At 36.9% G+C, this 72,089-nt stretch overlaps 1 long non-coding RNA gene across 1 annotated transcript; it reads right to left on the reverse strand.

The window, feature by feature from the left end:
* Positions 1 to 1,800: 1,800 nt before the first annotated feature.
* On the reverse strand, positions 1,801 to 51,466 carry LOC306661622. The gene is made up of 3 exons (XR_013763913.1): positions 51,000 to 51,466; positions 3,113 to 3,257; positions 1,801 to 2,687 (listed from the first exon to the last, which is right to left on the reverse strand). It is a non-coding gene; the product is annotated as an uncharacterized lncRNA (long non-coding RNA).
* Between the last annotated feature and the right edge of the window lie 20,623 nt (positions 51,467 to 72,089).

Here is a 72,089-nt window from a genome sequence, read left to right on the forward strand (position 1 = left end):
TAGTCTGTAAGCTCCTTGAGGAGATGAATGCAGCCTTACCCATTCCTGGATAACCTTGATGCCGAAGTGGAGCATATTATAGAGTTAATAATAATGTTGACTTGGGTTGAATTAAATTTAACTGAATTGAAACGAATCAAACCTATGCTAACTAAATGTATGCATCAAAGAGAGAAAAACGCACTATTTAAGATTCACTTCCATTCCCCTCTGTTCTAGTCCTTGACTTCCTGCTCTTTGTTTATGTTACCACAAGAAGCATCTCACAGCCTCCCTTTCCTTTTCTTCCATTAACTTCCATCTGTTGTTTCTGCTGTGTTACATGCTTATTGTGACTTCCCTAATTATTTCACTTTGGTACAACCCCCCAGCTTTGTAATGGACATGTTATTTGTATAATCTGCAGAGTGTTTCATTAGCAACGCTGTGTACCCTGGGAAAGGGGTGTGTTTATTATTCATATTTGTCATTATGCTGGAACTGCAATCACTTTTCTCATTTTGGCTCTTCTGTGACTCCTCAATTTGTCTTCCTTTTGCTCATCTCTCTTCAAAACAGCCTGACTGTACTTATAATTGTTTGAATTTGTAGCAGATTAGTTGGGCTTTCTCATGTTTGTATAACTTTGCAAGAAAGGAAAAAATATGCACCAAGACCTCACAGCCTGTGAACATTCAATTGTTCTCCTCCGCTCCCAAAACCAGATAACAACAGGCACTTCCCCAAACAAGTCCACAGCATGTTTGCTGACCTATTATCCATCTTCTGAAAGCAATCATTGATCTCATCCATCTGCTCTGTCAGTATCACTCCTTTCCTTCCCTCTGTGAAGTTAAGAAGATTGAAACCAAGGATAATTGTAATCCTGTTATCAATAACAGTTCTTTCATACCACATTTTAGGCAAAATATTATTTCTACATCTTGAAAGTTGGTTGTAATAACAGGATATTTTTTATCATTTCTTTTAAACTAGCATCTAAGAACTATGCAAAAAGGCTAATAAGCATGAAATTTTCTGATCCCCAACCCCCCAAAATTTCGATTCAGTGGGTCTGGAATGGGGCCAAGAATTGTTATTTCTAACCAATTCTCCAGATGATTCTAAAGCAGGTAGACTGCAGAAAATATATTCAGCAACATTGTTAAGAAAAGTGATAAATATCTACCAGGTGTCAAAACAACTGCAAAATGTAGAGGAAACATGTATTCAAATGATCATTAGGGGATAAAATGATGGGTAACATGATTGGATTTTTAACCAATTGTTAAATCATGAAGTTTAGAGTTGGAGTCTAAGTTTCAAAATGGTGTAAGTGAATGTGTGAGACAATACTTGACTTTTGCATTTTGATGTTTCAATCATAGCCAGCAAATAAGCCTTAGCTTCAGGGTATCTATTACTGTGTAAAAAAAATTTACCCAGAATTTAGCAGTTTAATGTAACAGTTATTATTTCATAGTTTCTGAAAGTCAGGAACTTAGGAAAAATTAAGATGACAAACCATTCTGGTTTGCCTAGAACTAAGAGGATTCTTGGAACAAGATTTTCATGGATAAAACCAGAAAAGTTCCAGATAAACCAGAATGAGCAGAATGAGTTGATAACCCTGAACTTTACTGGGTGGTTTTGACACAGAATGTCTTCGGTTGAAAAGAGAAATTCAGTAGAAATTCACTGTCATCTATGGCTTCACTAAGGCTAGGGGATCTGCTTCCAAGATGGCACACCTACATGGGCATTGGCCAGATGCTTTAGTTCCTTGCTGGCTATTGACAGGAGAATTTTTACTCCCACAATTCCCAATGTTTTCCTCAAATTTGAAACTTTCCCAGGAGATGATTTAAAAGCCATTCCTACCTACTAAACTTAAATAATTTCAAGTTAGAAAAAAAAAATTCTCTTCCTGACTTTTCTTTTGGTAACTGCAATATAGCTGACCTTTCTGACTTTAGGAATTATGTTCTTGTCGCTTTAATAAAAAAGAATAAACCTTACTGCTATTTTACTGAAAGAAAGCTCATATTTCAAAGGTAAATGCCAATAGGTTTCCTCCATAGTTGAGGATAAGTTAGAAATTTGGCAAGTTCACAATCAACTAGATCAAAGTGGTCAGTGAAACCAGAAAATGGCAGTCTCAAATTCATTTTATCTCATTTTCATTTTTATTTCATTTTTCTGTTGAATCACAGCAGAGCCCAGAAGCCAAGCTAACAAATTTGCTATGTGACCTTCAGCAACTACATTTTCTGGTTACTTCACACACACATAAAATGAAGAAATTTGTCTAAAAGTTTTTTCTTCTAAGTTCTTTCTATTTGTGATATTAGATGATCATTTCAATTGAAAGGATATTTTTTGAACCTTAAGGATGGACCCTTTGCTTGCTGACTCTTGTCTACTCCACTGACAAGTTAATATAATACCCCAGTTTCTCCATTGGGTAATACGATGTCAGAGACATAATCCAGTGTCTGATGATTTGCAAGAATAATCAAAGCATGTGACTGTAGTGACCTGTCTCTCAAGAAAGCAGACCATCTTTAAAAACAAAAGTTCACAAGAAGTGTGACAAAACAGAAGTACTAGAAATCTTAACTCTCCAAATCATGGAGGCTACACAAAGATACTCAGTGTGGAGACCCTTTGTCCATCAGTCACTTTTCCATGACTTCGAAGACTACTTCCTGAGGAAGAGAACAAGTGGTAGGAAAAGTGGTAGGCAAATGTCACAAAGGACAGTGTTCTTCCTCCTCGGAACTAAGGTTGATTCTAAGAAAAATCTAATATGTTTTCATAAATGACAGAGGGAACCAGGAACCTCGATGTCAATGGTGGCCATCACCCCAGCTCAAGACACTCTCATGAAGAAGACCTGGCCTTAAGTCATGAATGATGTTTCACAGACACACAAGGCTGTGTCTTCTGACATTGAAATAAATGCAGAATTATGATCAGCTAGCTTCCTTTTTATTGGATAGAATACAAAAAAGGAACATCTTGAGTTACAGAAGAAGAACAAAAAAAAAAAGAAGAAAGAAAGAAAGGAAGGAAGGAAGAAAGAAAGAAAAGATCAGGGAGTCATGTTTTCAAAGAGTTTCCCTTAAGATACCTTGCATGCTTGTCTCCTCTGCACCCCACTTCCATACCACTCCTTTTGCTTGTTTGAAAAGACAATCATTAAGTGTTTAAGTGCTTCTTTTCTTCTGACTCGTAGTTGATAAGACCGCAGCATGAATTTCAATCAGCTCTTCTCACTATGTGAAGGGAGGAAGAAAATAGAAAGAAAAATGAGAAAAATCAGGCCTTGGAGAATAGGATTTCTGGAAAGCATTTTTATTGCCTGCATAGTTTTTATCACTGGGGCAAAATTGTGTTGAGAAGATGGGTGAAACTCCCTCTATTAGCAGTTTCAATACAAATCCCCAGTTTGAAGAAATGTGCTACATGGAAAAATTGTTGGTAGATAGAAACCTTAATTCCAAGTTCCAGATGAATGATTAGGAGCTGTGAAATGAATGTATCATGAAAACTTTCTGAAATTCTGTTTCCTCATTTATAAAATGGAAAAAATATTAACACCTACATTGCAAACTGGCCAAGAGAGTTAAGTGAAATTGTATTGTATAAACTGCAATAAAACACTGTATAAAAGACAATAATGTATGGTGATAAAGACTGGGGACACTGGAGATGGGCTTCCCAGGTTTAAAATGTGGTTCTACTACATGCTAGCCATGTGATTTGAAAGCATTTACCCTCTTGGGGCCTCAATTTCCCTTCTGTAAAATTCAGATGTTATGATGGTGTGATGATTATCTAAGAACTCCAAATAATGTCTGGCACAATGTGAGCTCTACTTAAATGCTGGCTACTATTATTATGTAACTGTTATTGATGTTTGTTTTGAGTCATAATAATTACAGCAATGTGAGGAAAGGAAGAGAGGTAAGCAATAGAAAGAAATGAAAATGATGGGTGTTGCCCAGAGTAAAGTCTCTCTTAAGATAGGAAGTAATAGGGAGTGTAAATAATCCTTCAGACTCTGAAATCAAAAAGACTCAATTATTTATAAACATTTCAAGAGGGAAGGAAAGGAGAGTTCTCCAATCAGAACACAGCCCAGTTCCTTAGCACACCAGTTTTCAAGTGCATTTTTCACATGAGTACATCTCAATACCCACTTCCAAGAATTGCCTATGGTCAGCAAGAGGTGAAGGACCATATGAGGGGGAGATGAGGGAGGAGTGATCCTTTATTCATGAGTTAGCAAACACTCTCCAAAAAATAAACTATTTAGGACTGGGGTTGTGGCTCAGTGGCAGAGTGCTTGCCTGGCATGTGTGAAGCACTGGGTTTGATTCTCAGCACCACATATAAATAAATAAAATAAAGATCCATCAACAACTAAAAATAATTTTAAAAAATAAACTATGTAAGAGAATGATGAGAATGAAAATATAAACATGCCGATAGTATTCATCCAGCAAACTCTTTAGGCCTCTAAACATTAACAGTTTGAATTAGAGGATGAAGAGCTTATCAGACTCCTCATTTCTTCATCACTAGGGGGAGATTTCCCTATCAATTCTACTGCATTTTTGGATAGGGGTAAATGGGTTAATCAAAACTGCAAAATCGGGACAACAGCAATAACTATATTAGGATTATTTTCACGATTGGACTCCTTCAATGTGTCAGTGTTGTAAACAGTGTTTTATATGTATTATCTTGTTTAATTCTCCTAAATACCCCATGGAACCAAGACAATGAAAAGAAACTAAGTTTGGCAGAAATAAGCAATTTGTCCTAAGTCAGATAGCTGGAAAATATCAAATCTAGAATCCAAGTCCAGTTTTACCTGACTCCAGTAAAAGTCCCTTTTACCTGTATTTTTTATCCACACAAAAGAGGTCAATGTAGGTGCTGGTAAACAGAGTAAGTCTGCAACACCTATTCCATATCCACAGTTAACCAAAATTGTTGAATTCGAGTAAGTATATATGCGAATCTGCTCTTGTGGTTGCTGTTGTTTTTAATGGCTAATGTGGAAAAAAACCATAACTAGTGAAAAACAGTCTCTTTTCAGAGAACGCTTTTCGAAAAATACAAAGAAAAAAATCCAAAGGTACTGTAGGCAGGTGTGACCCATGATGGGTTGGCTGCTCCCCAGCAGCACAAGAGGTAAGACAGGGATCCCTTTAGCACTGACCACAGAACAAGTTGTGCGGAGGAGCTGCTGCTGTGCCTTCCCCTGCAATCTACCAGAATGCGGGAAGAGCATGTCATTAATAATCATTAGCTAAGGCTTACAGGTGTTATAGCAGATGTTGCCTGGCAGGAAAGTTGGCAGCATCTAAGAACACAAACCAGGAGGTAATTTTCATCATGGGATAATTCTCAAAAGATGTCCAGCATAATTCAAAATGTGTTCACTTTCCTAGCCTTCACAAGTGATAGGATCTTCACCTCATCTGTCCCTCTCAGGATTTAGATGTCCCTCCTACATACTCCCAATACCCTGCTCCTTACCCCTGTCTAAGCCTCTGCCCACTCAATTATGTTTGTGTGTTTTCATGCATTCCTGCTTCACTAGACAGTAAGTTCTTTGAGGAGAACAGGCATGTTTCCTTCAACTTTGGATCCTTAGAGTGCAAAGATGATAGGTGTTCAATGGTTGTTGAATCAATAACTGAATAAATGAAGGAATGAGTCAACAGAAGGATGCATGGATGCATGGATGTTGAGATGGAGGGATAGAAGATGGGAAGAGTAGCCTTCGAGCAAAATTTTTCAATCAACCTTCATTCTCAGAAACAATACCTTCAAAAGTGACATTATTGGTACTCTATTTTCACAAGAATATCACCTTATCTTTGGAAAAACATTATTATTTTGCACTATGTTTGCATAGACACAATCAATATAGTCTTTTATGACACTGAGGAAAAATGTGATCACAAATATGATGAAAACAGCTCACAAAGAGTGAGCAACATTCCCATTGTCAGGCAGTGAGCGTGTGGCAGACTTGGATTTTAACACAGGTTTCCTGATGACCCCCTTGTGGGCTTTTTCTGCGCTGCACCAAACCCCTCCCCAGGCTACTAGGGCAGCAGTTCTCATTCAGAATGAGATTCTACTCTGTGAACACCAAGCAGGAAGAAAGTTGAGCAGGCTTCTGTATACTTGTTGCACAAAACACAGAATCCTTAATCTTTCCTGCCTATTTCTTCTCTACTCACATTAGAGGAAACTGGCTTTTCACACTCCCTAGAATTGGTGGCTAGAAACCTGAGTGGAAGACAAAGAAGTAAAGAGAGTTGCACAGTATACTGAGATTCTTTAGTGACTGGGGCCAGAAAGCTCCCTGTTGGGGAAGGAAAGAGTGTACTCTCCAATCTCCAGATTCAAGTGCCCTAGTAAAGATTAGAGGTGAGAGTAAACAGCAGAAAATGACATTCTTTTCCAATTTGCATATTTAAACAGAGAAAGTATTTTTTTTCCTGCTGCTCTATACCCAACTAAGCATGAGAAGCAACATAGAGATGTTACCCCTTAGAGAAGGTGCAGATGTATAACAGCTCTATGTCTAAATCCTGTATTTGATATATAGCAAGACAAAGCTTTCCTGGAAGTCAAATAGAAAACTAAAATGATAGCCTGGTTCTCATTGTGTAGTTGGTACTTTATTCATGGGGATTGGGGTCAAATAATTGCAAAATGCTATGGATTAAAAGCTGCGATTGAATAATGGAAGAGACTGGAAGAGAGTGTGTCAGGCTGGGTTCAACCAGAGAAGCAAAACTAGTAGAGAAGAACAGAACAGAGAGAGAATGGGAATTGGATTGCATGATTATGAGAGTCAGTAAACAAGACCAAATTTCACAGGGTAGGTGGTGAAGAAGGGAAGTTTATGACCTAGCAAGAATCCCCTGGGCACTGGGTAAAGTTTGTGTACAGGCCAGAGTCTATTGTCTCTGTGTTTCTCTCTTTTAGTCTCTCTCTCTCTCTCCCATGCCCCCCACTTTCAAGCATAAGTCTTTTTTTAAAGCATTTCCACATGATGAAGTAAAACCCACTTATAATAGACTCCCCCTAACTTAAAGTCGACTGATTAGGGATTTTAATTACATTGAAGAGTATATGATAGAATACCTGAAAAAAAGTGTGCATATGCTAAACAATGGCTGCTGCTTCCCTCTTCCAACAGCCAGCTCTCAAGGGAAATTATCTCTTGTCACCCACTTCATTTGGAAACATACTATAAAGGAAATTTAAAGGAGAACAGCTTAGCTTGACTAAGCTGACAAACTGCAAAGCCGACACAAGGGTCTAACACTGGAACCAGACCTCACACCTCACACGATGGGGAGCTGTGTGGTAAGAAGGTCACAACAGGACCCTATAAAGACTCCACACTCTGCAAGAGAAAGCAATTAAGTGCTTGCTGCAAAAGCATCAACAGTCAACAGAGAAGTCTACAAAAGTTAAGTTAGAGACACATGCACCCTTGTCCCTTGCACCTCCCTGACCTAATGTCCCCATGGCAGTCCCTGAGATGCGCTACGCAGATCTCTCTTCAAAAAGGATTTATTACCTGCTTCCAGGGACATGGTCAGCTAATAGGCTCCAGATGTTAATTCCTTTGGGTTCACCTCGCCTTCCCGGGTTAGCTACAGCAATGATTGAGCAAAATTAGCACATGAACTCAACTATTTCCAGGTAATGCAGATTCTTAATGGCAGTCTTTGTTCTTCTTATTGAGTCAGCAGAGATTTTGTCAGATTTTCCTAGATGACATCTATCTACCCCTAATAAATCCTACATCCTCCTTTTTCCTCTCACAGGAATTACTCTATTAAAAACAACTTGTATACCTAACTCTATCCCAACATCAACTTCCTGGAGAACCCAAATAACACAGTGGTAACTACATTTATGTTGATGCTTGTGTAAGCAAACCTACAGGGCTGCCAGTCATATAAAAGTATAGCACGAACTACTATGCATATCATAGACCACATAATATTGACAAAATAAATGATTAACTTACTTGTTTGTGTATTTGCTACATTTTATCATTATTTTAAATATACCCCTTCTACTTAAAAAAGTTTCCTGAAACACAGTATGCAACTTAGTGAGAAATAAGTAAATAAAGGGGGAAGTAATACATCCCATGGGGTACTACCTGACCCATACAATCAAAAGGAAGAGAGAATGAATGAGCAGGAGGATAGTTCAATAAAACAATCATTCTCTTTTCCAGTTCCCATTCCTATGCTAGACTTCAGAATTAGTAACTATTGCCCATATACTAGCACCATTATGGCAAACATATACTGTAATAAATCTTCTAGTCCTTCCTCAAAGTGACCTATGGCCACTGAGTTGTAGAATTAACCTTGCATTGCAACCTTGGTCTTCAAAGTAAGATCTATTGAGTGTGGAGGGCAAATATAAGTTTCTACAATTTACCCCTCCCTTCTGCCTAGATAGCAAATTCAAAACAATCCTGCATCCTGGGGAAAATGACAAAGACTTGTTATATTCTAACAAATGTACAAATGGCAATCCTTATACTTTTATTAAATTTACTGACTGGCCCTTGCAGAAATTTGTGTGGTTGCTGGAGAATGATTGCACAATACAAAGAACTCAGTCATTGCCCCTATGGTAGACAGAGCAAAGTTATATTCTTGCTGGAACACACTAATAAAAAAACAAATAAATGGTATGCACCCATGAATTTGTTTAAGGCTGTTTTTCTATCCCAAACACAAAAGAGGAATCAAAATAGTTTACATGGTGTGGAGAACATCTGTATCTGCATGATATGGATAACAATATGCATCCACAGCTTTAACTCAGGATTATGTTAATTCTTCTTACCTCACAATCTTTTCCAAGTAGATATAGACTATGTGAGTATCCCATATAATTTCACAGTGATATGTTAATAACATGATGCTGACCTACTTTACTGAACATGAGGCAGTCGTATTAGGCTTATTAACACAAATATAATCCAGAGATTATATGGATAGGTCATGTGAGTGAAGTTTTTGCGGTTCCAGTGGTCAGGAACATGCTTGGACAATACTTCAAAAGGAATAGATGGGGAGCATGCAGAAGAATGAAATTGGACCTTTACACTACACCACACAACAAAATCAACTAAAATGAATTAAAGACTTTTAAACCTGAAACCTAAAACCATAAAACTAAAAGAAAGCATAGAGGAAAACTCCTTGACATTGGTCTTGGCAACAAAAGCAAAAATAGATAATTAGGGCCACATGAAACTAACAGGTATTTTTAAAGCAAAGAAAACAATCATCAAAATCAACAAGCAACCTATGGAATGGGAGGAAAATTTGCAAGTCAAATATATGATAAAGCATTATATTCAAAATATATAAGAAACACCTACAACTCAGTAGCAAAAATCCAAATAAACTAATTTTCAAAATAAATGGGAAAAGAAACTGAGTAGAGATTTCTATAAATAAAAATGTGAAAAGGCCCTTGCTATGATTTGGATGTCATTGTCCCCCAAGATTTATTGTGTCGTGATATTAGGGCATGGTGGGACCTCTAAGCTGTAGTGTCTAATGGGAGTTCCTTGGAGGCACTTTCCTCAGAAGAGAAGGTTGCTCTTGTGGTACCCCCAGATGTTTCTTATGGGAAAGTTATTTTTAAAGAAGCAAGCCCTCACTCCATTTGGTTTCCTATTTGGTAATATGATTTCTTTTTCTTGCATATGTTCCTGTCATCATGATACCTGCCTTTTGCCATGAGGTGATATAGACAGAGGGGCAAGGATTGGTACCATGCTGTTTGGATTGTCAGCCACTAAACATGTAAACCAAATAAGTCTCCTCTGAGTAACCAGCCTTAGATATTTCATTATAGTAACAAAAATGTGAATAATATGGTGTTTAAGATCACTAATCATTAGGGACATACAAATGAAATCACAATGAGAAATTGCCTCACACAGATTAGGATGACTATTGTCAAAGAAAGAAAAAACATCAAAGGATAACAAATATTGGTGAGAGTGTGTATAAAAGGAAACACTTGTCTCTTTTGGATTAAAGGCTGCCCTTAAAGGAGACTGTAAGGAAGCTCTTGTCCATCTTTTAGTTGATCTCTCTACCAAGTGTTGGACTTTTTCTTCTTCTCAGGCTCATCTTTTAGGACATTCCAATCTTTGTGAACTGAGAGAGGTGAGCAGGTGTTCCTGAGATGGGAGTATGGAAGTTGGTGCTAGTTGCTCATGCAGATTTTGAATACAGCCACTATGAAAAACACTATGGAAGTGTCAAAAAAAGAAATAAAATCACCATATAATTCAGAAATCCCAATTCTGAGTTTATACCCAAAGGAATTAAAATCAGGATCTCAAAGGAATATGAACATGCTAAAGTTCATTGCAGCATTATTCACAAAAGCCAAGACAGGAGAGTAACCTAAGTGTTCATCAGTAGATAAACTGATAGAAGAAACATGGTATATACATACAATGAAATATTATCCACTCTTAAAAAAAAAAATACTGCCATTTGTGACAATACAGAACAACCTGAAGATATAACATAAGCAAAATAAGCCAGACATAAAAGGACAAATGCTATATGATACCATTTATATCATGAATCTAAAATAGTCAAAGTTATAGAAGCAGATAATAGATTGGTGGTTACCAGGCACTGGGGGGGAGAGATAAACAGGAGACATTAGTCAGAATACAAAGTTTCAGTTACACAAGATGAATAAGACAGAGATCTACTGTACAGCACAGTGCCCATAGCTACAGTTGTATTATACAAGCATAAAAATTGCTAAAAGGATAGATCTTATGTTAAGTATACTTATCATAAAATATTATTATTAATAATAACAAGAAATAAGAAAGCAGGGGAAACTTTTGGAGGTGACAGATATATTTATGGAATAGATTGTAGTGATGGTTTTATGGGTCTATGATTACATCCCAAGTTACCAAGGTGTACATCAAATAAGTACAGCTTTTATTATGTCAATCATATTTGCATAAAGAATTTTAAAAAAGGACAAACAAAAATTGCTGCTACTTGCATCCTCTGCCACATAGAACAAAGCACAGCACTTGGCAGGCTTCATCTGAGGTTTAGAGACAACACACTTCACACCTACAAATTCAGGTCCAGCCCATGTATGGAAGACTACCATGAGGGGGGCCTGGAGCAGGAAACGGTTCAGCAGCTTGTCCAGGCTATAGTGTAAGTAGCCCAGCAAGAGGGGAAGTAGGCTCTGGCAAACCCTGGGGTGTTTGAGGGGATGTGTAAAAAAAAAATAAAAAGGATATGATTTTGTGTCAAACCAGTGAGAGAATGTTATTGCAATATCCAGAGTTCTAGAACAAAGACTAAAATTTTTTAACTTTTTTTGTTCTAATTAGTTATACATGGCAGTACAATGCATTTTGACACATCATACTAAATGGATGACGGTTTGTACATACTGTAGAGTTACACAGGTGCTTTACTAATATACGCACACAGGGTAATAATATCTGTTTCATTCTTGCCCCCATGCTCCCTCCCTCCCTTCACTCCCCTCTGGCTACTCCAAAGTACCTCTATTCTCTGCCCGACCTTATTGTAGAATTAGCATCCCCATATCATATTGACCTTTTCTCTTATTTCACTTGGCATATTGTCTTATTTCACTTAGCATAATATTCTCCAGTTCCATTCATTTCCTGGCAAATGCCATATTTCATTCTTCTGAAAACCTAAGTAATATTCCATTGTGTATAGATACCACAATTTCTTTATCCATTTATCTATTGAAGTGTACTCAGGTTTGTTCCATAGTTTAGCTATTGTGAATTGAGCTGCTATAAACATTGATGTAGCTGCATCACTGTAGTATGCGGATTTTAAGTTCTCTGGGTATAAACTGAGGAGTGGAAATGGTGGTTTCATTCCAAGTTTCTGAGGAATCTCCACACTACTTTGCATAGTGATTGCACTAATTTGCAGTCCCACCAGAATGTATGAGTGTACATTTTTTCCCCACATTTTTCACCAATATTTATTATTGCTTGTATTTTTGGTAATTGCCATTCTGCCTGGAGTGAGATGGAATCTCAGTGTAGTTTTGATTTGCATTTCTCTAATTGCTAGAGGAGTTGAACATTTTTTCATATATTTGTTGATCAACTGCATTTCTTCTTCAGTTCCTTAGCCCATTTATTGATTGGGTTATTTGTTTTTCCAGTGTTAAGTTTTTGAAGTTCTTTATGTATCTGGATATTAATTCTCTACCTGAAGTGCATGTGGTAAAGATTTTCTCCCAATCTGTAGGCTTTCTCTTCACGTCCTTGATTGTTTCCTTTGCTGTGAAGAAGCTTTATATTTTGAATCAATTCCATTTATTGATTCTTGATTTTACATATTGCACTTTAGGAGTCTTGTTAAGAAAGTCAGTTCCTAAGTCAACATGGTAGAGATTTGGGTCTACTTTTTCTTCTATTTGGTGCAGGGTCTCTGGTCTAGTGTTAAGTCCTTCATTCACTTTGAGTTGAGTTTTGTGCAGAGTAAGAGATAGGGGGTTAATTTCATTTTTCTGCATATGGATTTCCATTTTTCTCAGCACCATTTGTTGAAGAGGCTATCTTTTCTCCAATGTATGTTTTTGATGCCTTTGCCTAGTATGAGATAACTATTTGTGTGGGTTTGTCTCTGTGTCTTCTATTGTGTACCATTGGTCTACATATCTGTTTTAGTGCCAATGCCATGCAGTTTTTGTTACTATGGCTCTACAGTGTAATTTAAGATCTAATATTGTTATGCCTCCTGCTTCACTTTTTTTCTAAGGATTGCTTTGTCTATTTTTGGTCTCTTATTTTTCTAAATGAATTTCATGATTGCTTTTTCTATTTCTATGAAGAAAGTCATTGGGCTATTAATAGGAATTGCATTAAATCTGTATAACACTTTTAGTAGTATGGCCATTTTCACAATTTTAATTCTGCCTATACAAGAACATGGAACAGCATTCCATCTTCTAAGGTCTTCAATTTCTTTCTTTAGTGTTCTGTGGTTTTCACTGCAGAGGTCTTTCACCTCTTTTGTTAAATTGATTCCCATATATATTTTTATTTGAGGCTATCATGAACGGGTTGTTTTCCTAATTTCTCTTTCAATGAATGGATTCATCACTGATGTATAGGAATGCATTTGACTTATGGGTCTTAATTTTATATCCTGCTACTTTGTTGAATTCATTTATTAGTTCTGGAATATTGCTGGTAGAATTTTTTGGATCTTCAAAATATAGAATCATGTAATCAGCAAGTAGTGATAGTTTTATATCTTCTTTTTCTATTCCTATCCCTTTAATTTCTTTCTTCTAATTGCTCTGGCTAGAGTTCAAGGAAAATGTTGAATAAAAGGGGTGAAAGAGGGCATCATTTTCTTGTTCCACTTCTTAGAGGGAATCCTTTTAGTTTTTCTCCATTTAGAATGATGTTGGGGATCCAAGATGGCGGACTAGAGGGTGACTGCATCTCCAGTCACTCCAGAACCCAGGATTCAAGGAGGGGAGGCATTGAGAGACTCAGACTAAAATAGAGCCACGGGGTGAGTCACCACAACAGGTGAAGCTTGGCCTGGGCGGCAGGCCCAGATAGGGGCAGCTTATCAGAGCAGTAAGAGCCTTTCTGCACAGAACCAGCTCCAAGTCCCGCCAGCAGCAAGCTCTGACGCACAGGCAGCTTCAGGGACCAAGACAGGGCAGCCAGGGACTTCCCCAGGGAGCCCTGCTCCCTCTGGCAGCAGGCTCCTTTCACGGCCAGCTTCCCGGAGCAGACCGCCCAGTGAGAGCAGAGCCTTTCCGCACAGAGCCAACTCCAAGCCCTGGAACCAGTAGCAGGCTAGGAGGGGCTTTCTACAGAAGCACTGCATTATCAAGTTCCTCCAAGACTTCAGGCTACTGAAGGTTGGGAGGTGATACACTGGAAATCTACAGGGACACTATAAGCCAATAGAGGAAATCTGCAATATCTCAGAGACCCACTGACATCTGACCAATATGAGAAAACAAGGGAAGAAAATGTCCAAACAAACCTAGATACTATATCACTAAAACCCAATGACAGCACCGCAGAAGGGAGTTCAGAATGTACATAATTCAAAAAGGGAGTTCAGAATGTACATAATTAAAACAATCACGGAAGCAAACAAGGAGATGAAAGAGCAAATGCAGGTATTGAAGGAGGAGATGAAAGAGCAAATGCAGGCATTAAATGATCACACTAATCAACAGTTAAAAGACCAAATACAGGAAGCAAGAGATCATTTCAATAAAGAATTAGAGATACTGAAAAAAAAAAAAAAAAACAGAAATCCTTGAAATGAAGGAAACAATAAACCAAGTTAAAAACTCCATAGAAAGCATAACCAATAGGATAGAACACCTGGAAGACAGAACCTCAGACATTGAAGACAAAATATTTAATCCTCAAAACAAAGTTGACCAAACAGAGAAGATGATAAGAAACCATGAACAGAATCTCCAGGAATTATGGGATATCATGAAAAGGCCAAATTTAAGAATTATTGGGAATCTCAGAGAAACAAACTAAAGAATGAACAATCAATAGAATGAATAATAACAGAAAACTTCCCAAATCTGAAGAATGAAATGGAAAATTAAATATAAGAGGCTTATAGGACTCCAAATATACAAAATTACAACAGATCCTCACCAAGGCACGTTATTATGAAAATACCTAACATACAAAATAAAGACAAAATTTTAAAGGCCGTGAGAGAAAAGAATCAAATTACATTCAGGGGGAAACCAATAAGAATATCAGCAGATTTTTCAATCCAGACCCTAAAAGCTAGAAGGGCCTGGAACAACATTTACCAAGCCCTGAAAGAAAATGGATGCCAACCAAGAATCTTATACCCAGCAAAACTTACTTTCAGATTTGACGACAAAATAAGATCCTTCCATGATGAACAAAAGCTAAAGGAATTTACAAAAAGAAAGCTGGCAATACAGAACATTCTCAGCAAAATATTCCATGACGAAGAGATGAAAAACAATGATGCAAATCAACAACTGGAGGAACTAGCCTAAAGGAATAGCCAAATAAAGGAGAAACCAAATCATATCAAAACACAAAAATGAGTCAAATGACTGGGAATACAAAATCATATCACAATAATAACCCTGCATGTTAATGGCCTGAACTCATCAATCAAAAGACAGAGACTGGCAGATTGGATTAAAAAGAAAAATCCAACAATATGCTGCCTACAAGAGACTCATCTCATAGAAAGAGATACCCATAGACTAAAGGTGAAAGGATGTGAAAAAACATACCATGCACATGGACACAGCAAAAAAGCTGGAGTATCCATCCTCATTTCAGATAATGTGGACTTCAAGCTGAAACTAGTCAGAAGGGATAAAGAAGGACATTGCATACTCCTTAAGGGAAGCATAAATCAGCAAGACATAACAATCATAAATATCTATGCCCCGAACATTGGCTCATTCATGTACGTCAAACAAATCCTTGTCAATTCCAGAAATCAAATAGACCACAACACAATAATACTAGGCGATTTTAACACACCTCTCACCACCGGATAGATCTTCCAAACAAAAATTAATAAAGAAACCATATATCTCAGTAACACAATCAACAATTTAGACTTAACCGACATATATAGAATATACCATCCAACAAAGAACGAATACACTTTCTTCTCAGCAGCACATGGATCCTTCTCTAAAATAGACCATATTATATGCCACAAAACTACTGTTACCAAATACAAGAAGATAGAGATACTATTTTGAACTCTATCAGATCATAATGGATTGAAATTAGAAATCAATGACAGAATAAAAAACAGAAACTTCTCCAATACCTGGAGATTAAATAATACACTATTATATGATGAATGGATAACAGAAATATCAGGAGGGAAATAAAAAATTCTTAAAGTAAACAAGAACAAAGACACATCATATTAAAATCTCTGGGACAATATAAAAGCAGTACTTAGAGGAAGATTTATTTCATGGGGCGCATTCAACAAAAGAAGTAGAAATCAGCAAATAAACGACTTAACACTACAACTCAAAGCCCTAGAAAAAGAAGAGCAGACCAACACCAAAAGTAGTAGAAGACAGGAAATAGTTAAAATCAGAGCTGAAATCCACGAAATTGAAACACAAGAAACAATCGGAAAATTTAACAAAAAAAATAGTTGGTTCTTTGAAAAATAAACAAAATTGATAAACCCTTAGCCACACTAACAAAGAGAAAGAGGGAGAAAACTCAAACTACTAAAATTCGGAATGAACAAGGAAATATCACTATAGACACGAGTGAAATACAAAACATAATTAGAAGCTATTTTCAAAATCTATACTCCAACAAAACGGAAAACCTCGAAGACATCAACAGGTTTCTAGAGACATATGAATTGCCTAAACTGAACCAGGAGGACATACACAACTTAAATAAATCAATTTCAAGCAATGAAATAGAAGAGGTCATCAAAAGCCTACCAACAAAGAAAAGTCCAGGACCAGATGGGTTCTCAGCCGAGTTCTACAAAACCTTTAAAGAAGAGCTCATTCCAATACTCCTCAAAGTATTCCATGAAATAGAAGAGGAGGGAACCCTCCCAAACTCATTCTATGAAGCCAATATCACCCTGATACCTAACCCAGACAGAGACACATCGAGGAAAGAAAATTTCAGACCAATATCCTTAATGAATATCGACGCAAAAAATTCTCAACAAAATTTTAGCAAATCACATCCAAAAATATATTAAAAAGATAGTGCACCACGATCAAGTGGGTTTTATCCCAGGGACACAAGGTTGCTTCAACATCCGGAAATCAATAAATGTCATTCACCATATCAACAGACTTAAAGTTAAGAATCACATGATTATTTCAATAGATAAAGAAAAAGCATTCGATAACATACAGCATCCCTTCATGCTCAAAACACTAGAAAAAATTGGGGTAGTGGGAACATTCCTTAACATTGTAAAGGTCATCTACGCTAAGCCCATGGCCAATATCATTCTAAATGGTGAAAAACTGAAAGCATTCCCCCTAAAAACTGGAACAAGGCAGGCATGCCCTCTTTCACCACTTCTATTCAACATCGTTCTTGAAACTCTAGCCATAGCAATTACACAAACCAAAGAAATTAAAGGGATACAAATTGGAAAAGAAGAACTCAAACTATCCCTGTTCACTGATGACATGATTATATATTTAGAGGAACCTGGAAATTCCACCAGAAAACTTTTAGAACCCATAAGTGAATTCAGTAAAGTATCATGTTACAAGATCAATGCTCATAAATCCAATGCATTTTTATACATAAGTGATGAATCTTCAGAAAGAGAAATTAGGAAAACTACCCCATTCACAATAGCATCGAAAAAAATAAAATACTTGGGAATCAATCTCACAAAAGAGGTGAAAGACCTCTACAATGAGAACTACAGAACACTAGAGAAAGAAATTAAAGAAAACCTTAGAAGATGGAAAGATCTCCCATGTTCTTGGATAGGCAGAATTAATATTGTCAAAATGGCCATACTACCAAAAGTGCTATACAGATTCAATGCAATTCCAATTAAAATCCCAATGATGTACCTTACAGAAATAGAGCAAGTAATTATGAAATTCACCCAGAAGAATAAAAAACCCAGAATAGTTAAAGCAATCCTCAGTAGAAAGAGCGAAGCAGGGGGTATCTCAATACCAGATCTTCAACTCTATTACAAAGCAATAATAACAAAAACAGCATGGTATTGGTACCAAAATAGACAGGTAGATCAATGGTACAGAATAGAGGACATGGACACAAACCCCAAATAAATACAATTTTCTCATAGTAGACAAAGTTGCCAAAAATATGCAATGGAGAAAAGATTGCCTCTTCAACAAATGGTGCTGGGAAAACTAGAAAACCATATGCAACAGAATGAAATTAAATTCCTATCTCTCACCCTGCACAAAACTCAACTCAAAATGGATCAAGGACCTTGGAGTCAGACCAGAGACCCCTGCATCTTATAGAAGAAAAAGTAGGTCCAAATCTTCAACTTGTTGGCTTAGGATCAGACTTCCTTAACAGGACTCCCATAGCACAAGAAATAAAAGCAAGAATCAATAACTGGGATAGATTCAAACTAAAAAGCTTTCTCTCACCAAAGGAAATTATCAGTAATGTGAAGAGAGAGCCTACAGAGTGGGAGATTATCTTTGCCACTCATACTTCAGATAAAGTGCTAATTTCCAGAATCTATAAAGAACTCAAAAAACTCTACACCAAGAATACAAATAATCCAATCAACAAATGGGCTAAGGAAATGAACAGACACTTCACAGAAGAAGATGTACAAGCAATCAACAGATATATGAAAAAATGTTCACCATCTCTAGTAATAAAAGAAATGCAAATCAAAACTACCCTAAGATTCCATCTCACTCCAATTAGAATGGCGATTATCAAGAACACAAACAACAATAGGTGTTGGCGAGGATGTGGGGAAAAAGGTATACTCATACATTGCTGGTGGGGCTGCAAATTAGTGCAGCCACTCTGGAAAGCAGTATGGAGATTCCTCAGAAAGCTTGGAATGGAACCACCATTTGACCCAGCTATCCCACTCCTTGGCCTATACCCAAAGGACTTAAAATCAGCACAACTCAGAGATACGCCACATCAGTGTTCATAGCTGCTCAATTCACCATAGCCAGATTGTGGAACCTCCTAGATGTCCTTCAATTGATGAGTGAATAAAGAAACTGTGGCATATATATACAATGGAATATTATTCCACCATGAAGAATGATAAAATTATGGCATTTGCAGGCAAATGGATGAAATTGGAGAATATCATGCTAAGTGAGGTAAGCCAATCTCAAAAAACTAAAGGACAAATGATCTCGCTGATATGTGGATGAGGACATATAATGGGGAGTGGGAGGGGTTAGAGTTAGGGTTAGGGTTAGGTTTAGGGTTAGGGATAAGGAGGGTGGTAAGAATGGAGGAAGGAAGGACTGTATAGAGGGAAAAGAGGGGTGGGAGGGGTGGGGGGGAAGGGAAAAAATAACAATGAATCAAACAACATTGCCCTATGTAAATTTATGATTACACAAATGATATGCCTTGACTCCATGTACAAACAGAGAAACAACATGTATCCCATTTGTTTACAATAAAAAAATTGTAAAAAAAAAAAAAAAAAAAAAGAATGATGTTGGCCTTGGGTTCAGCATATATGAATTTTATGATGTTAAGGATTGTTCCCCCTATTCCTAGTTTTTCTAATATTCAGAACATGAAGCAGTGCTATATTTTGTCAAATGCTTTTTCTGTTTCTATTAAGATGATCTTATGATTCTTGTCTTTAAGTCGACTGATGTGATGAATTACATTTATCGATTTCTGTATGCTGAACCAAACTTGCATCCCTGGAATGGAACTCATTGATCATGGTGCACTATCTTTTAAATATGTTTTAATGCAATTTGCCAGAATTGTTTATTAAGAATTTTTGCATCTACTGTCATCAGGGATATTGTTCTAAAGTTTTCTTTCCTTGATGTGTCTTCATTTGGTTTTGGTATCAGGTGATATTAGCTTCATAGAATGAGTTTGGAAGGATTCCCTCCTTTTCTGTTTCATGGAATAATTTGAGAAGCATTGGTGTTAATTCTTCTTTGAAGGGCTTATAGAACTCAACTAAGAACCTGTCTGGTCTTGGGTTTTTCTTAGTTGTAGGCTTTCGATGTTGTCTTCTATATCATTGCTTGAATAGAATCGGTATAAATTGTATATGTCCTCCTGATTCAGTTTGGGTAATTTGTCGGTCTTCTTTGAAGTATAAATTTTAGTGGACTATAAATTTTCAAAATAGTTTCTGATTATCTTATGTGTTTCAGTAGTGTTTGTAATGATATCTCCTTTTTAATCATGACTTTTAGTAATGTGCGTTTTCTCTCTTTGTTAATGTGGCTAAGGGTTTATCAATTTTGTTTATTTGTTTAAAGAACCAACTTTTTGTCTTGTCAATTTGTTGAATTCTTTTGTTTCAATTTCATTGATTTCAGTTCTGATTTTAATTATTTCCTGTCTGCTACTGCTTTTGGTGTTGATTTATTCTTCTTTTCTAGGGCTTTGAGATGAAATGTTATGTAATTTTTTCATTGACTTTCTATTCTTTTAATGAATGAGCTCAATGCAATGAACTTTCCTTTTACTACTGCCTTCATGGTGTCCCAGATATTTTGATATGTTGTATCACTATTCCCATTTACCTCTTAAGTATCTTTTTCTTGCATCCCTGAAATCTTCTGCTATCAGTTCATCCTTCAATAATATACCTTTTAATTTCCAGGTGTTAAGAGTAGCTCCAACTTTTTATTATATCATTGATTTCTAACTTTATTCAATTATGATCAGATAGAATGCAGGGTATCATTTCTCTTTTTTTGTATTTGCTAAGAGTTGCTATTTGGCATAAGATATGATCTATTTTACAGAAGGATCCATGTGCAGCTGAGAAGAAAGTATATTCGTTCATTGATGGATGAAATATTCTATATATGTCTTTTAAGTCTAAATTATTAATTGTATTATTTAGTTCTATAGTTTCTTTGTTTAGTTTATGTTTGGAGGATCTATTCAGTAGTAAGAGAGGTGTGTTAAAGTCACACAGTATTATTGTGTTGTGGTCTATTTGATTCTTGAAATTGAGAAGGGTTTGTTTGATGTATGTAGATGCTCCATTGTTTGGGTCATAAATATTTATGATTGTTACGTCTTGTTGATGTAAAATTCCCTTAACTAGTATGAAATGTCCTTCATTTGATTTGATTAACTTTAGTTAATGAGAATAGAAACCTCTGCTTGTTTACTCGATCTATGTGAATGATATATTTTTTCCTCTATTTTTTTTTTCTATCCTTTCTCTTTCACTCTGTGGATATCTTTGCCTATGAGGTGAGTCTCTTGTTGTTGGGTCTTGTTTTTTAATCCAATGTGCCAGTGTTTGTCTTTTGATTGATGTTTTTAGGTCATTACATTCAAGATTATTACTGAGATATGATTTGTATTCCCGGTCATTTTGGTTCATTTCTAATTTTTAATTTGAATTAGTTTCTCCTTTGATTGATTATCCCTTTAGTGTATACTTCTACCCTTTGCTTGTTTTCACTTTTTTTTTTAAATTTCATCTTCATGGTATATTTTTTTGAGAATATTCTGTAGTGCAGGCTTTCTAGTTGTGAATTCTTTTAACTTTTGTTTATCATGATTGGTTTTTATTTCATTTTCAAATCTGAAGGTTAATTTTTTGGGATATAGAATTCTTGGTTGGCATTCATTTTTCTTTCAGAGCTTGGAATATGTTATTTCAGGATCTCCTAGCTTTGAGGGTATGAGTTGGGAAATCAACTGAGAACTATCTTGGTTTTCCCCTACATGTAATCTGATACTTTTCTCTCACAACTTTAAAATTCTATCCTTGTTCTGTATGCTAGACATTTCATTACAATGTGCCTTGATGTGGGTCTGTTGTAATTATGCACATTTGGGTCCCATAAGCCTCTTGTATTTGATTTTCCATTTCATTCTTTAGATTTGGTACGTTTTATGATATTTCATAAAAAGATTGTGCATTCCTTTGTTTTGTATCTCTGAGCTTCAACCTATGCTGATAAATCTTAAATTTGGTCTTTTTTTGATATCCCCTAATTCTTGGAAGTTCTGCTCATGGTTTCTTAAACATCTTCTCTCCATGGTCAACTCTCTTTTCAAGATTATATATTTTGTCTTCATTGTCTCAAGTTCTGTCTTCAATTAATCTAGACTGTTTGGTGATGCTTTCTATTGAATTTTTAATTGGGCTTATTGTTTTCTTCATTTCAAGGATTTCTGATTTTTTTTTTTTTTCAGAATCTCTCCTTGTTGAAGTGATCTTTCACTTCCTGTATTTTCTCTCTGATTTCATTCCTTATACAATCCTTTACTTCACAGACCAGTTTAACATTCTAAAATTCTTCTCTGACATTTCTTCCACTGTGGTGTAGATGGATTCTGTTATTGGAATATCTTGGTTTGTTTGGAGTGATTTTTTTCCCTTGCTTATTCATGTTGTTTGTGTGTCTACCAATCTAACAGTATGGATCTAAGGCAGTAGAGTTTCTACCCTGTGGACTTACAGTGTCCCTGAAGGGTTCTAGTCCCTCACTTATGGAAAAGCTGCCTGTCTGCTTTCTTAATTTCACATCACAGAGCAGTCCAGAATATGACCTCCTCTATTCTGCCATCTTGAAAAACCAAGACTTGACTTTTACAGCAGAGAATTGCAAGTCTTTAAAAATAAAATTTGAAAAAAGAAAATCAGCTCTTGACATCTTCCAGGGCCCTGATAGGGATAGAATACATGTACATAAAATACCAAATAATTGTGCAGCCAGAACTGACAGTCATAAGCCAGGTCCCATGTGACCTACTAATAAAATCAGGTTGACCCAAGTGCAATTCAAAGGGACTAATAGGAATACAGAGTACAGGAAAGCTTCATGAGCAGATAGCATCAACTCCCACATCCCTATTTTAGTTATACCTTCACATCTCTCTCAGTTCATAGAGATGACCACATAGGATGTCCTCTAAGATGAACCTGAGAAAAGGAAAAAGTCTGAGGCTTGGTAGAGGGTTGAACACAAAAATGGACAAGAGCTTCCTTACAGTCTCCCTTTAGGGCATCCTGTTAAGACAGTAGAGAGTGTCTTTCTAGTGACTCATTCAGGTAGTGCACAGATCACCAACTTTGAATGACAAAAAAAAAAAAAGTCTGAGGCTAATAATATATATAATTATTTGTTACTTAATGATAAGGCCATATTCTAAGAAATGTGTCATTGTACAATCCCATCAATGTAGAGTATATACATACACACTTAGATAATATGGGTCAATCATTGAATGTGGTCTCTTGATGCACAAAATGTATGAGGTTACTGTGGCAAAACACAGCATAACTATTTTATAGTAAACTTTATAAGTACAGGAGTATTGTGGTTTGAATATTAGTTGTTTTCCAAAAGCTCACATGTGAGAAAATGCAAGAAGGTTCAGAGAAGAAATGATTGGGTTATAAGATTCTTAATCAGTGAATTAACCACCTGATGGGATTAACTGAATGGTAACTGGTAAACAGGTAGGGTGTGGCTGGAGGAGGTGGGGCATTGGGAGCATGCTTTGGGGAATATATTTTATATCTGGAAAGTGGAGTCTCTCTCTGCTTCCTGATCATCATATAAGCCGCTTCACTCAATCACACTCTTCCACCATGATGTTCTGCCTCACCCTGAGCCCTGAGGGATGGAGCTGGCTGTCTTTTGATGGAGACCTCTGAAACCGTGAGCCCCTAAATAAACTTTTCCTCCTTGAAAATTGTTCTGGTCAGGTCATTTAATTTCAGCAACAAAAAAGCTGACTAAAACAAGGAGTACATTCTAAAATAATAAAAAGGAATATGTAGTAAATACATAAACCAATAACATAGTCATAAATTTATTGTCAAGTATCATGCATTACGTTTTTTTGTGTGGTGCTTGGGATCTAAATCAGATGCACATAATTATTTATGCTACACTTTTCTATGGTAGTACAGTAGGGTTGTTCACATCAGCATCACTGCAAACACATGAATAATAAATACATCATGCTATGGAAGTATGAAGGTTATGATATCACTAGGCAATAGAAACTTTCCAGCTGCATTATAACCTTATTGGGAAACCATCATATATGCATCTTGTCATTGACCAAAACCTTGCTACGCAGTATGTGAAGTCAAAAAGCAATGGCAAATGTCTTATATGCTGGTCAAAGTGAGTTAGGTAAATGATTGGTGGAGAAAAGGTAGTCTGGGCACAAGCACACAGAGGAGATACAGGCAGAAGTACAGTGCTTAATGGCATTTAAATTACTCATTATCATCTATCAGAAAACAGAAGAGGTAGTAAATCTCCAATCAGATAAATTTAGTTGATATTATCCAGTTTTGTCAACTGCCACGCCAAACTATTATAAAAATAAGTACATGAACAAAATGGCAGAGATAGAATTTTGCATGGGTCCAAGTTGGTCTCACTTGGCAGCGGATCAATAGCATAGGCCACCACTTAGTAAGGTTGATCTAGCCACTGTCATTTTTGAACATCTATCCCACAAGATCAAAACTGGAAACAAAAGTTAAAGCCAGTACCATTCCTTGAGAAAACCAATTGGCTTCATGATGATGCATGGGCTTCAATGGGTCCCTCTCAACCAGGAAGAGTCCATGATATATTCTTAGCACAAAAAAAAAAAAAAAAAAAAAAAAAATCGCTCTCAAGTGTGGTCTGATTTTCCTGCTGTTAGAACCTCAACCAGTTTCAACATTTCTGGCCAATGTGGGCCTGACTGACAGCTCTAGAATTTCACATCAACATAGCCTTTAACCAAAGGACTTACTTCACTGGGATACACGTTCTGGAAGGTGCCCACAACCATGGGAATTATAGCTCCAGAAGCAGCCAGTTTGACATGGCGTTTGAATAGTCTGCCAACCAACTTCCTGCCTCTGTAGTTATAAGCCTTCCCTGTCATGATGGCAAAGAAAGCTTAGAATGAGACATAGAATTAAGTTTTAAACTGATGGTCTTTGAATAACTGGAAGCATTTGGGGAAATTATGGAATCTGCCTCAAATGTATTAAGATCTGCTCTCCAGGGGGAAGGGAAATTTGGCATGGTATGGTTGGGAGAAATAACTAGAAAAATAAAACTGTTTCAAATTTGTATCTTTCTTAATTGAGAGTGCGCAATAAACTGGTTGCATTTGTCTTTTTCTCCCGATCATCAGCAGGGCCCGTTCTGGGAGGGCACAGATGTTGCACCCATAGTGTACAATTTGGCATCCACAGATTGACATTCTCCAAGGGTTTCCTTTTCTCTAATGGCTGCTGAATTATTCACATCTCCAAGTGCTTTCTGAGCCTGGCTTGTCATTATTAAGTGTCCTTTCTGCAACACCCACCCTCTCTCCCTCCATAAAAGAACCTTCTTCCCTATTGTCTTCCTCATTTGCAATTCATTCTCCTAATCATCACAGCTTTGTCTGGACTAAAGAGCACCCTGGACTCCTTCTGTATAATTCTCCCTCACTTCAATTATGGGAGGGAGAGGCAGCAGCTGACTCACTTCAAAGATTCACGCTTTTTAAAAAAATTCATTGTTTCATGATTGGAAAACACTTTAAATAAAGTGTCCTAAATATATTTAACTGCTCTTTCATTTTATTTAATAGTGAAAGGTACAAAATTTTTTTTAAAAGACTAATTCAGCTTTAACAATATGCCTTTGAAAGGTTAAAAATTCTTAAGTGGCTTTACAGTGCTACAGAGATTGGAAATTTCACAAAATGTCAATTGACTTATTTGTTACTGCTTTATGTCTTACAGAGAATATCACTGTATTTGTATGTATATGCATTCACACATACATATGTATATAATTATATACATACATACATGCGTATGTGTAAGTATATGTGCATAGATATCCCAAATGAATCATCTTTTTTAAAATTATATATGCATATATGTATATTTATAATACACATATTTACATATATATATTTACACAAATGCATATGTACTGGTATTAGTAAGCTTTGTGTCATTATGACAAAATACCTGAAATAATTATCTTATAAGAGAAAAGAATTATCTAGTTCATGGTTCTTGAGTCCAAAATTGGTGGACCTATGGCTTTGGTCGTGGGTGGGGATGCTGATGGCAATGGCAGGGAACACGTGGCTAAGCTAATGTCTCACTTCAGTATGCAGGAAACAGAAAGGAAAAGGAAGAGAAAGAGATTGGGATTCCATGATCCCTTCCGGGGTATAATGCTGAAGACCTAAGGGCCTCCCATTAGACCTCAGGTTCAAAATGTCCCACCATATTCCTATAGTGCCACCCTAGGGAACAAGCCTTTAACAACTGAACCTTCAGATGTTCTGACATACAAACTATAGCAATGCCTAATTGGTATTATTTTAACACAGACATCGACACACACACACACACACACACACACACCACACACACACCACACACGCACACACACACCCTTCACAGAAAATGTATATCCATGACCCAAAGAAATAAAACAAATTTTTGAGCAACTTTGGTCAAAAATCAGTGTGTAAAATCACAAGATGACACAGTAGAGAAAGGAAACACTTTATACTTGCTCTGCCATTTAAAATTTGAATGACAGGAAGATAGCTTCATAACAAGGTGGATGTCTGAAAAAAAGCACTATAAATAATTTTTAGTCAGAGATTTGGAGAAACCCAGAGATACTGGTGTAGTGAACAGAAGAATATAAGGAAATACACCCAAACCTCACTGGGACTGTGGTGCTGTCACCATAAAGGAAAGAGAAACACAGTGGACAAACTTGGCACACAAAATGTGCTCCGTGTTTCTCAACCTCTAGGTAAAGAATGGAGAGGGAGATACAGGTTGAAGAGCTTGTGCCTAATCTTGTTCCTATAGGAACTCCACAGTCTTCAACAAATGGTTTCATTCTGTCTTTGTCCGTGCTTGCTATGTGACCCAAAGTGCACCTGGCAAATTACAATCCCAAAACAGTTACAAGAGAACAGGGGATCCAGGCACATTTAAGACAGAAATACAGAGAAGAGTGCAACCCTGCTCCCAGCTTGAGCCCTGTGTTGTATGAACATTTCCTTTGAACCTTTTGGCACATATGACCAACTGAGAGGGATCTGGGGAGATTGATCAAGTAGACAAGATTGCACTGGGGGATGGACACTTGGAAATTCATATTTGGGTGGTGGGTGGTCTACTGGAAACCTACATCCAACCAGAATGGTTTCTCATCCAACCCTAGGAATTAAATTCTGGGGAGATGCTAGAAACCCAGACATCTACTGAGCCCTAGGGGTGCAAAGCACTCCAGCATGCTTCAAACAATGGTCCAAAGTTCAGTTTAGAACTCTTCCCCAGCAGCTGGAACTTGCCAAATAGATCTCTGGACTACTTCCAACTGGGAAGAGCAGCAATCTAAGATGTCCTGACAAAATCCCAATAGAAGATACTTCCAGTTCCATTCCCCCTATACTGGCAATCAGAGAAGCTGAAAGACAATTCAAGAGCTAAACTTCCAGTCTATTCTACAGCAGGCAGAATGGCAAAAATCACAAAAGGAGGTTAGGTTTCATATCACTCAACACTGGCTCCCTCTAAAAGGCACATAGCCCAAGAAGTAAGGGACAGAAGGACAGTATGGAATAGGATGTAAATATTGTACTTCAGCTACCTCACTTGAAAAATTTAAGCATTTTTATTATGAATTTTTCTTTTTTTTGTCTTTTTTAATATTTTTAGTAATCATTCTGTATATTTGCTGATTGACTCATGTATATGCATATATACATATATATCTTGGATTGTTTTTCTAGTTTATAATTTATTTTTATTTTATTTACATTTTACTATTTCCGTTTTTCTAAGAGGTGGTGATTTTTGTTCATTTGGGGGTTTTATTTGGGATTTTGCTTTCTTTTTTTACTTTTTATTTTTAGTTTTGTTGGTTTTTATTAGGGAATTGGTATGTTCTGCTCCACTTGTTTGCTTGTTTTATTGCTCTTACTTCCCTCATCTCTCCCTCTAATAGCGAAATACCTTGTTCTTCCTCTTCTACTTCTCCACTTCCTCCCTCTTTGTTTCTTTTTACAGTGCTGGGGATTGAACCCTGGGTGTTGTGCTTGCAAGGCAAGCACTCTACCAACTGAGCTGTATCCCCAGCCCTCCACATCCTCCCTCTTTAAGACATTCAAGCATGGCTTTACTATCACTTCCTCTCCTCTCAGCTTTTGGATATTCCAACCTTCCTTTTTCCTTCATACCTAACTTCTTTACTCTTAATGAACTATACTTTGAATATCCTTTTAATCCCTGTAGTTCATTTCCTTTGGGGAATGGAATAAGCAGTTCAGAGGAAACCACGTTATCACAGCAGCTCCCCTAGAGTGAATGAAAACAGTAATTTGAATCCAAAAATTGAGTCTGCCAAGCTGAGAAGAATGAAAAAATCTTTCACTTGAAACAGGCGATGAAACACTGGGATTAGAAAACTGGCTGACACTGGAGAAGATGTGAGGAAACAGACCAATTAAATTCAGACCAAATCTGGTGGACCCTGAGGAATCTCTTCAAGTCTAGAAAGGGCTGGAGAATAGGCGATTCATTTCACTTTCTCTACCCGGCACTGGTCTGAGATTTCCAGAAACAGGGAGGCCATCAGAGCAGTCCAGGCAAGAGGGAAATGGAATTCTGCAATGAAGCTCTGCATACGAACTCCCCTCTGTTGGGTCAGAGCCATGAATAAACAAACTGCACAATAACCAAAACCCTAGAAAGAAAACACCTGACTTCAAAACCCTGAGAAGCACAATAGGTGGCGAAATGCTGAAGAACATCGTTAATATTCTTTAAGATTTATTAGTATAAGGCATTGTTCTTTTTCCGAAACGTTTTCCCTTTTCCCCTGTTTATTGGTTCTTTTTAATTATGAATAACATTTGGATTAATTTTAACATAATTATAGAAACATAAAATATAATTTGCTCTAATTTGACCCAGGTAGTTCCCCTTTCCCTCTTCTCCTCCCTCACTCTCTTCTCTTCCCTCTACTAATATTTCTGCTATTAATTTTTAGTTTTTATTTTCCAGCTAGTGTCTTCTTGATATGCATGATGGTGAAATTCATTATGGTGTGTTCATAGATTAACACAGGAGAATTAGGTTAGATTAATTCCACTGTTCATCCCTTATTCTGTCCCTTCTCCCTCCCCCTCAACACCTTCATCTAGTTCACCATCTTTCTTCTTATGATGGAATTCCACCTTTTCCTATTCCTTCTCTTTCTCTCTCTTCTGTTCCCCCTTATTTTAGACTAGCTTCCACATGTCAGAGAAATCATTTGACCTTTCACTTTATGAGTCTAACTTATTTCACTTAGCATGATAGTCTCCAGTTCCATCCATTTACGAGCAAATACCATAATTTGATTCTTCTTTATGGCTGAATAATACTCCGCCTTTCTTCATACATTCTTCTGTTGAAGGGCACCTCAGTTGGTTCCATAGCTTTCCAGAAGTGGATTAATTACTGGAAATTAGTGTCTTCTTTCAACGTGGTGTTAGAGACTGGACACAGTAGTAATTTCAAATTCAGTGAAAATAAAGACAAAAATACATTTCCCTAACCCGGACACATAATAAAGAGAACACAGCTCACTAGAAAGTTTTTTATATAAAGTAGAAGAGAGAATTATCCCAGAAGATAAGTAGAAATATTAGCAATGCAAAAAATTAAGGAAACCACCCCAAATTGACACCATAGTGGAGAAAATGCCAGAAAAAATTAGAAAATTGATAATTAAAATGTTCAGTTAACTAAAAGAAGATCTAAGAAATAAACCAAGAGAATATACAGGAAGAAAAAGAACATTTTAATAAATAGATTCTGAAAGAGAATGTAAATTAAATACTCAATAAATCCATGTAAAAATTCTAGTTGAAAGCATCACCAAAATATCAGAACACTTTTAAAACAGATTATCAGGCCTCAAAGACAATGTGTATAATCATGAAAATAAGGTTTATAACAAAAAATGATGCTGGGAGACCATAACCAGAATATTCAACTAATCTAGGATAACATTAAAAGGTCAAATCTGAGAATCATTCATATATGAAGGACCCAAAATACAAACTAAATGATTGCACAACTTTTTCAATGAAATAATATCAGAAAATTTTCCAACCCATAGGAATAAGATGAAAATCAAACTCCAAGATGTATTTAGAATGTCAGATAGATGATATCATACAAGATCCTCTCCAAGACACATTATATTTTAAAAAGATTACTATACAGAATAAGGATAGAATTCTAAAAGCCACAGGAGAAAACTGGCGAGTGACATCTATAGATGGGTCTATTAGAATTTGTACTTATTTCTCAGCCCAAACTATAAAAGCCAAGAGGGCTTGGAATAATACATACCAAGTCCTGAAAGATATCAGTTCCAACCACGATTGCTATATCCAACAAAACTATCCTTCAAAATTAAAAAGGAAATAAAAACTTTCCATGATAAACAGAAACTAAAAGAATTCATAGCCACTATACCAGTCCTATAAAACATAGTCAGTGAGATTTCATTCAGAAGAAATGAAAAATAAATATTGGAGCCACTATCTGGATAAATCTTACCAGAAAGAAAACATTCAATTAAAGAAGAATCAAGAAATAAATAAAAAATAGCATCAGAAATAAGTAAAAAATAGCAGGAAATAAAAATCATGTCTTGTTCGGGCACTGTGGCACACACCTGTAATCCCAGCATCTCAGGAGGCTGAGGCAGAAGGATCATGAGTTCAAAGTCAGCCTCAGCAAATGTGGGGTGCTAAGCAACTCAGTGAGACCTTGTCTCTAAATAAAATACAAAATAGGGCTGGGGATGCAGTTCAATGGTAATATGCCCCTGAGTTCAATCCCTGGTACTAAAAAACAAATCATGTCACCAGAAGAACACTGAATGTAAATGATCTAAACTCTCCAATCAAAAGACAGATTGACAGAATGAATCAAAAAACAAGACAAAACCATAGGTTGGTTACAAAAGATTCGCCTTACAAGCAAAGACATCCACATGATGAAGGTCAAAGGAAGGAAAAAGATACCATGCAAAGAGGTTGAAAGCAGTCAAGTATAGCTACTTTCATATCTGACAAAGTAAATGTCAAGCCAAAATTAATCAGAATATACAAAGAAGTTACTTCATTCTGGCTAAAGAAATCATCCAGAGGATTCAAGATGGCGGACTAGAGGGTGGCTGCGTTTCATGTTGCTCCAGGACTCAGGACTCAAGATGAAGAGATATGGAGAGACTTGGGACCAACTCAAAGCCTCTGGGTGAGTCTCTCCAGTTGGGGAGGCGTCCCTGACGGGGTGGTAGCCCCGAACACAGGGAACTTTGTGAGGTAGATTTGTCCGACGAAGACACCCCTCCCCCCCGCTGGAGCAGTGAACGCAGACAACTGGGAGCATCGGAGAGGAGGCCGCTCAGCACAGCGCTTGGACTCGGAGCAACCCACTGGGGCTCTGGGAGGCTGCCCAAAGGAGGGGGTGCGCGGTGAGCTGTTTGGACTGAAAGCGACCACTCCTGAACTGCCCAGAGGAGGAGGAGAAGCACGGGCTCGGCACGTCACTTGGACTTGGAGCAGCTGCACCAGGGCTCCGGGCGGCTGTCCGGAGGAGGAGCGTGGTGAGTGGTTTGGACTCAGAGCAACTGCTCCAGAACACAGGGGCGTTGCCTGGAGGAAGAGGAGGAGCGTGGCGGGGTGCTTGGGCTCAGAGTGACTGCACCAGGAATACGAGTGGCAGTTGGGAGGAGAAGGTACACAGTGAGTTCCTGGGACTCGTGACGAACACAACAGATCTCTGGGTGACTGCCTGGAGGAGAAGGAGGTGCACGGTGAGTCACATGGACTCAAGCGACCGCACGAAACACCAGGCGGCTGCCGGAGGAAGAGGCGTGTGGGGGGGTCACTGGGACTCTGAGCGACTGTAAGGGGCTCCAGGTGGCTGCTCAGAGGAGGGGCTGCATAGCCAGGCAATTAGGTGCAGAGCAGGGTCCCAGGACCTAGGCAGCTTCTTGATGGAAGAGCTGCACAGACAAACTGAGGGGTGGAGCGAAGGCTCCAGGGACTGCAGGCAAGCTTCTCTGAGAGATGCAGCCCAAAGAGACTCGTCTGCGAAGGGCCAAGGCTTCCAGGCCCAGGAGGTAGGGTCCAGGACCCTGGGACCATTGCAGAAGAAGGCTGCCCAGCCCAAGTGGTAGTTCTGAATTGAACGGAACCTCTAGGAGGGGAACTGACAGCGGGACCTTCCCCACTGGGTGAGTCTTCCCTGCCAGGTGAGGTTCTCCCACAAGGACTGTAAAACCAGAGACATAGGCCCAAACTGGCCTTGCATCAGCCCACATCCTACTTCCCTTTGCATGACCATTTGTCAGCAAGTGAAGGCACCTCTGCCCACTAGCAGGGAATATACCCCACCGGAAGGCCACCACCCATAGAGAGGCAGCTTCCTTGTGGAGCACCGCATTATCAACTTCCTCCAAGACTTCAGGCTACTGAAGGCTAAGAGGGGATATACTAGAAATCTTCAGGGACATTATAAGTCAATAGAGGAAACCTGCATATCTCAGCGGTCCACTGATACCTGAACAGTATGAGAAAACAAGGAAAGAAAATATTCCAAACAAATCTAGATGTTATATCAATAAAATCCAATGACAGCATGGCAGAAGAAATGACATAAAGGGAGTTCAGAATGTACATAATTAAAATGATCAGGGAAGCAAATGATGAGATGAAAGAGCAAACGCAGGCACTGAATGATCGCACCAATCAACAGTTAAAAGAGCAAATATAGGAAGCAAAAGATCATTTCAATAAAGAGTTAGAGATATTGAAAAAAAACCAAACAGAAATCCTTGAAATGAAGGAAACAATAAACCAAATTAAGAACTCCATAGAAAGCATAACCAATAGGATAGAACACCTGGAAGACAGAACCTCAGATATTGAAGACAAAATATTTAACCTTGAAAACAAAGTGGACCAAACAGAGAAGATGGTAAGAAATCATGAACAGAATCTCCAAGAACTATGGGATATCATGAAAAGGCCAAATTTAAGAATTATTGGGATTGAGGGAGGCTTAGAGAAACAGACCAAAGGAATGAACAATCTATTCAATGAAATACTATCAGAAAATTTCCCAAATCTGAAGAATGAAATGGAAAATCAAGTTCAAGAGGTTTATAGGACTCCAAATACATAAAATTACAACAGACCCACACCAAGGCACATTATAATGAAAATACCTAACACACAAAATAAAGACAGAATTTTAAAGGCTGTGAGAGAATAGAACCAAATTACATTCAGGGGGAAACCAATATGGATATCAGCAGATTTTTCAATCCAGACCCTAAAAGCTAGAAGGGCCTGGAACAACATTTACCAAGCCCTGAAAGAAAATGGATGCCAACCAAGAATCGTATACCCAGCAAAACTTACCTTCAAATTTGAGAATGCAATAAAATCCTTCCATGCTAAACAAAAGCTAAAGGAATTTACAAAAAGAAAGCCAGCATTGCAGAACATTCTCAGCAAAATATTCCATGAGGAAGAGATGAAAAACAAAGAAGCAAATCAGCAATGGGAGGAACTATCCGAAAGGAATTGTCAAATAAAGGAAGAACCAAGTCATGTCAAAATAAATAAATAAATAAATAAAATGAGCCAGATGACTGGGAATACAAATCATATCTCAATAATAACCCTGAATATTAATGGCCTGAACTCATCAATCAAAAGACATAGACTGGCAGATTGGATTAAAAAGAAAGATCCAACAATATGTTGCCTGCAAGAGACTCACCTCATAGAAAGAGATACCCAGAGACTAAAGGTGAAAGGATGGAGGAAAGCATACCATGCACATGGACTCAGCAAAAAAGCTGGAGTATCCATCCTCATTTCCGATAATGTGGACTTCAAGCCAAAGTTAGTCAGAAGGGATAAAGAAGGACATGACATATTGCTTAAGGGAACCATAAATGAGCAAGACATAACAATCATAAACATCTATGCCGCAAACACGTGCTCATCCATGTATGTCAAACAAATCCTTCTCAATTTCAGAAACCAAATAGACCATAACACAATAATACTAGGTGATTTTAACACACCTCTCTCACCACTGGACAGATCTTCCAAACAAATATTGAACAAAGAAACCATGGACCTAAATAACACAATAAATAACTTAGACTTAACAGACATTTATAGAATATACCATCCAACCAAGAGCGAATACACTTTCTTCTCAGCAGCACATGGATCCTTCTCTAAAATAGACCATATATTATGCCACAAAGGTAATGTTAGCAAATACAAGAAGATAGAGACACCACCTTGTATACTATCAGATCATAATGGATTGAAATTAGAAATAAATGAAAGAGTAAAACACAGAAGCTACTCCAACACCTGGATATTAAACAATATGCTATTACATGAAGAATGGATAACAGAAGATATTAGGAAGGAAATTAAAAATTCTTAGAGGTAAATGAGAACAAAGAAACATCATATCAAAATCTCTGGGACACTATGAAAGCAGTACTTAGAGGAAGATTTATTTCATGGAGCGCATTCAATAAAAGAAGTAAAAATCAACAAATAAACGACCTAACACTTCAGCCCAAAGCCCTAGAAAAAGAACAACAGACCAACACTAAAAGTAGTAGAAGACAGGAAATAGTTAAAATCAGAGCTGAAAGCAACGAAATTGAAACAAAAGAAACAATACAATAAATTGACAAAATAAATAGTTGGTTCTTCGAAAAATAAACAAAATTGATAAACCTTTAGCCACACTAACAAAGAGAAGTCGAGAGAAAACCCAAATCACTAAAATTCGGAATAAACAAGGAACTATCACAACAGACACGAGTGAAATACAAAACATAATTAGAAGCTATTTTGAAAATCTAAACAACAAAATAGAAAATTTCAAAGACATCAACAGGTTTCTACAGACATATGAATTACCTAAACTGAACGAGGAGGACATACACAATTTAAATAGACCAATTTCAAGTACTGAAATTGAAGAAGTCATCAAAAGCCTACCAACAAAGAAAAGTCTGGGACTAGATGGGTTCTCAGCCGAGTTCTACAAAACCTTTAAAGAAGAGCTCATTCCAATACTTTTCAAAGTATTCCATGAAATAGAAGAGGAGGGAACCCTCCCAAACTCATTCTATGAAGCCAATATTACCCTGATACCCAAACCAGACAGAGACACATCGAGGAAAGAAAATTTCAGACCAATATCATTAATGAACATAAATGCAAAAATTCTCAACAAAATTTTAGCAAATCGCATACAAAAACGTATTAAAAAGATAGTGCACCACCATCAAGTGGGTTTCATCCCAGGGATGCAAGGTTGGTTCAACATCCGGAAATCAATAAATGTAATTCACCATATCAATAGATTTAAAGTCAAGAATCACATGATTATTTCAATAGATGCAGAAAAAGCATTCAATAAAATACAGTATCCCTTCATGCTCAAAACACTAGAAAAAATAGGGAAAGTGGGAACATTCCTTAACATTATAAAGGCCATCTATGCTAAGCCCATGGCTAATATCATTCTAAATGGTAAAAAACTGAAAGCATTCCCTCTAAAAACTGGTGCAAGACAGGGTTGCCCCCTTTCACCACTTCTATTCAACATCGTCCTTGAAACGCTAGCCAGAGCAATTAGACAGACCAAAGAAATTAAAGGAATACGAATAGGAAAAGAAGAACTCAAACTATCTCTATTTGCTGATGATATGATTATATACTTAGAGGAACCAGAAAATTCGACCAGAAAACTTTTAGAACTCCTAAGTGAATTCAGTAAAGTAGCAGGTTACAAGATCAATGCTCATAAATCCAATGCATTTTTTATACATAAGTGATGAATCCTCAGAAAGAGAAATTAGGAAAACTACCCCATTCACAATAGCATCGAAAAAATAAAATACTTGGGAATCAATCTCACAAAAGAGGTGAAAGATCTCTACAATGAGAACTACAGAACACTAAAGAAAGAAATTAAAGAAAACCTTAGAAGATAGAAAGATCTTCCATGTTCTTGGATAGGCAGAATTAATATTGTCAAAATGGCCATACTACCAAAAGTGCTATACAGATTCAATGCAATTCCAATTAAAATCCCAATGATGTACCTTACAGAAATAGAGCAAGCAATCATGAAATTCATCTGGAAGAATAAGAAACCCAGAATACCTAAAGCAATCCTTCGCAGGAAAAATGAAGCAGGGGGTATCGCAATACCCGAACTTCAACTTTAGGAACAAAGACGGCATGGTATTGGTACCAAAATAGACAGGTAGACCAATGGTACAGAATAGAGGACATGGACACAAACCCAAATAAATACAACTTTCTCATACTAGATAAAGGTGCCAAAAATATGCAATGGAGAAAAGATAGCCTCTTCAAAAAATGGTGCTGGGAAAATTGGAAATCCATATGCAACAGAATGAAACTAAACCCATATCTCTCACCCTGCACAAAACTCAACTCAAAATGGATTAAGGACCTTGGGATCAGACCAGAGACCCTGCAGACTGTAGAAGAAAAAGTAGGTCCAGATTTTCAACACGTAAGCCTAGGACCAGACTTCCTCAACAGGACTCCCATAGCACAAGAAATAAAAGCAAGAATCAATAACTGGGATAGATTCAAACTAAAAAGTTTCTCTCAGCAAAGGAAACTATCAGCAATGCGAAGAAAGAGCCTGCAGAGTGGGAGAATATCTTTGCCAATCATACTTCAGATAGAGCACTAATCTCCAGAATCTATAAAGAACTCAAAAAACTCCAAGAATACAAATAATCCAATCGACAAATGGGCTAAGGAAATGAACAGACACTTCACAGAAGAAGATGTACAAGCAATCAACAAACATATGAAAAAATGTTCAACATCTCTAGTAATAAGAGCAATGCAAATCAAAACCACCCTAAGATTCCATCTCTCCCCAATTAGAATGACGATTATCAAAAATTCAAGCAACAACAGGTGTTGGCAAGGATGTGGGGAGAAAGGTACACTCATACATTGCTGGTGGGGCTGCAAATTAGTGCAGCCACTCTGGAAAGCAGTGTGGAGATTCCTTAGAAAACTTGGAATGGAACCAGTATTTGACCCAGCTATCCCACTCCTTGGTCTATACCCAAAGGACTTAAAATCAGCATACTACAGAGATACAGCCACATCAATGTTCATAGCTGCTCAATTCACTATAGCCAGATTGTGGAACCAACCTAGATGTCCTTCAATTGATGAGTGAATAAAGAAACTGTGGTATATATATATATACAATGGAATATTACTCTGCCATAAAGAACAATAAAATTATGGCATTTGCAGGCAAACGGATGAAATTGGAGACTATTATGCTAAATGAGATAAGCCAGTCTCAAAAAACTAAAGGACGAATGATCTCGCTGATAAGTGGATGATGACACATAAGGGGGGGTTTGGGAGGGGTTAGTGTTAGGGTTCGGGTTAGGGTTAGGGAGGGGGGCAAGAATGGAGGAAGAAAGGAGTGTATAGAGGGAAAAGAAGGGTGGGAGGGGTGGGGGGAAGGGAAAAAATAATAGAATGAATCAAACAACATTAACATATGTAAATTTATGATTATACAAATGGTATGCCTTTAACCCATGCACAAACAGACAAACAACGTGTATACCATTTGTTTACAATAAAAAAATAATAAATTTAAAAAAAGAAATCATCCAACAAGATAATTATTATAAATACATATGCCCCTAATATCAGTGCACCTACGAACATAAAACAAAATCCTGTCAATCAAACTGACCTCAAAACAATAATAGTGGGTGATTTCAACATACCTTTCTAATCTATAGATAGGTCATCAAGACATAAACTATTACTCTTCAGCACTAAAAAGTACTGTTAATCAAATGGACCTACAGACATTTATAGAATATTCCATCTATTGACAACTGAATTTACTTTCATCTTAACTACACATGGAACCTTCTGTAAACTAGACCATATTTTAGGATACAAATCAAGTCTTAACAAGTAGAAAAAATAAAGATAATTCCTTGCAACCTATCAGATCATAATGGGAAAAAAATCTAGAAATCAATAACAAGATAAAAAACAGAGATCATGTTAATGCCTGGGGATGAAATAATACATCTTTGAAAGAGGAATGGGTCACAGAAGCATTCAGGGGAGAAATTTTTAAAACTTCTAGAAACAAATGAAAGCAAAGATACAGCATTTAAAAATCTTGGGATATTATGAAGGCAGTTATAAAAGGAAAGTTTATAGAATTGAGTGCCTATATATAAAAAAAAAATAGAAATATTCCAAGTCCCTAGAAAAGGAATAAGAAACTAATTCAAAAATCAATAAAGACAGGAAGTAATAAAGATCAGAACTGAAATTAATGAAATTAAGAACAAAAAAAAATTACAAAGGATCAATGCAACAAAGAATTGGTTCTTTGAAAAGATAAACAAGATTTATAAACATTTAACCAAGCTAACCAAAAGAGAGACCCAAAGCAACAAAATTAGAGACAAAAACAGAGATATCACCATAGACAATTCAGAAATTCAGGAGATCGTTAGAAACTATTTTGAATATGTATATTCCAACATATAGGAAAACCTAGAAGATACTGACAAATTTCTAGGCACATATAAACTACTGAAAATGAACCATGAGGATATAGAACACCTGAAGAGACTGATATCAAGCAATGAGATTGAAGCAGTAATTGAAACCTTCCAGCACTGAAAGATAAATTCTCAGTCAAGTTCTACCAAACTTTTAATGAAGAATTAATGCCAATCTTCCTCAAATTATTCCATGAAATAGAAAGACAAAGAACATTCCTGAATTCATTCTGTGAAGCAAGTATCACTATGATACCAAAACAGAAAAATCTGTAAGAAAAAATAAAGCTAAACTATAGACCAATAGCCCTCATGAACACAAATTCAAAAATCCCTAAAAATATATTAGCTAAGTACACTTAGGAAAAAAAATTAAGAAGGTAGTACACCATGATTAAGTGGGTTTCATCCCAAGGATGAACATATACAAATCAATAAATGTAATTTACCACATATATAAAATTAAGGACAAGAATCACATGAGTATCTGAATAGATGAAAAATTTTTTTACAAAATCCAGTACCAATTCATATTAAAAATACTGGAAAAACTAAGTATAGAAGGAATTTATCACAGTATTAAAAAGGCTATATAAGAAAAATCCAAAGTCAACATCATACTGACTGAAGAAATCATGAAAGCATTTCCTTCGAAATAAAGAATAAGATAAGGATGTCCACTCTCACTTCTCTTATTCAATATAGTTCTTGAAATGCTAGCAAAATAAATCAGTCAAGAAAAGGAAATTAATAGGACACAAATAGGAAAAGAAGTCAAATTATCTCTGGTTGTTGATGACATGATACTATATCTGAAAGACCAAAATAAACTCCACCAGAAAACTTCTAAGCTAAAAAAAAAAAAAAAAAAAAATCAGCAAATTAACAGGGTCCATGATCAATATACAAAAATAAATAGCTTTCCTATACTCCAATAATGAATTTGCTGAGAAAAAGATATCAGAAAAACTATTCAATTCACAATAAACCAAGGACATAAAAGTGAAATAATATAAAATGCCTTGGAATAAATCTAACCAAGGAGGTAAAAGACCTCTACAATGAAAACTATAGAACACTGAAGAAAGAAATTGAAGACCCTAGATGTTGGAAAGGTCTTTCTACATTCTTGAACAGGCAGAACTGATGTCCAAATGGCCATATTACTAAAAGCATCATACAGATTCAATGTAATCCCATCAAAATACCAATAACATTCTTCACAGAACTAGGGGGAAAAAAGTCCTAAAACTCATTCAGAAGAATAAAATTCCCAGAATAGCCCAAGCAATCCTAAGGAAGAAGAGTGATGGCGGAAGCATCAAAATACCCGCTCTCTATACTACAGAGCTATAGCAATAAAAACAGCATAGTATTGACATCGAAATGTATAAAACCCATGGAATCAAATGGAAGACACAGATATGAACCCACATCAAGGCATCTGATACTCAACAAAGATGCCAAAAACATACTTAAGAGAAAATGTAGTCTTTTTTACAAATGGTGCTGGGAAAACTGAATATTCACATGTAGAGGAATGAAACTAGGTTCCTATCTCTTTTTTTGCATTGAGATTTCATCTCATTCCAGTTAGAATGCCAACCATCAAAAGAATACATATAATAATAAATGTTGGTGAGGATATGGGGGAAAAGGTACACTCATACATTGTTGGTGGGACTGCAAATTAGTACAACAAATACGGAAACCATTATAGACATTCCTCAAAAGAATAGGAATGAAACCCTTTAACCTAGCTATCTCACTTCTTGGTATTTATCCAAAAGAACTAAAATCAATGTACTATAGTGAAACAGGCACATCAATGTTGTATCAATGTAACTCACAATAGCCAAGTAATGGAAACAATCTAGCTGCCTATTGCAGATGAAAAGATCAAGAAAATGTAGTATATATACACAATGGAGTTTTGCTCAGCTATAAAGAAGAATGAAATTGTGGCAATGGCTGACAAATGGATGGAACTTGAGAGTATCCTGCTAAGTGAAATAAGCCAGACTCAGAAAGTCAAGGGTTAAATGTTTCCTCTCGTGTGTGGAAGCCAGAGTAAAACAAGGAGGAATAAAAAGGGGGAACATCATGAAAATGAAATCGAGATCAGTCGAGTGAAGGAGGTGGTGTTAACGGGGAGGGAGGGAGGATGGGAAAAAGGAGGAATAGCAGAACAAAGTCAACCAAATCGTGCTGAGTGCAAGTGTGAATGTACCATGGTGAATTCCATCTCTATGTATACCTATAAAGTACCAATTTACAAAAACAATAAAGAGATTGGGAAAGCCAGGGGAGAAGGGGATAGGGAAAAGGGTGGAGAGTAGAAGCAGAGGGAGGATAGATGTACTGGGGACCAAAATGAAGCAAACTGTATCCTATACCTGTGTGATTATGTCAATATGAGCCCGACTTTTATGTATAGCTATAGAGCACTAACAGAAACATTAAAAATCAGTGCACATATGCTTCAAATTTCCTCCTTTTAATATATATGAACTGTTCAGGCTTATATCTATAACCATTCCCTCCACATTTGCACAAAATCTCATCTCCCCTCTCTTATACAAGGACTTTTAAACACCATCCATTTTTTCACCTCCTGTCAGTATAAAGCATGCTATTACTTCAACCTGAGAGATAACAATGATAACAATAAGCCTTTTCTTAGTCCCTCTTCACCCTCCAGTTGCTATCTCATTTCTCTGCTCCCCTCTATGGTAGACAACTCCTTTGAATAGTTGTCTCTGTTCAATAATTTTAATTTCTCTCACCCCATTCTTTCCTAAACTCATGCCACTTAGGTTTTTGTTATCAAAATTGTACTGAAACTGCTCTTGTCAATGTCACCACTGATTTCCACGTGGCTAAGTCTCTGGGTATTATCAGTTCCCATCTTACTTGAGCTACCAGCAGCAGTTAACCCAGTCATTCATTACTTTCTCTTAAATGCACCTGTTTCCTTTCTCAGTTTTCCTCTAAGACACAATATAATTCTGATTTCTTTCAAACTCTGATGGCATTTTCTCAATATTCTCTTTTAATCCCTATTTTTTTTTTCCTGACTTCATGCCCTTGAACTCCTTGTCCTTGAACTACTTGTCTTCTTGGAGTACTTCATTCTTTTAACTTTAGGTTCCGTCCAGATGCTGATCACTCTTAGTTATTTAAAGTCTCCAACCTAGTCTTCTCTGAATGCATATTCCCATGCTCATCTGTTTATGTCTAGATTAAAATCCCAATCTTCTCTCCAAAACCTGCTTCACTAGCAGTCTTCCACAACTCAAGTTATAGTACCCCCAGCCTTCCAGTTGTTTAGATTTATTTCTGACTCTTTTTTGCTGGTTCTAGTGCTACCTTCCTGGTCGCAGGCACTGCCATTACTTGCCTTGATGATTACAATGGCCACCTTCACTGTTCTTCCTGCTTCCAGCCTTTCCCCCTGTATAGTATGAGGCTAACCTGACAGTCATAGTGAATCTTTTAAAATGTAAGTCATATCATTGAGACTCTGCTCAAAACCTCCAGTGGCTGTCCATCTCATCAGGATAAAGGACAGCATCCTTACAAGGCATACGAGTTGAACATCCCTGAACTCTCTGACCTCAGCCATTCCTACAGTCCCACTTGCTCATTCTGCTCCAGCTGCAGTGATCTTCTTGCTATTCTGAAGCAGTCCAGGCATAACCTTCCCTCTGCCTAGAGCACTCTTGCCCATATATTTGCACAGTTAATTCCTTCTCTCTTTCAATTCTTCACTCAAATATCATTTTATTGAAACTTCTTCACCCAATTTCCATTCCCCTTCATCCCACCTTATTTTCTTGTAGTATTTATCATCCAACATGTGAAATAATTGACTTGTTAATTATATTTTCTCTTAGTCTCCTTCTAAAAAAATATAAATGCAATGAAAACAATTTTTTTCTGTTTTTTTTTTTTTTTTCTTTGTTGTTGTTGTTGTTGTTTTTGTTGTTGTTTTTCTACTATCCTACCTCCATGCTTAGGAAATTGTCTATCACATGGCAGACATTTTATAAAGACTGGTTGAGTAAATTAAAGATTCAGCTTAACTCCCCTTGATTAAGGACTTATTTTGTGCAAAGCCCTGTGCTAGACACTGATGGGCAGATGTTGGAATGAACAGATTATCATCCTTGCCCTCAAAGAATTTATTGTAGTCAAGTATTAACAAAGTTATGCAAGCAAAGACTGCCTGTGGGGCATGACTGTTGGAATCCTACAGAGAATTCTTTTCCCCCAGTTTACCTCACATACAGGTTCATTGGTGCTTGAATTCCATAATTAAAGATTAACACTCTGCAGCTCTGTGACCTTGAGCAAACTATTTAACATTTCTAAGTCTCTGATTTCTATAAGTAAAATGGGATAACAGTGCCCCTCTCATAAGTTGGTTGTGAAGACTAAATGACTGAATCCTTTTGAAAAGGCTTAGTGCCATCTATAGTATGTAGTAAACCTGAATGGATTTTAGCTATTACATTCATTCTTTTGAAACAAAATCCTTATCCTTATTAAAATGCAAAATATTTTCATAGAGGTACTGAGTATATTGGAAAAACAAACACACCATGATACAGAGTTTCTTTTAGGCAAGAAGAGAGAAAACCACACTTACTGTGTTTCTCACCCTCCACAAAAGAAAAGATGTTTTTGACTAAGTTACCAAGGAATTCACCAAGGCACAGGAAAGGAAAATGATACAAAGAAATGATACAATTATCCCTAAGACAAGAAATGGGCACTTTTATGTACTCCCATGGTTGCTGTTTCCTTTTTTTTTAACTAAGAATAAACATAAGTAAATAATAATAGATATTTTGTTACTAAATGAAAGGCAGATCTTATAAAAGACGCAAAACATTTTTTGAGCCACTAAGATGAGCTAATTTCTTTTATATGTTTTATTCAATTTTATTCTCAGACTAACTTCAAGAGTTACATTATCCTTATTTTATAGTCAAGGAAATAAAGACACAATGATGTTAAATTGTCCCAAATCATAAAGCTGGTAAGTAATGGAGAGATCCTGGATTTAAAGCTAATGTTCTAAGTCTAAATCTGAACATCACCCTATCTTATATCCAATAAAATCAGAAACATGCAGAGAAGCAAATGCAAAAAACATACTGACATATCCCCTAAAACGAGCCAGGAAAAGACTTGGATGGCTCACACAACCCAGGAGTACACATCTCTTTCCAACTTCAAGTGCAGTATCTTTACATTGGCAGTTTGAAATCAGTCACCACTGGGAATAGCTATACCACTGAAATTAGCAGAAGTTGAAAAACAGGACTCTCTTTCCTCAGAAAGCAAGTTTACCAGCACACAATATAGGACCCTTAGGCACTCATTCCTGGAATCCAAGAATGCCTGATACTAGTGTCTCTGGAAGTCATTCCCAGATTTCAAATAAACCCAAATAGGTATTCAAGGTGTGCCAATCTTTTACTACCCTGTGAAGATTCCTGCCATCAATACCACATCAAGAACAGATCCATCCCATCTCCTCCTGAAAGCCAGTCTCACAGGGAGTGGGGAGAGAGAGAATCTGAGGACCCTTGCTTACTGAAGAGCTAAGTAGAGGGATACCACCAATGTGACAAATAGGTTCAAAGATGGGAGCCAGGACCACCAAAGCTGCCCATAGCCAGCTCTGGCCACACAACAAACCAGTATAGGTGTCATGGCTTGGCATCAGTGAAGAGGGAATACCAAGATTCTTGTGTATTCATCCAAACATGTCTTTCCATTTTATCAGTGGTAACCCTGAGCCTGACATAGGCAGGGTGACCAACTTAAATCCATGAAGATCAAGGTTTTCTAAGGAAATATGAGCTTGTATTGCAAAAAGTGATGATGTTGTGGTAAAAACGGAATCACTTTCTCTTCTGGTAAATAGAGAAAATGCCCCTCCCAACCCAGTAAGCACTCCCTGACTTTTGCTGGATGAATAAATGAGTCTTTCCAGGGAGGACATACAACTAGACTGAAAAACTGAGCAGAATTTGCTTTTGCTTTGTTTTTTTCTTTTCTTTCTTTCTTTCTTTTTTTTTTTTTTTTTTTTTTCTGTTGGTGGCAGTGTAGGGAGTTGGGGGGGTATTGCAGTTTCCTAAGTCATTGTTTCTCATTGCACTAAGGAGAAAGAGAATATCAAAGCAGTTTGGTTGGTTAAAACCAGCTAGGGACGTATTTCTTCCTGACACCCAGTATTATTCAAATGACAGCAGATATGACTGAAAGCATTTATCACACTCCCTGACTCACTTTAATCTCCCACAAAGGGAAGCTGTGCTCAGCGCACCGGGCAGGGGGGGATAATGAGGCAGCAGACCAGGCTGCCAGAGCAAGGCATTGATTTTAGGTGCCAAAAATAGAAACCTGCTGTGGTTTCCAGCCGGCTGCCCTGTGTCTAGAAGTGGATTATCAGCTGAACAGCATGAGTGCAGGGAGATGTTTCCAGGCAATCAGATTGGCTTATACACAGGGCATTAATTCTCCAGAAATATGTTGTGTGGACCAATAAAAATGGCTTCCTCTTTAAATAAAACCTGTATTCTCTAAGGCGGTATTAGCAGTTCCAAATAGCAATAATGACCTCTGCTTGCAGGGCATGTTCCAGGAATTAGCACCTGGGTCGGGTTAATGGTATAAAGCACAGCTGCTCCTAACTGGTCATTAATCCCAAGTAAATACCCAACAACTCGATTTCTGTGGCTTTAGGATAAACCCAAAATCAAATGGCCTACTCAGACCAAGCAGATTTAATACAGGAAAAGCTAATGGCTACAATAGCCTCCTCCTCTGGATATAACGGGAAACCAGAAGAAGCTAATCTAAAAAGCTTTTTATTTCCATTCATGATGCTTGAAATGCTGATTTCTAAACAGGAACTTGACAGCCTAAATGTCACCAACGTACACGTCACCAAACTACAATCAATGAGGAAGGAGCTATGAGTTGTTCCTGTAGTTAGTGATGATGAATTTTGTACTGATTCATTCACATCTTCTGACCTTCTTCCTCCCCAAACCTATGATTAAATAGCATTTGCCTACAGGGGGACTAGTTCTGCTTAAGCTGCTGTCTGTGACTAAGTGGCCAGTCAGGTTAACCAGAGATGCAAACTTGGCTGGACTGTTGGACTCTGCTGACAAGCCCAGCAGAGCTATGGGACTGAAGCTTAAACACAGACAGGTGATCTTTATTGAATGCATTTCTTTTCAGCTCTAGTGTTCTCTGCAATCATCATGCCTGATTGTATTCAAACTGTATTCTGTGGTCTTTGGGGTTTCAGAAATGAGGTGCATATGGGAGGGGTGGGGAATAGGGATTGCTGTGAAAAGAAACTGGGGGCAAAAGAGTAAGTGAGCTAATGTTGGGTCTATGCTTCAAAGAACCCATGCTTTCACTTGTTCTGTAGATGAAAAGTCTGTAAATTCTCATTTATAAAACTAGTTTTGCTGCTGCTAAAATTATAGTTCAAAAACATCTGACTCTATTCAGTTTTCTCACCTGAGAGATGAGGAAATTATTTCCCCACACTCCATAATTTTGATAGCACTTCAAGCAGGTAACATTTAGTCATGCCCCTTCTTCTCAGGTTTCAATAACTTTTTGTACCTGTTCCACTCTCTTGAAAATTTATATCACTGACTTGTTTTGTCAGTTACTAGTTCCAAAAAAAAAAAAAAAAGGAAAAAAACTACATATCAAAAGGTAGAATAACCATGAACATTTCTTATTGTCTTTAGTCCCTGGCACAATACTTTATACAGTATAAATATTGATATATTAAAATGATCAATGGCACCAGTCCTGGAGACTTTGGTCTAAGAAATATATGATCTAGCTAAAAGTGTCTTGAACAGAATGGTTTTTGTTTTGTTTTATCATTGTTGGTTTGGGAATTTGTATTGATTTTTGTGCATTTGTTTATTTTTCTTTTTCTTAACTCTCAAGAATTAAGGTGGTAAGCTTTGGGCATTTGTTAAATGGTTCAATGACATCAAAATTCCTTTTTTCCTAATCATCTTCAGGTACCTACCTTAACTCCAGACCTCATATTCATATTCAAGATGAGCAGAAAAGTGGGGAGTTGCACCAAAAATTGTTCATTTTTTTCCAGAAGCTTCCTACCATAACTTTTGGTAAATCTCTGTTACTAGCTGTGAAGTCTCTCAGATTTTACCCTACCTGCCAGCTAACAAATCAGCCTACCACCAGTTCGTGAATATAGGGAGCAAATATAAGACTCCTGGGTCCAAAATAAAGCCCACTATTACCCATGGCAAAACCATCAGCATGAGCATCAGCATATTTGAATCAGAATTCCCCACTTGAGAAGTGTGGAGTTCTGTCCCACAGGGGAACATCAATGGATCCAGATAGATGCAGGTACAAGGAGTGTGTCTCATAACAAGAGAGAAACCATGAGCTTAGGGAAACCAAAACTTTTATAAATGGCAGTGGGGATGCCTGTCCTTTGTTTCAGAATATCACCTTTGTTCCAGTAATGCTTGCTATATAATCTCAAAAACACCATCCTGAAAGAAAAAAAAAGGGTATGCAGTGCCTCTTCTCCAACTACATGGAGAAAAGTGAGAATTCTATGAAATACTGTCACCCAACAAAGACTCATGGGCCAAGAGTAGGACCTATGACAAATCTACCTATATTCCTATATTTAAACTTAGTGATAGAATAATTTTCCTTTGAATGACATAGAGGCAATATTTTTATATCCAAAGATAAATAAATACAGTCTCAGCTTACCAGATGACTCTGAATTAAATAACTAGGTTATAAAAATATAAATTCTACTTGTTAATTTTCATATTTTAATATAAACTCTTAGGAAAAAAATCACAAACAACTTCATTATGATTTCTAAAACGATAGTATCATTAACCAAGTGACTTCTGAGATGGTATGCAAGCTGATTTAAAGATACACAAATGGTATGCCTTTACGCCATGTACAAACAGAGAAACAACATGTATCCCATTTGTTTACAATAAAAAAAAATAAATAAATAAAAATAAAATTATCAAAAAAAAGATACATGCACTTTCTCACTTCAAACAAATTGAGAAAGTTGAGTGAAATGTATCATTTAAATATTTTGATGGAAAAATAATTTGTAGTGTGTGTTGTGTGATAGGATGTAAATACTAAAGTTTTAAATAAAGCAACACTATGAGAGATAGATACCAAAGTAAATGTGAGATGATTCCTATGTGCAAATGTTGTAAGAAATAATCGAGACATGTTTTCATAAATCGTGAAAGCTTCAGAAGAATTAAGGATATAAGCAGGGTCAAAATGCAGAAAAAGAAAAGGATTTTTTAGATTTTCTTTTAGAGACATATTGAACCACTGAGTCCTCCTCTCCAAAAGGTGGGAACTAGGGAGTGGGAATGCAGTAATTGTGAGACAGATGCTAACATTTAACAAAAAGAGAGTTAGACAGAACTTCAAAAGAGCTTTCTGTGTGTCCACACAATCTTGATAAGTACACAGATGAAATAATTATTCTATAGCAGGATAAGTTGGCTTTTTCAGAATCTCCATACAACAACTTTGTCTTGCAAGAAAAAAAGGATTTAAGAATGTGTTCTTGATCAAATGTGAACTACTCACAGGTCAGAGATCTGGATCATAGTACTTTATAATTCTGAACAAAAGTCTTCAATGATAATACAAGAGAACAGCATTGGAGTAAGCCACCAGAAAACTAGGTGCTAGTATCATCTATGTTTCAGAACTTGCTAATAGATGAAAGTATGAAAAACCAATTAAAATACAGAGAGATAATCAACTCTGCAGAAAGCCTGAAGTAGATCACCTAAGTAAGGTCTTCACCTTAGTCCTTCATTTCCTAGCTAAGGGTCCAAAAAGTAAAATTTGCTAGCTTATGAAGGAAATGAGAGAAAGAGGAAAAAAACAAAAACAAAACCTGGAAGGTAACTACAATCACCTACACACACAAGGAAAGAAACTGAGGACTCTGAAGATTGGAGACTGATGAGTATCTTGCACAGGATGCTTTCCAGATACCAAATAAATAAATAAATAAATAAAAAGTTTTAAGCCAGGTCCGGTGGCACATGCCTGTAATCCCAGCAGCTCAGGAGTCTGAGGCAGGAGGCTTGTGAGTTCAAAGCCAGTCTCAGCAACTTAGTGAGGCCCTAAGCAACTCTGTAAGACCCTGTCTCTAAGAAGAATACAAAAAAGGACTGGGGATGTGGTTCAGTGGTTAAGTGCCCCTGAGTTTAATCCCTGGTACCAAAAATAAAATAAAAAAAGCAGTGTTAGTGTTTTTTGATCATATGATTGTCACTTACCTAAAAATGAACAGAAAAATGATCACATATGTCAATTTCCCATCTATGGATAAAAGAAAAAAAAAATCCATGGAAAAAATTTAATGGGGGCAGGGCTGATAACAAACAGAATTGCATTTTTATAACATCCTGGGAGTTCGTTAACCATACCTGTTACATTTGCAAAAGCCCTGGAACACTCTCTGAGTTCCTCAGAAGATTAGGATACAGAATAAAAGAGTTCCAATTGAGGCCATTCCATAGTCATCACTTATTCACTAACCATCTAAAGACTGTGTAGGGTGATATTAGGAGCTTTCACCTACATGATATCCTTTCTCTTCACAGCAACACTCACTTTCCAGTGATGTAAGAGAAGCCAAGGTCCTTGCACGCACTTAGTTTCCCTTAGTCCACTCAAATACACTGTACTGCAGTCAAAGCAGGGTTATTATCTCCATTTTTCCCCAAGAAATATAAAGCTAGAGGAGTTAGACAACTTATCAAAGGTCACAACATAAGTGAACTGTAGTGCTACCTCCCGTCATAGCACTCACTTCTCTCCTTGGCCCTGTCCAACACATTGACCTTTGTCATTTGCCACTTCACATGATTTTTGTATAGTCAATGTAACGCCTATTTACATCTAACTGTATTTGTTTCTCCTACCTTGCTAAACCTTCAGGTGTAAACTTTATCCCTTATTTCTGCTTCTTTGTCGCCCAATTCAGTATTAGCCCTGAAGTTTTTGCCCTTACCTTCCTTTCTAACCCATATTTGAATATTAATTCTTTCACAGAACTCCTTTAAGAGGAATTAGGTAAATTCTTAGAAAGTAATCATTTCAATTCTCAGATCTATCAGTTACTTTTGAGCTGCTAAACTCTCCATTCCTATATTTTGCAATATATTATCAGAAATTGCAGAATCATCCTCTGGTATCCATAGGGAATTGGTTCCAGGACCCTCTGAAGATAACAACATCTTAGTATGCTCAAGTCCCTTATACAAAATGCTGGAGCATTTGCATAAACATACATATATCCTCCCATACACCTTAAATCATCTCTAGATTACTCATGATAACTCATGCAAAGTAAATATAATTTAAATAGTTGTATTTTTTAGGGAAAATGGCAAGAAAAACACCTGTACGTGTTCAGTACAGATGCAGTTATTTCCAAGTATTTTCAATCTGCAATTAGTTAAATCCACAGATGCAATACAAATGAACACAGAGGGCCAACTGTACATTAGACTGCTTGGGTATAACAGAATGCCAAAGACTGAGTAGTCTAACAACAGAAATTCATTTTCTCACAGTTCTGGAGGTTGAAATTCCAAGAGCTTGAAAGTCATTAATCCTATCTTCTCCATAAGGAAAATTCTGAACAAACTAAAAATCAACTACTTACTTGTATTAAATCTATCAAAGAATTTAGGTCACAGGAAAAATTGCTACCCCCAAAACAGGACTGAATCCAGAGAATCAAAGCTTAATAGATAGTAGTCCAGGAACAGAAGTCCACAACAGAAGACAGTATTGATGGGAAAATATAAAGTGACAAATTACCACAAGTTCAGTATGAATTATCCTAAGAATTAAAAAATTTAAAGAGACTTCATTCTTACGGGGTCCCTGATACTTTTCCAAGTTTAACTTCAAAGGGCTCTATCATAAATTCAGTGGTTATAACTTATAGATCAGTGAAACATATGACCAGAATATTATAATAAACAGAAGGGAAGAAATGGTAACAGTCTATCATAAGGTATTTGCCCTATCAAGGAAGCAGTATAGAAGACTTGTTCAGTCATAAATGTATATTGCAAACTCTAGGGCAACTACTAAAAAAACAAGCATTATTAAGGGGTAGGGATGGTGATCAGTGGTAGAGTACTTGTCTGACATGCATAGGGCCCTGAATTCAATCCAATCCCCAACACCACAAAAAATAAATAAATAAAAAATAAACCGGAAGAAAGACTTTTTGAAAGCAGTATAATTAATACAGTAAGGAAACAGAAACTGCTTGATTAAAATCAAGGAAGGTAGAAGAAAAGAACAAGAAAACACAGAACAAATAGAAAATACACACTTACAAATATGGTATCAGTTCCATGGTGTACCCATCTATAGATGAGAATTCAGGGTGACATTTTCTTTACAGAAGCATAATAATGTGTTTTGGTGTGGTCAAGGGGTTGAAGGTCCTTTTATTCTTCATCTGTTTCCAAGGGAATTTCTTTATATTCTTTGAAATGTATAGATCTACATTCTTTGCCTCACCTCTTCCCCTCCCTGTTTATAATCCCTCCCCAATGCTTCCCTATGGAGTCTTTTAAAATCCTTCCTACTCCACTTCACCTTTAGTAGATGGAGCAATGAGTTTTGTTTTAAAATGCAGACTGTTGATTTCCATCTGGGGCGGTTGGAGGGGGGCAGGTGAAAACAATGGAAATAAAAGGTCAAAGAATCCCTCAGGTGAGTCACAAAGCTATTTATGTATATTTTAAACTTCACATCTAACAATTGGCTGAAAAGTGACAATTCAGAGCAGTTGAGAGTGAGAGGCAATGAAAAATCACGATTCTGTGGCATGACTTGGCTCTGCACCTACCTGTCAATGATTTACAGAATTAGATAGCACCCATAGACAGAGAACTCAGAAACACTGCCACTGAGGAGGCAAGGCTGACACAGTGACAGGAAGTGACAGGACCAGTGAGGTTGAAGGATTTGCAGGGACAGTCATAGATCATGACCCAGTACAGGTGGTCCCAGGCAGGTCCTGGATGAACAACAGGAAGGAAGGAGGCAGAAAAGGCTAATTTGAAGCCCTCTATGGTGGAAAGAAATGCCCAGCATACTACCAAAGACTTCCATCTAAGAATGATGCATTAATGGAAAAAGAGAGATACCAAAGCAAGAAAAACACCTGAGAGTGATTGAATTCAATCCAATCCCCAACACCACACACACACACACACACACACACACACACACACACACACAAAAATCACCTGAGAGTGTTCATTAACTTTCTGGCAAAACAGCAAGTCCTCTCGCTGCTAATAACAATAAATAAAGTAACTAACTAAAATTAAAAAAAAAAAAAAACTATTCTTTCATCACTTCGATTGGCCCCCTGCATCTGTGGGTTCCTCGTTCCTAAATTCGACCATCCAAGATCAAAAGTTTTTTTAAACAAAAAAAACCTTACATTTGTACTGAACAGGTACAGCCCTTTTTCCTTGTGAATATTCCCTAAACAAGGCAGTATAACAACTGTTTATGCAGCACTTGCATTGTAGTAGGTAGTAGAAGAAATCTAAAGATAATTTAAAGTTTGCAGGAGGCTGGGCACAGGTTACATGCAAATGCTCTGCCATTTTATGTAAGGGACTTGAGCATCCTTAGATTTTGGATTGCTGAATAAATATCTCCCCCAACCTCAGTTTTTGAAAATTCTTTCAAAGCCTTCAGCAGCTTGAATTCATATATACTAGAGACTCCACATAGATACACAATCTATAATTTACAAAATTTTCCAAGAAAAGGTATTTTAATATCTAAAAGGGCAAGATTTAAATGTAGCAGTATTAATGTTCTTTTGTTTCCCCCTTTTTCTGAAGTTTCATTGGAAATATGGAGATTTGCATTCAAACTAGAGAATTGTTCCATGGGGTAATTTTCAGAGGCTATCTCTTGAGAGACAAAATTGCTAAAAGAGCCTGATTTCAGCATAGTTAAAACCTTCTAGGGAGGCACATTTGGATTTTCCAGTCACCAAATGCCATGCTGACCCAGATTCAAAGTGAAGTGAGCCCCTAAGTGTCACCAGGCAGTTTGCACGCTGAATGAATGGGGAATCTATTTTAATTTTTCTAACTGCTGTTTCTTTTTTTAAAGCCCCAGGGCATGCAAAGAGTAAAATATTCCAATCATTAAAATATTTCAATTCCAAGAGCAATGATTAATAAAACATCAAAATGAAATAGTTTACAAAAAGTGGTCTTGACTTGTCAGGTCTACAACAGCACCCTTGACCCAGTCAGCTTATTTTTCTCAACCTCTTATACTCCTCACCCTCCAAAAATTTCCTGCAGTTCAACAAAAATATGTTAAGCACCTAGTCCTCAAAATGCATTGTAAGGCATTATAATTATTAATGGAAACATTTCACCTGACTTGCATCATTTATTCATCTGCAAATTCTGTAGGGTAGGGTCATAAGCTAGGGATATAAACCCAACATAGTCTTCAGGTAGATTTTTCTTTAGTCCACTCCATTTTTCAAAAATATTTGAATAATTTGCCAATATTTTTTATAACCATGAGATCTCTGTCTCTCTCTCTGTCTCTCTCTCTGTCTCTCTCTCTCTCTCTCTCACACACACACACACACACTACACACACCCCACTACACTGATCCCAACTTTTTCCCTGCAGTGTGCTCAGAGTTGAATAATAGGTAAGAAACTTGTGGGTTCACAATGGTCTTAAAATCGTTTTTTTTTTTTTTTTTTTTTAAGACAGAATCTCACTAAGTTGCTGAGGCTGGCTTTGAACTTGGGATTTTCTGGCCACAACATCCCATGTTGCTGGATTATTCCCTTTTATTTTTCTGCACTCAACAATTTCTCTTATTAAGAACACCAGCCTGGCTCATACATAATATTGGAGTTTGTGTTAAAAAAGGAAGCAAAATTCAGTGGGAATACACAGAATGGGCAGGTTATTAGAGGGCAGAAGGAAACATGGTCTGTCTCAAGGAAGAGGCAGTATGTAAACCAGACATTGACAGATGGCAAGATTGTACAGGTGAAACTGGAGGAAAGGGACATTCTTAAAGGGGAGGACAATACTGGCAACATGACAGAGGTAGAAAGGGCAAATAATACAGATTACATATAGTAATACAATAGTTAGGTGAGTTCTCATGAGCAACATATGCAATGGAAATAAAAAAGGTTGAAATGATAGGTAGCAGCCAGAATAGAAGGCTTCAATCACAGTTTTGTTGCCTATGTTTTTAGAAGAGAGAAGCAATGAAATCAGAGCTATGCTTTTAAGATAACTTTCCTATTAAGCTCTCACAACCTGTATGAATCCCTTGAGTTACTGTGACAACTATCCCTGAACAGCAGAATTCTTGTTCTTAATTGTATTCTCTGTCCCCTTTGCAGTCTGAACTCATCAATAACATCACATTCAACTGACAGTTTAGAACACAAGAAACCTCTTCCCTCCAGGGTGCAGATGGAATATGGATGTAGTGGGGAAAATATCGAACTTCCTGTCAGAAGGCCGGGACTCCTTATCAAAGCCCACCACTTACCATGTGCTCTAAGGCAAGTGGCCGATCCTAAGTGACATTTGCTATAAAATGATGACTATGACCTTCTTCGAAGGGGTTGTTAGAATTAAATGAAACAAATGGTAGAGAATTTGAAGGCACTTTGCAAACAACACAATGTAGTACAAATAAAAATTATTGCTTTATTTTAGACACACGGGGTTTGTCAGATTATTGCCCCTTTCTAGGGAAGTTCTTTCCCTTCTGTGCTCCCCCAAAAGACATTTCATCTTTTACAATTTCAATTCAAGCCCTCACCCTTTTATTTTTTTAATATGACCTTTGAGGATTCACCTTAGGTTGCTTCATTCATTGACATCCTAGGTTTGGATTTAACTGCTGGTCTCAGCTCATTTCCAGTAAAATGAGTCCACTGCCCTTCCTCTCAATGACATACCTTTCTATTGGAAGTCATTCTTCATAAACTTCCAGTATAATTCAAAATGCAAACTCTTCTTTTCAGATTTATTTATCAGCATAATTCTGGTTATTGCTAATAATACTCCATTTTCTCTAACTTACATCAAATATCCAAAATAGAGTTCTTGGCTAAAAGTGTCCAAATAAATGAACAGAAACACTGAAGACCTAAAAAACATAAGGGAATATGTCTGAGTAAGTTTTTGGAAGAAAGCCTGTAAGCAGAGGTAAGGTGCTGAACAGAACAAACTGGTTACTCACAAAACCTGCTGTTCCATTGGAAATCCTCTTCCTCCCAACTGTTGTGACCAGTCAAGTGATCAGAGAGCCAACATGAGGGCTGGGTTTCTTCCACCTGTGATCACTGTCTGCACGAGAAGGAAAAGTGAGCAACCATCACTATAACACAGACTAAGCCATTTCTAGCTGGTGCCCTTATAAATATGCTTCAGTTGTCCAGAATAATTGCTTCCAATAAAGGCCAAACATACAATTCTGACAGCAATGTCCTTATGAGTTTGTGCTACTTATAAACCTGTCAGAATAGATGCTTCCTTGTATATCCATCTTCCAATCAAGCTAACAAGTCAGGTTATTTTTGCAGGAAATCATTTCATATGTTGCATTCAAGGCCAAGTTTAAAAGCTACATGAGACCCTAAGGTCCTGTGGTTTTAATTAGGTTGGTTCCATGTTTTCCTCCCATAAGGCAGGCTTCTCTACAACTCTCTCACCCAAACATATTCCTCCTTCTGTATTCTCTATCTTGGTAGAAGTTATAACAATTAATCTGGAAGTACTGCAACCTGGGAGTCTTACTCTAATAATCCCTGTTCAAAATATACCCACAACCTGTCCTAACAACACTGCTTTTTTTATTGGTTCTCTTTAATTATACATGACAACAGAATCAATTTTGATGTATTTATACAAGCATAGAATGTGTCTTATTCTAATTAGGATCCCAGTCTTGTGGATGTACATAATGTTGAGATTAATGGTGGTGTATTCATGTATATATATATAGGAAAGTTATGTCAGAGTTTTTCCACTGTCTTTCCTATTCCTATCCCCTCCTTCTGTTAATTCCCCTTTGTCTAATCCACTCTATTTTTCCCCTTTCCCCACCTTTATTGTGGGTTAGCATCCACATATCAGAGAGAACATTTAACCTTTGGTTTTGGGGGATTGGCTTAACATGATAGTCTCCAGATCCATCCATTTACTGGCAAGTGTCATAAAGTCATTCTTCTTTATGGCTGGGTAATATTCCATTGATAACACTGTTTTCTAAAGATCTCTAATCTGTGACCATATGTCCACTTGCATGGTTGCTGCCCACTCGTGTTCTGAGCACCTGACCTCTTTAGAACCACCTTCTCCACAACAAACTGTCCATTAGAAAATACAAATTCAGTCAGGTCACTTGTCTTATTTAAAATCATTTACTACATCACCATACCTTTCAAGAAGAAATTCAAGTTTATAGCGGTTTACCCAAGAGCTTTCCCCCTATCTCTCTGTCCTTATACCCCCTCTGCCATGTGGATCCTATGTGTGCTCAGGCTGAACAGAACCACCTGCTAATCAGTCATGATGCCATGATCTGTCACTCTCCAAGTCTATGTGGTTCCTCTCCTTGGGAAGCTTTACTACATGGCTTTTCTCCCATTCCCCATTAATTCATCTGGTCAGCATATATTCATTCTTCATGACTAAACTGAAACATCAAATCATTGGGATGCTTTTTCTCCTTTCCCTCCACACTCAGATAGAATTAGTTTGAAAGAAGGTGTGTCCCTAAGGACCTGTGATTTTTAATTAGGCTTCATGGGGTTTCTGTTTTTGTCTTTGTTCTTATAGCCTATTGTTTCTCAACCTCAGTGGTATGAACACTTGATTCTGGATAATTCTTTGCACTGTCTGTACATTGTAGGATATTTTGCAGCATCCATGGCTACACTCACTGATACCAATAGCCTCCTCCCCAGTTTTGACAATCAAAAATGTCTCCATACATTAGCCAATGTATCTCAGGAAGTAAAATAATCCCCCACTGAGAATGGCTGCTGTGCGACTATACAGACACCATTCCATACCTCTATTAAAATTGTAGCCGACTTGACCATTCTCACCACTGAAAAAGATTTCCCTGCTGGCAGAAACTATCTTTTTCTTAGCAGTGCAAACCCAGTACCTACAATAGGGTCCATCACATAATAGATATTTGATAAATATTTGCCAAATGAATGAAAATAATGAAAAGGCAAATTCTAAACACACATATGGTACAGCTACATTCTCAGATTTACCTCTAGAAAGTCTCAGGATATACAGTATGTCTCCATGGGCCAAGAAAAGAGTCATTAACAGCATTCTGAGCTCTTAGAAATATAGATAGAATCTGAAGGGATTTTAGAGGTCACCTATTTCTATCACCAATTTCTTTGATTTGAGAAAACAGAGGCGCAAAGTAGCTCTGTACATGACACGAGGCATGTATGTAATGGAAACTTATCCTGAGTGCCCCACTGACCTTGGCAACACTACTTCCTGCTCTATAAGAACAGTGGACTTGTCCTATGAATTTTATTTTTTCCAAATGTATAATAACAATCTGTTAGCAACTCATTTTGAATCTGTCTTGACAGTGTAGCTGAGGCTTCATTACCTGATAATTTTGAGATTTATTTTTACCTTAGCTAAAACTTCAGGTAATGCTTTGGGACTTAGAATTTTGTATTAGTAACCATATAAACCATTGATGATATTCCCATTTCAAACTATCTTGTTCTGAGCTCTTTGTCCCTACAGCATGTCCTCATTTAAACACAATATTCTAGGATGCTGAAGTTGAGTGGCAGGTTCTCAATATGAAAAATTTCAAGACAATAATGCTCAGCCAGAGAAAAATCAACCAATCCAAGCAAAACCATTAAATGCCCATTAGACTGGAGATTTCCATCCCCACACTTGAAACAATGATTTTATGCTTTGAGCCGCTCACTCATCACTACATACTGTGAAAACAGCTCAGTTTCTGCTCTTTCTGTATCCAACACTGCAAACCAAAGCCCAGTTGTAAGAATGATATACTTTCGAACTTAAAATGGACAGGTAGCACCATTAGGCATTTTCAGAGCCATACAATTCATATCCTGGTAGCCTTGGGGATGAGGTAACCTTAGCTTTCACAAAGTGCTGAGAGCAGAGATGCTTAACCAAGAGATCAGACCAAGGGATGTGACCTCTTTCATTTCATCTCCTCCAGTATAAAAGCTTCCTCTCATCCTCTCATGTGTGCTAGGGGAAAGAAAAAAAAAAAAAAGGTGGAGCTCGTCTATCATTTTTGCTTATATAAGCTCCCTGAAATGGGAGGAGAGAGGGCTTATGTTAGCTAAAGGACTTGACAGAGATAATATATTTCTTTGTCTTCATGTCTGGGAGAGAGAGGAAAACAGTTAAAAAGATAATGGTTATTGGACCCAAGTGTTTTTTGAAAGAAAATAGCATAAGGAAATGTGGAGGCAATGGAGATTTTCAGATTTGGCATGGTTTAGTGATGATGAAGATGAATGAAGGTGATGCAGAACTTTTCAAATCACCTGGGTTTTGGTCAAGTACCAAAATGGGCTTTATGGACCAGCTAAGGGAAAAGCATCTCTGTCAGAACTCCATAATGATCTGAAAAAAAATCACCAAGTGCCATTTTAATCATTTTACCAATAAGGTAAGCATTTACAGCATTGGTATTTCTGGAACTTATCTTCTTTTATCAACCACTGCTATCACTCTGCTATTAACACTTAGGGATCTAAAGCTGGCTCTAGTTGAAAGGAGAGCCACACCTATGATATATTCATACATGATGTATCTTTATAATATCATATTTGAAAATCCTTGAAACCACCTGTCTTTAAAGTCAATCTTACGAAAGCAGGAAATTAATCTGTAGCAAAATGTAAATTGGAAGATTGTTCATATAGATACAGAGTTCTGTTAGAAGTTTGTTTTCCTTCTTTGGGTTTGTCATGCATTCATTATTATATTTCCAGTTCTTATTCCACTTCTTGATGAACTTTCTCTGATGCATAGTTATTCTTGCTGAAATAAGGACAAATTAAGATATATTATTGATATATTGTGGGTAATAGAAGATCTTTCAGTAGCATGCCAGACATAAGTGCAGACCTTGCATAATTACAAAGTTTAGATAATTACATTTTATAATGCCTATGAGAAAGGAATTACTAACATAGAGCCTGGGGTCTCAAGAACAGTGGTTATTTGCATGCTTACAAAATGTTAGTGTTTATGCCCTAATATTGTTGTACATATAGTTGTGGTTATCCTTTCCCTGTTATACTCAAAATTTCCACAGTGACCTAAGCATTACTCCAGAGTTCACATTACCAACATCTTAAAATGTTATTTATGATTATAAAATGTTAGAAACTCAACATCTCAATGATTTATTTGTATACAAACGAATGACTACTCACCCTTTAGAAGTCTGTATTGTAGTACAGAGCTATTTTTGCTTTCTGGTAGAATTTAAAATCTTAGCTACAGATACAGGCTGAAGGAGAGAAGTTTTGAAGTAGAGTAAGATCAAGAGTTCAACTTAACTCGTTGTCTCCTCCTAATTTTCTTCCTTTTTCAGTCTTCTTTTCCAACTTCACAAATATCTAGTATTTCATAATAATATCTACACTGGTAAGTACCAAATATATATCTTCATCTCACATCTCTTGGTTTTATGTACAAGTTTCTCCATCCTACCTGGATAATTGACAGATACTTCAAATTTCACACATGTAAAACTAAACTCATCTCCATTTTGGCTTCAACCATTCTATCCTATGTAACTCAGTGAATGACATATTAATCCAGTCAACTGTCTGGTGCAGAATCCTAGAGGCACCTTTGACTCATTTTTCTCCCTCACCTCACTCCAAACCCAAACCAACCAATAACAGTCTTGGCACTTCATTCTCTGATAGTTCTCATATCTTCCCTATTTCTACTGCCATATTTAAATTCAAACCACCATCATCTCTTGCACTATCTGCTAAATGGTCTCCCTTCTTTCTCTTTGACCACTTCCAAGGAAGTAGCCTGGACAGTCTCTCGAAAAAATAGATCAAATTGACCATTTTCTGTCTCATAACTATTCAAATCTCCTAGAGTTCTCCAGATAAAGTTCCTTAATTAAGTGGCCCCTGCTTTCCCACCCTGTCTCAAGCATTACCACTCCCCACCTTCAACTCCATACTCCAAAAACATTTTAACACTTGTTCACCTAAAGGCCATATTCTCTTTTCCCGGGACCCATTGACAGCTGCTCTCTTTACCAGGAAACACTCCCTTGCTATCCTACCATGTCAGCAATTGTGAACCCTCAGTCAGGGGTCAGCTCAAGAAGTGCCTCCTAAAAAGGCATTCCTGAACCACCAGTTCTCACTGTCTCCCTCCCCTCCAGAGACAGATGATCCAGCTCTCCTAAGAGGTCAACTGTATCACAGTATTTTTCACTCTCTCATAATAACTTATGGAGATCTCAGACTAGACACTGTACTGATGCTTACATGGATTTTAGCTTATAAGTCAAATCTAACATACAACTATTTTGCTTGAGCTAACAGCAAACATTTATTATTAATTGAATGTAATTTTATATCAGGATATTGTAAAATAAAATAATCTAGGTTTATGGACTGTCGAAAAATTATTAAATCTGAAAACAGTATTCACATTTCTGAAAATGCTAACAATAATAACAATAAGGCACACCTGAAGTTGCACCTACTCCCTGAGTCGGTATTAATCTGCTAGGTCTTCCCTAACAAATACCATGGCCTGTGTGTCCTAAACAACAGAAATCTATTTTCTCATCGTTTCAGAGCCCAGAACTCCAAAACCAAGGTGTTGGTAGGTTTGGTTTCTTCTGGGGCCTCTCTTCTTGGCTTGCAGTTGACCACCTTCTCATTTTGTCCTTATACAGACTTTCTTCAGTACACGTGGAACACTCTCTGGTTCCAGATATTCCCTTCATATAAAAACACCAACCAGACTGGATTTGTGTCCTTCCTAACAATTCATTTTAACTTATTCACCTTCTTAAAGGCTTTATCTCCAGATACAATCACATTAAGAGGGACTGGGGGTTAGGACTTCAACATGTAAATTTGCGGGGAAGGGAATACAGTGTGGTCCATAATAATGCCTCATGGGCTCAGTTGTACACAGTTACCAAATTACTCTCTTGTCAATCAGGCAGTCATGAATATATACTTAGTCCACTTCACACTTCTGAGGTTGTCTTGTTGGCCCCTAGGGTCATTTGCATTCATGACCCTGTGTTATCCTCTCAAATTCTTTTATGAAATTAATCCTATCATTCTTTTTTGAGTTATGTTCTCTGACTCCTGGTTCTAACTCTTAATTAATAAGTTATACTGCTTTTCATCAGGCTATACTAATGGTTTTATCTTTCTCTATTCCTAGATGTATCTTAAAAACATGGACTTGGTCTTACTTGTCATTGCAATCTTAGTACCATGAGCCATCTTAATGGTAAAGACAGCAAGCTTTGGTGCAAATCTTCTGGAGTCTGAATCATGGCTGTCCTATATCCCGGTTGTGTGATCCTAGACACACACAGAATCACAATTGGCCTGATCTTATCTGTAAAAATGGGGATAATTATGGTGCCTATCTTTGAAGGTTATTAAGAGAACTAAATGAGTTCCTACACACAAAGAACTCAAAGCAGTTCCTGATACATAGTAGATGCTCAATAAATATTGGCTAGCATTATTACTATTACCAAGGCCTTTTATAGTTTCTGCATTCATATATTTAACAGAACTCTATTGAAAAAGAAAAGGAGAAATTGAGGATGATGAAATATTAAACATAGACTTTAATTGCAATTTTTAAATCCAAAAAAATTTTTTTTGAAATATTCACTGAAACTCCAAAAGGTATTTTTTTTATATACATAATGACCTTTAATACATATTCCAATAGTCATTCCATGTAAACCCAAACTCTGAAAAAAAAAATAAGAAGTCAAATTTCTTCCCCCACCCACCCACTGGGAAATTCTATTGCATTATGATTCTGCATAAATGTTTTTTTGAATTGCTAAATTGACCATATCTTATGCTGATTTTCTCCTCTGTGATCTATTTATAAATGAGTCATCAACTGTCTTTCACATACATAAACAATTTACCTTTTGGCCATGCAGTTGTTTTTTGTTAATATATCGAGAGACACAAAACAGAAGGATAAGCCAAACCCAAAAAAAACCAAAGGCCAAATGTTTTCTCTGATATGCAGAAGCTTATTCACAATAAGGGGACAGGGGATAGGGAAGAATAGAGTTACTTTATATTAAGTAGAGGGGAAGGGGTATGGGGGAAGGAATGACAGTAGAGTAAAACACATTATTACCTCATGTACATGTATGACTGCATGACCGACATGATCCTGCAATATTATAATCAGAAAACTGAGAGATTACACTATATTTATGTATGATCTATCAAAATGTATAAATGCATTCTACTGTCATGTACAACTAATTAGAACAAATAAATAGAATTTTAAAATTAAAAAAAGGTATCACTAAGTGGCAGAAGGCAATTGCCTTCTGGGAAGATGGAGAGTTCTTTATCTTCATTAGCATGTTAGTTATGTGTGTGTGTGTGTGTGTGTGTGTGTGTGTGTGTGTGTGTGTACAAAGTCTATATTTGTTAAAAATAATAATAAAAGCAGATCATTTTGGAGGTGATGAATATGCTTGTGGCATTGAGAATGGTGATGATTTCATAGACTCATCAAATTATATGTTAATTATGCATAACTTTACATATGCCAATAATACCTCAGTAAATCAGTTTTAAGAATAAAGAAAAGGATAAACCCCAAATGAAAGTACAAGAATTTTTCATCATTAGTTTTGTCTTATCCCTAAACCTAGCCTAAAAAGGCTGGTTTCTCTTACCAATCTAATCATAAGTTTTCAAACCTTTAGCTGTGACTTCGGGTGACAATAATTTTTACCTGTTCAGTTATTTAGAACATGCTGATGAAGTCAACGGCCAACACCTGCAGGATCCAGTGTTTTACTCAATCCCTCTGCACAGTCGCACCTGGTCACCAATCCCAAATGCCCACCCCCAGGATCAGGAATGAGATTGGTTTTGGGGGAATCATGACTCCCTAAATAAACAGAGAACGTTCATTGTATCATCTTAATCAATAATCATAATGCTTACCACTTACTACAAATTCATTTTGTGCCAGCAGCTGTGCAAAAATTTTTCCACACATTATTTCATCTTTACAATTTCATGAGTTATTATTCCAATTTAACCATGAAAAAACCAATACAAGAAATTTTCCCAAGGACCTAGTGGCAGGGATGAGTCTCAACTCCATATCTGACTTGAAATTCGAGAATCCATGTGGTCCACTCACAACACCCCCTTTGCAATATTTGTACCATGAGGTAGTGGAAAACAAGGAAATCTAGAACCTTGTCTTTGTTCTGTCTCAGATTTTCTGTGTGACTCTGGAAAAGCCCTATCCTTTCAGTCTTGGGCACAGCAAAGGATTCTGTGAGGGGACCACATGAGGATGCCACTATATCTGGCACTTCACACAAATTAGTCTTTCAGTCTTGATGTCTGGTCTCATCTTTGGTTCCACTCTAAAGTTCTCTTTAGATTTTCTGTGCTTGAAGAACCAACTGGTTTCCCACCCTGATTTCCTACATGTCTCACAATTCCATCCTGAGATGAGATTGGGCAAGTCAATATCTCTAAGTATCAGTTTACTTATCTACTGAATAAAGGATTTGGACTAGATTATCTCTATTGCACCTTTGAGCTCCTATGAATTATCACTAATAAAATGATGACATTCAGAATTCTTAACTGACAAGTCTCCCCTTTAGTGGAGAGAAGCATTATATACTTCAATCTTAGCTCCCCGCTCCTACTTGATGGCCATGGCAATATATTTGCCTACTCACCTATAAAGCACAGAGTGAAAATGAAGTTCCAAAAATAGAAAAACTTACATTCTAACCCAACAGGGTCACCTTTTCTTTATTCACCCAAAACAAACCTTACCATTTAACTTTCATAAAATGACTTCTGTCTTGAGTGAATGGTCCCCAGGAACATAAAATGGAATAGAAAAAATAATGAGGGGGAAGGAATCAATTTGGAGTAATTCTGTTTTTATACGATTGTATTTAATCAATTTTTTCTACTCATTATTGTGCATTCAATTTAAAGTTTTCATTGCCAAAAGGGGAAAAATGCTAGAAAAGATCAATTTCCTCTTGTTCTACTAATAGAACAATTTTCCTCTTGTCATTCTGAATGTCTCAAGAGAGGTAGCATTTCCCAACCATAATCAAGTAGAAGTGAGATTGGTTGGAGTACTGGGGAGATAACAAGGTGTAAGGACATCCACCTTCTTCACAGAATTCCACTTTAAATGTCAAGTACAGCCTGAGTCTCCTGTCTATGAAAGTTATTCCCGAAGCCTGGATTCCCCCTAGAAATGTCCTCACAATGCATTAGGGATGTAGGATGGGACCCACACTGGTTCCCCGAAACTCCCTCTCAATGCATGTAGTAGTGACCCTGGCTCTATCATTTAACCAACTGTTGAATTTATCCAACTTGTGTCCCGTTGTGACCCTAGTTATGCATCATTAGGATGAAAATGACAACAACCTTCTCCCAGGGCAGGTGTGGGAATCAAACAAGATCATGGTTATGGGTATACTTCTTAGGAAAAAAGGCAGAATGGTTAATGGCCCGTACCCCTGACTGTGTGATGCTCAAATTGACCTTTATAGACTATGTGCATTCCTTAGGCAATTTCCTTGAACTCTATTATCCACATGCTTCTTATCTATTGATAGGAATAATAATATTACCCATCACATAAAAAGATTAAATGGCCTAATGTCCTTAGTTCCTCGCACATAGTGAAAGAGTTAGCCACTATTAATTACAACATGAAATCAGGCAATGACCACTTAAGAGTCTACAGGTTATCAGCATTTCTATAGGTGTTTGTGTATCCTTAGAGTGTATATTAAATGTCAAGGGAGAAAGAAAATAAATATTTCCTTGGATGGGGCAAAGAAAGAAAATTCTGAGACAAATTTAACTTCAATTAATGTGTTCCAGAGGGGGGGGGGAAATAAATTTCTTATTTTTAATGAGACTCAAAGTAGACAACTTTTTCCATCCATCACTCCCTACCCCCCACCCTCTCTGTCTTATTTCCAGAATTCGTTTATATTTCTTTCTTGAAAACAATCAACTTTGAAAATTTAGATGGAGTCTCTTTGTGAGTCTTTAAGAGTGCATCAGGGTCATAAAAACAGAGTGGTTCTATCTATATGGAAATGTAGATTTCAAATATATCCATTCTAATAATCAAATTATAAGGGAAATGGTCCTTTAATAGGGAGCTAATAAAAGTTGATTCTTAAAACTGCCTGAAGCTGTAAGCAATAAGGAACAGATTTATAATATGAAGGTTTTCTGTTTTGCTCTTCTTCTTTTTTTCTGTTTTCCATTTTCATGATCTGTTCCAACAACTAGATTGTTCAAGCTTGAATTAGTGCGACTCTATTGATTAGCTTAATCTATTTGGAATCAGTTCTTATTTGACCACGCCCTTCAGTCTACACAAACACACCTGCATGTACACATACATGAACACATACACATATGTTTAAAAATAAATTCATGTAAAATAAACACATGTTTAAAAATAAATTCATGTAAAAGTTTGCCTAAAGTTGCTAAATTTACTTTGCTGTTTGATTAGAATTATCCCTTCTGTACAATGCATAAATGTTCCCCATGGGACTATCTATTAGCCATTGAGATGGTACTTTGGATAATGAGGTGACTGTTAACAAGGCACAGAAAAAATAAATTTGGTATAACCAACCTTTATGTAATACATCAGAAGGGAAGGGCAGATTTTTTTTTAATTTTTAATTTTCTAGGTGCTCTTCATGAAAATGTAACATTTTAGATCTAATCTAGTTTAAGGAATTGTGTGTTCATTACTGCAGAGAATGCAGGAGAGACAAGCTCAAGAGAGGGAGAAAAATGAAAATAAATCCCTGACTTGAGGGCTACAAGGAATTGTTTCCCAGATGAGAAAATATAATAACCAGCCACACACCTCTGGCTGCGACCAAACATAGATTTTTCTCAGTAGTTTATTGTCACACTGATTGTATGTCACAACAACCTAAGTGGCAGAGCATAGCTAAGACAGGCAAATATGGGCAATAACCCATCCTTCCACAGACTACCTTCCTGAATGGCTAAGGAAAGATTCTTCCACTAGGACTGATGGATAAAAGTTTTTCCTCCAAGGAAAAACCCTATCTCACTCGTGCTTGTCCCCGTGATAAAACTCCTCACTATAACCAAAGAAGGAAAATATCACAGAATGATCTCCAGAGTATGTATTATAACACATGGTAAAAGAGTAACAGTTTAATCATGAATCCAAACACTAATGCTCAAGCTCTTTGTATCAGAAGGTGGGCTGGCCTAGTCCATTGAGACACTATTATCTACCGATTCGAGATATGATAGACCTAATTCTTTGTAAGAAGTGTCATCTCCAGTCAAGAAGAGTTTAATATAAAGCGGATTTGGCTCAAATAAAATATTGCTTCAGTGAAACAGTTCAGATGCCAGAGAACCCAGTCATATTACTTGGGTTATCTTGGAGCTAAATATCATTCCAGTTACTATTTAGGACTTGGCACAGGAGTTTTATTGTTTTTGTTTTAAACTTGTATCAATTTACATATTAATGGAATTTGGTATGATACTTCCAGACATGCATGCAACATACACTGATCAAATCCAAACACTTTTTTCTACTTCCCTCCCAATCCTTATTAATGGCTATTCTTTCAGATTGACTTTTTAAGCTTCCACACATGACAGAGAATATGTGGTACTTGTCTTTCTGTATCTGGATTATTTCACTTAATGTAAGTCCCATTCGTTTTGCTGCAAATAACAGGGTTCCATTATTCTGTGTGTTTGACTAATGTTCTGTTATGTATAATAAAGCCATGTTTTCTTTATCTACTCATCTATTGATGGACACCTAAACTAATTATCTTAGTTATTGTGTTGTGGAGTTTTTACTCTTGTTTTTGTTGTTAATTTTAAATTTAAATGGAGCCTACATTCTCCAAATTCCCAATAGTTACAGCATTTATTTTACCTCACACTTTGCTATATTCACATATCTGTGCTATCTCTTACCTTAAGAATTTAAGTTTGAGGTCCTAGGAGAAACAGGATATATCACTAGGTTCTTTGTTCAGCACATTTTAGAAATTCATACAATTGTGTTACCTAACTTTTCCTTTAAGAATTTAAGCTTGATGCCCTTGTATAGACAATCACTGGGTTCTTTTGATTTTGTTTCTTTTTTTGTTCGTGCATATGTTTGTTTTGTTTTTGTTTTGAGTTTTTGTTTATTATATAGAGAATTGAACCCAGAGGCACTTTACTGCTAAGCAACATCCTCAGTCCTTTTTCTTTTTTATTTCAAGATGGGTCTTGCTAAATTACTGATGCTACCCTTGAACTTGGGATCCTCCTGCCTCAGCCTTCTGAGTCATTGGGATTACGGAAAAGCATCACTGTGCTGGGTTCAGTGAGTTCTTTTTAGAGTACATTTTAGAGCAACCATGCTTTCCATTGGAATCCACTGATGAAAGAATTCATATTACAGGTTGCTCTCAGCAAGTACATGGATAAAAGTTAACACGTTACGTCCCATCATGCCAGATGTGGGCACATATAAAAACTTAAATTGAGCAATAGGTATACCACTTACGGTAATTTTAAAAATAAATATTATGTTCATAGAGTTCTATTATTTTGAGAAAAGTAACAGGTAAATGAATAGAGCTTTTGACATATATATGCATATATTTCATGATAGGTGTATTTTTTCTAGAGCAAAATATATAAGCTCTAGATTATAATTTCAAACCTATTTTAATGTATCTGTGTCAATATTCAAAAAACTGAAAGCTTGGAACTTAACCAGTTTTAGGCTTTAGTTTTCAAAACTTGATTCAAGAAGTCATGCAGGATCTATGACTGAGTTTAGGGCCTACAAAACAGTGGACACTTACCAGATGCAACTAGGGAGTACTTGAAATGTGGTTTGTCCAAACTGAGATGTGCTGTAGCAGAATACACACCAACTTTTGTTTCAAAAAAATGAAAATGTCTTATTAATAATTTTATACAGATTGCTAAAATAACAATGTTTGTGGTATAATAAGCAAAATATATTATTAAATTTATTTTTAATGTAGCTACTAGAAAATTTAAACTTATTTTTGTGACTTCATTATATTTCCATAAACCACCCTGGTCTAGAAGCAACTATGATCCTTCCTATAGATGTATAAACCCACTGGTACTTGTCAGAATTTCCTTAAAGATGAAAACCCAGAGACTTAAATTAAAAACCACTATGTATTGCTGCTATGAGCTTAATTGCATTCCCCAAATTCTGAGTTACCCACAGTATCTATCTCCAAATACAGTCATGTTCTGAGGTATGGATCAGAATATGGAGATGGATCCTTTAAAAAAGTAAGTAAGGCAAAATGAGACCATATGGGTTGCCCTTAATCCAGTATGATAGTATACTTATAAGAAAAGACATTAGAATGTGAATGTGTGCACACTGAGGAAAGACCATGTAAAGACAGAGGGAGTAGGTAGCCACCTGCAGACCAAGGAGAGAGCCTCCAGGAGAAACTAGTCCTGCTGACACACCTTGATCTTAGACTTCTAGCCTCTAGACAATGAAAAAATAAATTTCTGATGGTTAAAACATGAAGTCTGTGGGATTATGGCAGCTCAATCAGGTTAATATAATAGCTCAAAATAAAAGTGTATGTAGTAAACCATACACTGTATCCATGGGTTTCACCAACTACATATCAAATATGTATGTGTGTGTGTTTTACTTGTGTCTGTACTGAACAGGTACAATTCTTTCCTGAACAGTACAGTATAACAACTTTTTACATAACATTTAAATTGCATTAAATACCATGAATAATCTAAAAATAATTTAAAGTACATGGGAAGATATTCATAGATTATATGCAAGTAATACTCCATTTGTGAGACTTTATCATCCAGAATTTAGTAGCGGTGGATGGGTGGAGAGGAATGCAGAGGATCCTGGATCCCATGAAGTCTGACGACCACCTGCATTTACTTATCATTACACAGGACAGATTCAGGCATTCTTAATGAGTGGGGATTTTTTAACTAAAGGGGAAAAAACACACACACACAACTCCACAATTAGTATATAGATCCTAGAAATGCATGAACTCTACTGGGTCAGGTAAATGGTAATATTTATAAAATCATAAGTAACAAAGATTATTTAATTACCATGTGGCACACTCCATCTTCATTTCTGCTATTTCTCTGGACACACCAGAGAAGAGAACATGGCTTCTGAAATAAACCCCTTGACCAGCCTGCATCGACTACCTTGATGGAGGAAAGGAGAACTGAACTCCCAGCCAGACAATGGAAACTGACATCCTAGCCATATGCACTGCTAACTTCCTTTAAGTTCTTGAGACTCAGTCTCTTCTAATGTAAGTGGAGATGGTGATACCATCACATACCTGTGAGGATGCAGGGTATAACAAGCATGAAGATGCTTTGCAGACTGAAAAGTCTTACCTGAAAGCAGAAACATGAGTTCTGTAAACATGAGCTGGCAGATGTCCTCAAGCTGGCCTCTAGAAGCGGAGCCTCCAGCACGTTGTGATGGCGGTCACGGCTGTCCCCTCATCTCAGGTGACAATCCTCCTTTGCAGATTACATTCACTCAGGCAGCCAGTCCACAGGACTGTGTCTGTGCAGCACCAAATAAAACCTGCTAAAAAGTTTGAAAATACTGCACAGTGACAGTGTTCTGTCTTCAGTGTCAGACAACAGATGAGATGAAATCTGTACTGAGTTGGACAGTTTTTGAGAAGTGACTCAGATCTTGCTGTTTTGCTATCATTCAGTAAGCCAGCTTGTTACCTTTCAGAGCACCACTAACAAACAAATTCAACCTAAGACTCTATTGCCTGCTCTTCTTGCTTGCTTTCAATCTTTAAATCTACTTATAATCTTATTTTATAAACCCTACTTCAATCCTATAAGCCCTACTTCTTTCTTCATTCTCCAGTCTCCTTCTATTAAAATAAAAAAAGTCATCTACAGATAATTCTAAGTTAGTCTTTTCCTTTTTTTTCACTACCAACAGTGGTCCTCTGAGATAACCATTTCCCAAAAGACACACTAGTAATTTTTTAATTCAAGTTCTTATAATGCTTACGTGGATCTCTCTTGTCCCTTCCTCTGAATCTTCTGGTTACAACAGATAATATTTTACTGATTATTTTTCTATGTTAATTAATTTATTGGCAACTACTTTATACAGAGCACTCTGCACCCTAATATGCTATCGGAAAGAAGGATGAACCAGGTCCCCACTTTAAGGGGACTAAACAAGTACTTTCCTCTTCTTTAGTCCCTATACTCCTTGTTCAGAGTTCTTTCTCCCTCCTCATGGCCCTGAACTCCTTAAATACATCACTTTGAGCCCTTCAGATAAGACAACTTGTCTCTTATGAACAGATTTACCCAGTTACTAATTTTCAGTTTTAGGAATTTCTTGATATGCCCAGTAGATGTCCCTCTTCTTGGAAATCTTTCCTGAAGCTCTGTAGAAGCTCTGTGATATTGTACAAGCATCTAAACCTCTCTGTGCCCCCAGATTGCTTGTGAAACAGAAGGACAAGCATGTGCCTTAAAAAACTTATTGTGAGAATTAAACGTTTTCTAGCACATCATAAACACGGACTAAACATTGGTGTCCCATGGTATCAATGGAATCTATGAGAGAGCCTTTAGGGTATCAAACACTATAACTTAATTAATAATCTATAACTTAATTTACTCTACTGTGCTAGCTTTTTTCTTGTCTACCAAAAATGTTTAAATGTTACTACTTATTGAGGTTTATTACATATACCAGGTACTTTGCATATATGAACTCATTCCATATTGACCAATCCTATGAGATGTATACAATCATTTCCATTTTCTCCCAGGTGAAGAGTTAGACTTGAATAGAGCATACTCAAGAGCACACACTTACTACACAAGAGAAGCAACATTCACGCCCCAAATCTACACTTAGACCACTGATCACGCTCCACGCCCTCCTTTGTTGTCTCCATCTACCATCTTGGTGCCTGTAGCTAAGAGGATGTCTGACACATATCAAGTTTCCATTCACTCTTTGGTTAATAGAACGCTTTTCCAAGGAAAGGCATAAATATTTTAGTCTTCTAACCAAATAAACTAAGATGCAAGGGGAAAAAAATGTGATTGTCACATGGCTCTGTGGTAGCTTTTTCAAGGATTAAGCTGACCTAGCTTTCTCATTTTAGAAGCGTTGCCATTTCCTTTTCAGGGAGGAAAAGGCATAACAGGAATAAATTGTAGGCAGATGTCTCATTTCTCCAATTTATTATTCTGGGGTGAAAATATTGAGTGACATAATGCATCACAGGACTGTCATGACTAAGTAGAGGACAATACATCAAACAGGCATGACCCTTGGAAAAACTATCAAACAGGCCTTTCTTAGCTAATGATGGATTAACTTATTGGGATAAAGTTATTTACATTATGGGGGATGGAAAAAATATTTAAAGGCAGAATGGATATTCTGAGGCAAAAGTAACGCATGTGTCAAGTCAAGTTAAGTGCAGGGTCCCTTTAAAAAAATCACAGAATTAAGATATTTTTCAATAATGAATATATGGGGGGGTCTCTCCCAACTGTTTCTGAAGTAAAGAATTCATGATTTATGGAAGGAGTGGCAGACAAATGGGTCTGTGAACTAAGTAAGGAAAGGAAGACAAAAGGCCTTGAAGTGGTACATCAAGGAACTTTACCTCCATTCAATTGATAGCAGAGTCAGAGAGGTTTGTGAGAAAAGAATCATATCAAGGTGGCACATAATTTGAGACGAGGTAGATGGAATTTAAAATAGAGAGGAAATGCAGTGGTACAAAACCCAGAAGGAGGAAAAAATTAGGGAGAAACATATAGGAGGGAGAATGAACAGGAGTTAATAATCACTTAGAGGAGACAGGGAAGAAGAACAAGATAGCAGATGGGTGACTGAAAGAGAAACAGGTTAGAAAGGGAACATGTGGGCAAGGGAGAGGATAGATGGAAGGAGGAAGCTGGTAGTTGCTAGTTCCTAACATG

The sequence above is a fragment of the Sciurus vulgaris genome (assembly GCF_902686455.1).
Source record: "Sciurus vulgaris genome assembly, chromosome: 5".
Lineage (NCBI taxonomy): Eukaryota > Metazoa > Chordata > Mammalia > Rodentia > Sciuridae > Sciurus > Sciurus vulgaris.